The sequence below is a fragment of the Diadema antillarum genome, unplaced genomic scaffold, assembly GCF_040938485.1.
Source record: "Diadema antillarum isolate AM-2024a unplaced genomic scaffold, OU_Dant_1.0 seq00000321_RagTag, whole genome shotgun sequence".
NCBI classification, from domain to species: Eukaryota; Metazoa; Echinodermata; class Echinoidea; order Diadematoida; family Diadematidae; genus Diadema; species Diadema antillarum.
In genome coordinates, this window is record NW_027271340.1 from 1,156,202 (window position 1) to 1,228,290 (window position 72,089).

The 72,089-nt window shown below is 38.5% G+C and overlaps 1 protein-coding gene across 1 annotated transcript; it reads right to left on the minus strand.

Annotated features, from left to right (window-relative positions):
* Positions 1-16,477: 16,477 nt before the first annotated feature.
* On the minus strand, positions 16,478-46,028 carry LOC139730561 (alkyldihydroxyacetonephosphate synthase, peroxisomal-like). Its single transcript, XM_071641411.1, has 21 exons — positions 45,786-46,028; positions 42,939-43,031; positions 41,505-41,592; positions 39,273-39,393; positions 35,358-35,432; positions 34,733-34,804; positions 32,495-32,574; positions 30,152-30,232; positions 29,468-29,593; positions 28,777-28,830; positions 27,487-27,541; positions 26,532-26,659; positions 26,034-26,162; positions 23,680-23,742; positions 22,111-22,160; positions 21,138-21,207; positions 19,437-19,498; positions 18,521-18,610; positions 17,988-18,087; positions 17,318-17,375; positions 16,478-16,615 (listed from the first exon to the last, which is right to left on the minus strand). Exons 1-21 carry the CDS (start codon positions 45,965-45,967, stop codon positions 16,494-16,496), a joined length of 1,899 nt encoding a protein of 632 aa, XP_071497512.1. The 5' UTR covers positions 45,968-46,028; the 3' UTR covers positions 16,478-16,493.
* Positions 46,029-72,089: the final 26,061 nt, after the last annotated feature.

Here is a 72,089-nt window from a genome sequence, read left to right on the forward strand (position 1 = left end):
CTATAAATATGCAGCCGACATACAAGTTGAGATGTTTGTGCTAATTTTCATAGTGATTGAATAATCCATGCCTGAGACCTGAAGAGTGTGTGTGTGTGTGCACTACTGTAAAAGCTGAAATTTTCGCGGTGGTTTTATTTTCGCAAATTTCGCTAATCGGCTTTGAACCTCCAAAATAACAGGCGAAAATAACAACGCACAAAAGACAAAGTTCAGTTAGACCTGTGCAACTGCGAAATTAACAACACGCGAAAATGTCCTCCAAGTAGCAATTCGCGAAAAATATCCGTACGCAAAAATTTCAGCTTGTACAGTATATGTAATTGACTACAATCAGGTCCAGCTAGGCATATAACAGTGTACACATGGAAGATTGGTACTTACATATCCCGACGAATTCTGAGCACTGTCCTTCAGTATAGGAAATTTGCCAACAAGGGTACTACACACCAATGTGTATTGCAATGGTGTAGGATACCTGAAAGGATATACATGTACATGTAAGCACAGTTTGGCATTTACACTTCAAACATTCACAAACTAAAAAGTTTAACTGACTTCAACCTGACTTTTTTTTTTTTTTCAGATTGTGTGGAAATGGTAAGGTGGCACTTCAAGGCTCACAATAAATAAATGTAAAGTTGTATCGTAAAACAGGAACAGTATTTTTCTGTTTTCAGCAGCAGCCTTCCAATTCCTGAAGACATGAAATAAAAGCAAAACAACAAATTAACTAGACAAAGACCTGAGGAACTACCAAATACAGCATACAATGTAGTTCCAATGGTTAAAGGGAAGATAAACCCCAAGAGCAATGTGGATTGAGTGAAAGCAGCAACAATAGTAGAGCACATCAGTGAAAGTTTGAAGAAAATCGGACAATCGATGCAAAAGTTATGAATTTTTAAAGTTTTGGTGTTGGAACCGCTGGATGAGGAGACTACTAGAGGTTATGACGAATGAGTGGACAACAATACCAAGAAAATATAAAGAAAATTCTACAAAAATCCATTTTTCATGAAAATTACAAATTCCATCAACTTGATATTGACATATGTTAAGGGTAGCAATAGTTCCCTCTGCTTTCTGAAAGCGGTTGGTCCATTGCTCTTTCATAATTCCAGAAAAGTGAATTTTTGTTGAATTTCCTTTATATTTTCTTTGTATTGTTGTCCACTCATACGTCACATCCTCTAGTAGTCTCCTCATCCAGCCAATCCAACATCAAAACTTTAAAAATTCATAACTTTTGCATCGATTGTCCGATTTTCCTCAAACTTTCACTGATGTGTTCTACTAATGTTGCTGCTTTCACTCAATCCACATTACTCTTTGGGTTTACCTTCCCTTTAATGTTTCTATTTCTGAGAAAAGTATAGTACAAGAATATTGCAACTGTACTGTTAAAATGAATTTTGTGTAATTAATTTTCAGCATTTTGTTACAGTAATTAGAATTTCATTATACCGGTATATACATACATGTAAATATAAAGAGAGAGAGAGAGGAGTAAAGAGTCACAACCACTAAAGAATCACTGAAACAAATCTGGAATCAAATCAAAAGTTTGTCCCACAATAACAATGTTCATGCACCTGGCTCCAGCAAACATTTGAAAAGTAATGACATACAAGTTTCTCTGACTCAAAGACTCACAGTAAATGTACACATAAAAAGTGTACATTTGTTTATTAGTCACTAACACACACACACACACACATACACACACACACACATACAAATCAATAAACAAAAATATTGGCATGAGTGAGGGGAACAACAATAACATTAAAAAATGTTCCACATCACAAAATTATTCCACATCTAAGGTACAATAGAATTGCCAGCGCCATGGATTAGAAACACTCGTAATAATGTACTTACGTGGTGCGTTGCGAAACATCGTCATATAATCTCTGAATTATCTTGGCACGCCACTTTCTCTCCAATACCATTGGACTGTTCCCCTGCAATAGATACCTCACATCTTCAGGCATTGTCGGTATAGTATAGTTAAGATGCCAGTTTGAGTCAAATGCACATCTGGTCACAGGATTTCTAGAATAAAGGAAAAATTTGCATACCATACAGAAATTGCTAAACTCAGTGCAGGCTTGTTGAGGCAGTCGGTGAAAGGGATTTTCTCTATGCATTCTATATAGCTAAAGATATATTCTTTTCATACACCTGTTAAAGCTTAAAAGTTCGCTTTAGCATCAAACGAATGGTGATCGGGAAGACAGCAACATAATGCGAGAAGACCATTTGATGGGGTGCCCTCTTAAAATAAAGGTATAACCCTTTCTTTTGGATCAAATGAGAGCAGAAACCTGTTGGCGTGCAAACAGAATTTTAACACAACCTCTAAGGCTTACATGTACAGCAGGTCCTAAACATGCAACTGCAACTTGCAAACAACAATTCAAGTAGTCAGTATGAAGACAAATGGAATGTATACTTACTGAGGTGTTGGAGGTGTTGAAGGTGTTGGAGGTGTTGGAGGTGTTGGAGGTGTCGGAGGCATTGGAGGTGTTGGATGTGTTGGAGGTGTTGGAGGTGTTGGAGCTGTTGAAGGTGTTGAAGGTGTTGGAGCTGTTGGAGCTGTTGCATGTGTTGGAGCTGTTGGAGCTGTTGGAGCTATTGCAGGTGTTGCAGCTTGGCACTTTTCTTCAGCGTGCTGCCATTTCACAATATTCTTTCCTTGAACAAGTACTTGTAGCTTGGATTTGTTTGGTGGCAAATCCTCGTCAACGTCGATCCAATCATCCCAGTCCTTACTGTAGACCTGAATAATCGGAACAGTCGTCTCCGGAAGCTTGAATGTCTTCTTTATTGTCTCTACGAAACTCTTCATGTTGCAGTCATCCTCTACTGCGGCTATCTTTTTTGACCGGCAGCATGTCACGTGGTAATACAACATCCTGAAAACACAAACAGTGGAAACATCTGTAGACTAAAGCTGCAAATAGAGTGTCTAGGCAGATAACACACAATTGCTATACTCTGGCTATACATGTATACATGTGTACACAAGCTGATTGACCATTAGAGCTGACTGACCAAAAGCTGATTGGTCAATATTGTACAAGGAATGTTATACGATATATTCAATTTGAAACAGACTTGTATACAGTACATTCTCAGATATAATTCATTAAATAGGTCATTCCATGGTTTCAGACATCGCACTTTTTGAGGAAAAAGTTATTCAAACCTCTCTGTATAATTGATCCAACAAATGCAGACCGCCTCACCGAGTGGCGATCAATTGAGGTCCGAAACTAGAACATTTATGGGTGGGTTCAGAGTAGAAAAAGAGGACCTTTTCAGTGCAAGTACAAGTTCAGTTCGATAACACACTGGAGGCACAAAAATTATCTTTGGTGCCACTTCTAGGTTAAATCAGCTGACAAGCAACAAAAACAAAAACACAAGGCAAGTGCCAAAATGTGTCTCGCCCATTGGATTCGCGTAGAAGAAATTTTCTAACTCCCGGAAGTTCATTGACCCCACCTATAACCTTTGACCTTGTGGTAACCTTCAACTCCCCAAGAGACATTAATCAGCCAAGTTTGGTCACACTTCAACTCCACAAGGGACATCTACCATCCAAGTTTAGTCACAAACAGACCTATGGATCAAAAGTTATGACCCATAATAGGAACGCGCCATAGAAACTTAACATTGGGCTCTAAAAGTTCAATGACCCCTACTAGTGACCTTTGACCTTGTGGTGATCATCCACTCCCCATGGGACATCTATCATCTAAGTTTAGTCACAAACGGACCTATGGATCAAAAAGTTATGACCCGTAATAGAAACGCGCCACAAAAACTTAACATTGGGCTCTAAGTTTGTTAACCCATGCTTGTGATAATTGACCTTGTGGTGACCATCCACACTCAAGGGACATCTACCATCCAAATTCACAAATGGAGTTCAGCAGTTGCGATCTTGACAAATTTTCATTTGTACAGGGAGACAAACTGAAGAAACTCAAACCTGAGCATTCACCCCTCTGAATAATATCTCTCTTTCATAATCTATCTTATGCCTTGTCCACCTTGGACTACTTAACATAACAATGTCAGAATCTCGGAGCTTGGGTATTTGTTCCATGTTCATCGTGTCACTGCCGGCAACCACGGACAACCTGGTGGTAGTGTCGCTGCCCGGAAAGCAGTAGATGACAGGTTCGAGTCCCACTGGTTCCTTTTTTCAGACATGTTTGTTAATTTACAGATCAGCAGTTGCGATCTTAACAAATTTTCATTTGTAGAGGGAGACAAACTGAAGAAACTCAAACCTGAGCCTTCACCCCTCTGAATAATATCTTTCTTTCAATGAGAAACCTCTTCTGAAATATAAAAGAGCATCAGAGGAATTCAAGGTTTATTTGATAAAACTTCGTTTTGACATTGTATATAAGAATTTGAAATGGCTGATATCCAAAGGCAAAACAAAGCGATCCTAATAAAGGTGGGACCCACCTTTTTAGGATTGCTTTGTATCACTTTGAATTTGGATGGACACATATCAGCCAAAATAATACACTTTGTAATTGTATTCCTCTTTATGTATGTTTTTCTTCTCTTTTTTTTTTTTTAAACATTCCCAGGGATCTCGCCAGCATATATCAACAAGCGTGAGCTTTGAAGAGACAATTGCCCACAAGGGTAAAACTTGCCGACAAGGGTGATACAACGCGTTAACTTGCTCAGGTGAGCTCAGTTCGAACCACGATCGGACCGCCCACCCGCCTGGCACCTTTTCTTCTTATGTTATCTGGCTAGAAAAAAAAGCTAGAATTTGAAAACAGTTTACAAACGCAAAAAATTATCTAAACATATCATTACACCGCGGCTCTACATAGCGTACTACATACTCGCTCATAGTCATGATCTCATTTGGGATCAACACACACAGCAGTTTGAAGTTGCACCTACAGCTGTATTAACTATAGACAGCCACCTGCCTTTGCCCGCCGCTCTTGTGTGTGTGATATGTACAGTGTATGTGAGAGGAGGAGAGAGGATGGAAAGAAAAAGGCCGAGGGAGAGTAAGGCAGAGGAAAGCTGACACATGCTCGCTTGTTGTCAGGCTCGTGGTCGGGTTACGCAAAAACAGATGATATGAAATGCATGCCCATTACAGCCGTCAAAGAAGGTTGTACTTTTGCTGCTTTGGTTTGTTTGTTTATTTGTCTGTCAATCTGTCTCTCTTTTCACAATTACAATAAGTCAAAACAGATTAGGATGAAATTTCCAGAAACATCTGGTTGGTAATGGCGCAAGGAACTTATCAAATTTTGGTAGTGATCAGGATTACCGCCCGGGATGCACCGTCAGGATCTAGAATTTTTTTTGCTTGTTTGTTTTTTTATTTTGGTTCGCATTTTTGAAAGGATTCATGTCAATTCTACCGCGTTTAGTAGGCTGGCCATCGGCAATAATGCGAAATGAATGCGTTCAAAGCATGCTGAGTGGCTATGGAATCTTTCATTGCAGCATAGGGAAAATTACTTTCATCTTACGTAAAGTGCTCTGGAGTAAGCATTTTTTTAAAAACCCTATTTCTGTCACATACACTGTACGCCATAGCCAGACTGCTCAGACATTTTGCAGTGCGCAGACACAAGATTGTTGATGGCCATTTCTGATTATATATTGACATTTAATAATGTGTCAGTTATACTTTCATATTACATAATAATCTGAGGGCGCTCTTAGATTTTAAGTATGACGCCCTCTATAGTCTTATGTCACTTAATTATCACTGCAGACTTATTTCTACATGTTAAAATACCACCTCATTTTTTCACACAACATGCTCTTGCATCACAAAAAGGTTTCGCATAGTGATGGTTTCCTATGACTATGTAAAAATGACAAACAGCCAAATATACCCCAACATCAAGACTGTACAGCTTCAGGCAGCCGGCAGCTCCCGCAGGAGGCTAGACTCTACTTAGTGTAACCTTATTGCTCCTTACACCTGGTATTACTGGAACTATACCCCTTGACAGAATTTAAAGATGTTGAAAGCCCTATCCTCCATGTTTTTACTTCATATATTACTATTTTGACTTGGATAAAATAGATGAAAATTGACCCATGTGTACGATCTTTTCATCGCACACGGCGATCTCTATTACATTCCCACATATACAGATTCGTGTAAGTTCTCCACACAAGAAACCTCTATGGCAAAACTGTACAAAATACGTTGCAGGTCCGGATATGACAACATAAATGGCAGTGAATGGAGTGGTAGACTATTTCAGGATAATGCCGGACCTGAAACACTTTATCTAGAAATTAACGGTTCTCATTTGGATGGTGTTCTACAACCAACCAATTGATAGAACCCCTTGCTTTGAAGACTACCGTTAGTCACTTAGCTTAATGTTAACCGGCGTTAGACCTCCCCGACGAACGAAATAGGTGATTGTAGTCACTCTCACGGGGAAGAAGAATCCTTTAATAAATAGAGTCACGAGTTTGGAAAATTTAGCATCACAGTGTCTACTCACTTCAAACTTGTCACACAGCCAATTGGTTTCAGGTTAGAACGAGTTTCACAGGACAGTGTGAAATGAAGTGCACGACAGCTACGACAGCGACGATTTTCGTATACATACCGTGAAAGCGCGGTAAAATACGAAAGGCGCACTACTGACTCAGCATTCAAGCAGTGTTGTGCCACCACGTACATACATACACGTGACGATTTGTTTTCATTCCAGCTAGCCCAGAGCGTTCCATCCACCAGGCTAGCGCCGCCAGCTGTTGGCAGGGGGGGGGGGGGGGGGGGGGGGGGGCCTGGCCGGTGGAGCGGAGTTGTTAGGGGGGGGGGGGGGGTGAGGGCTCGGCCCCACTTTATTTTGCATCATTCAAAGAAATATATAAGATGTCACCACTTTGGCTGCTGGGGAAACCCGACGAAGCGGCACCAGAAGTTGCGCTGAAGGCATTTTTCCTTCTTGTTAGCTCATGAAACGAGGAATTAGCCCCCCCCCCCCCCCACATACTGCTCTGGGGCTACTAGTAAGCCTTATAGGCCTATACATGTAGTACAATATGGCTCAAAGATGGAACAAATTTGTTGTGTAAAACTTGCAATTAATTGTTTGTGCTTTGATTGTCGGAACTGCAAAACGTTTCAACTTTAGATCGACAAAAAAGTTTTTTTTTTTTTAAGTTTTTGTGTTGGAACCGCTGGATGAGGAGACTGCTTGAGTTCATGACATCATGTGTGGATAACCATTACAAATAAAATAATAAAGAAAATTAAACATGATTTCAAATTTCGAGCATAGAGCACATGACTAACCGCTTTCAGAAAGCAGCGGGAAATAATTACTACCCTCAACATAATGTCAGTATCAAGTTGATGGAATGTGTAATTATATCTGAAAATAAATTTCGGGGGAATTCCCTTTATATTTTCTTTGTATTGTTGTTCCTACACCAAAACTTTAAAAATTTATAACTTTTGCATCGATTGTCGGATTTTCCTCAAACTTTCACTGATGCGTTCTACTTATAATGTTGCTGCTTTCACTCAATCTACATTCCTTCTGGTTTCCTTTAAAGCTTTGGTGTCACAGATATGGGTATTGGTACCATTTTAATGATTTTCATAGGTCACAAGTCAAGATGAATTGGTCGCCGTCTTGAAATTCAAGATGGTCACCAAGCCTGACGAAGTAAAGATGATTATTTTCAATACAATCTGCATGTCACAAACATGGCCTGGTAATGCAACCATTCTATGTGGTTTTCTTCCCTCACAAGTCCAGATAGGGCCTATAGGACGGTCCTAAGACGTGCTGGAAAAAATGGTAACTTTTTTTGTTTGAATCAGCATCCCAAAATGGCATTTTGGCACGAAAATCCAGATGGATGTAAATATCTGACATAATAATCATTTAAAGGCCTGATTAATATTATGGCCGGTACGAGTTCGAAACTCTTGCGACCGGAGGAGAGGGTGTGGTCGAGGGGAAGTCTTCCAGCATATGCCGGAAGCTTTGACATTATTGTAATTCAGCGATCTATGGTGCACACTTTTTGTGAAATGTTCAAGTACAGAAATTGACAATTGAATAAGTGGTACAATAGATGTTGGTTATAATAGTTATTCAGTTATAGGCCTACTCCCAGCACACACAAAAAAACCCACCAAAATCCAAATTCTGTAAATGTGACTTGAATTTTTCCTGCTGATACTGATCCAATTACTCGAAAATGTACTGCAGAGACCAAGCGGTGCAAGTGGTGGGTGTGGGAAGGGGATTTCCTCTCCTGTACGAGGGAGTTATGTAATATTTGCTGTCAATAAAAATTTACTTGAGTGACCAGGTTCACACTTTCGCTGGAATATCTTGAAAATTTCCAATAAAAAATTTAAATAATACGTTAATTATTTCTTTAAGTTGCAAGAAAACAAAGCCCGAAACCAATTAATTCTGTAATTGCTGAATGAATATAATCACTCACTAATCCCAATTATTTGAAACTCTAAATATCTAAGCTGAGCGACAGATCCAGGGGGTTAATAATTATATACCCCTCCCACAGGAGGGAGTTTTTGGAATTGGAAATCTGGTGCACACTTTGGGTGTACTATTCAGAAATTTGCAATCCCGTTTATTTTGTCGTTAGCAGTTAAGGCTATCCACCTCCACAGACTGATGGTTAAGCATTAATCAGGGCCGATGCTGCTCTTTTAAATGTGTATGTGTAGGGAGGGGGGGGGGGGGGGAGGCAAGTTTATATTTCAGGTGCCACTTCCGGGTTTAATCAGCTGACATGAAAAACAAAAACAACAAAAACTTACCTAGCCGCAATGGAAAAGGGGGGGGGTTTTAGCGCAATGTTTTAGACCTACTTCATCGATCACTTACCTATTCACATTCTCCCACAAATTACAGTTTTTGATATAGGCCTACAATGGAGTGGTGACAGGGTATAATCATTACACGATAATGCCAAGTGTACTTTTAGTATTCATACAATATACTATACCGAGAAATATAATTAGCTAATGCAGAAGAAACCAAAAATTGTGATTGCTTCGTGATTTTCTTGAGTCTAGCGGGGGGAAAGTAGGGGGGGGCAATGGGGGGGGGGGGGGGGTTGAAAACAAAACCCTCAATTCTTCCCAGCTGCGTATTCACTGCCATGGTCGAGATCGGGTCAGCATGGCTCTCAAGATGATATCTCGATCAGCAATTCACTCGAAGTCCCGACTCCTGACTCTCCTGTTCAGCTACTAACGCCGACGAAGCGGGAATGGGGCAAGAGCGGATCCAGGCATTCCGTTGGGGGGGGGGGGGGGGGGCGAAAAATATTTCTGGTTTCATCGGTTCACAAGCAAGAAAAAAAAAATGCTTTTAGTTCAAGAAAAAGTAAAGGGATCCCACTCCCGGAGCGCATCCCCACCCCTCCACTACTGTGGGAGGTTCAACCTGGCAAGATTATTTGTATGGATTTTGGCTTTTTCAACAATCGAAGTACCAGTATTAAAAGTTATGGGGGTTGGGGAGAGGGGGTCCAGGGGCCACGTAACGTTTTGTTTTGTTTTGTTTTGTTTTTTCAGTGTGTGTGTGTGTGTGTGTGTGTGTGTGTGCGTGTGTGTGTGTGTGTGAGGGGGGGGGGGGGGGTTGGGCAGCTGCGGGGCCGGAAATGAGCTAGGTCAAACCGTTAAACGGTAAGAATAAGGGCGGAATCTTCGGGAATTGCAGTTTTCCAAATTGCAGCGCCCCCCCCCCCCATTCCGCGGTCCCTGGGGTCATTCCACCCAAACCATTTTATACGGGCCCACGTGCATGCATTCACCAGGCCTTTAAAGAATGGAATTCAAAATAAAGATACATGGAGCTGTGGGAATGCAGCAATATTTGTAGAAGACATCAGCAAAGTTTGAGCAAAATCACACATTTATTCATTGAAAAGTTATGATTTTTTACATTTCAGTGCCGCCATCGCTGGATGGGAACACTACATTTTGTGACGTCCCGAGTGGAAAACAACACAAGAAAGTACACATGAACAACAGAAAAAAAAAATCATCATCACGTTTTTTACTTTTCTTATAGCATTACGAAAAAGCACCTGTGTATAGACAAGTAGACCCTCTTTCGAAGAGCAGGAGGGGGATAATTATTGTCCTTTAACATGCCAGTAACAAGTACTGTAAAAGTGGAAATTTTCGCGGTGTTGAAATTTTCGCGCATTTCGCGCAACCAGAAACTAGCGCGAAAATAAAAGCACGCGGATATTTTTGCTTGCCATAAGTTCCTGTGCATGATGTCTTAATTCCGCAGAATTAAAAATGAGCGAAACTCTTCTTACCCGGCCAAGCGCGAAAAAATAGTCGCGCGAACCACGAGGAATTTGTTGGGGTTCTTTTCACTGAAACAAAAAGAAATTTTGTGGAATTTTTATACATTTTCTTTTTATCGCATTCGTTTTTACCGTGGCATAGCACATTGTAAGGGAGACTGGATTGTATATTACTGGGATCATCGAAAACTATCAAGAAGATCTGACCGACACTCTCAATAAAAACAAACAACAACAACAAACGAAAACAACAGCATATAAATATTAATTGACCAATCAGCGGTCGGCCGATATAGCAATGAAAAGACATGTCAGGACCATCAAAAATATACAGCTCCATGCATCAGTGGTGCAAATCCGTACCGAGGATTTTTTTTCTGGGATGGGGGGGGGGGGGGGTGGGGGCGATCGGCTATCGCCATCACATCCTAGCACTTACACAAGCCCTCAACATTTGACGCACATGTGCGTGATACGTGCGTTCAAAAACTATAAATGAAATGAAATAAATATAAAATGGTGATGAGATTTGGTGCAATAGATATTTCCTTTTTTGTAAGATTTTAGTGCAAAATTTTTCTTAAATAAAGTAAATCAAAATAATCACCCCAAGGGGCCTCAATCTGTTTTCATGATGGGGGGGGGGGGGGGGGGCAAAACTTCGATGATAATGCGCGAGGAAGGAAGTTTAGCGGGATACACCCCATGAAGGGTGAGACTTTGCATTTTTGGTGCACATTTTTGGTGAAAATATATTAGATTCTGTTCTATCAAAAAAGTAAGGGGGAAAATGAGATATTGAGGGAAGTGTGAATGGCTATGAATCGCAGTGTCTCAGCCCCTGTTCCTTGCGCACATCATTGAAGTCTATGGAAGTTAAGGGTGGTGGGGGAGGGGTCTGGGAGGGGATCAACTCCCTCCCAGGCAACGGAGATTGTGCATTTCTCTGGAAATTTGTCAGTCACGAAAGTGTACTAAGTCTATGGAGGGGGCCAAGCAAAGGGGAGGGTCGAATGGGGGGGGGGGGGGGGGTGGGTACCTCCTCCCATTCTAGGGGGCTCTAGCATTTTTACAATTGAAATTCAACAATCTTGGTGTACACGTTTTAGAGGAATGTCTACAAATTTGTCAATCAGAGAAATGTAAATCTGTGGACAGAGATTTAGCAAAGGGAAAGATGTGGAATATAATATTGAATATGGAATCATAACGTATTTGTGAATCATTGGCCTGCAGGCTATTCACACTTTATACCTCGCCTGTACAAATATGAGAGGGAACAAACACACAGTACACACACACACAAAAAAAAACAACAACAACAAAACAAAACAAAACAAACAGGCCATTCACACTTTATACCTTGCCTGCACAAATATGAGAGGGAACAAACAAACAGTACACACACACACACACACACACACACACACACACACAAAATACACAACCACAATTATGCAATAAGTTGACTTTGGAAACAAAAAGCAAACTCAATTTCACAAACATTTTGTGAGCATACGACCTATCCATTGTTCAGAGTTTATGGGCACTGACCAGTAACAATGTTGCCAAATTTTGACCGAAACTCAGAAGGGGAGAAACATTCTCAGACATAATGATAAACCAACCAGTGACCATCCATGTCACACTGAAATTCAGCACCATATTGCAGGTGATTCTATATAGGCCTATAAGAGGGCCAAAAAAAAGAAAAAAAAAAAAGGAAAGGTGACTGTAGTGGCTACATATCATTGGTTTAGAACCACGAGAGCACTATAGCAATTGGGGGAGTATTGAGTTATTGATATCACATTGTAGAGCTTCATCTCATTTACATTATAGTGTCAATCTTTTCCTATTTTCATTTCCACTAAAATGCAAAAAAAAAAAAAAAAACCTAATAGGGCACTATTTTATCCTATGGTTGGATCAATTCTTATAAATCTACTCACTTTTGATGAAATGAAGTTATTTCATGAAAATTGGCAGTTTTGTTTTTATTTATGCTTGTATCTGAGAACGTAATTGCGTCCTTCTGGCACTCAGCTGACTTTATGCTCTCATAAAAGAATAATATTTGTCAAAGTAGCACATGCATATATTTGATGAGGCGATGATAACATCACCTCATTAGTATCCAAGTTGTTTGTTTGTTGTTTTAAAGAAAGAAAGAAGAGAGAGAAAAATGAAAGCCCTATACAAATAATTTGCCCCATAAGAAATATAAAAAAAGTATCCAAGTTATCGCCACACAGTCTTCTTGGAATTTCCATTCTTAAAAGTTAGTGAGATGTGAGGTGGTGGGATTTCTAACTCATCTCCTTTATTTCTTGGCATGAAATTTTTGCAAATTAGAGCCGACGGCCTTTACTTAGGTGGCATGAAATTTTCGCTAATTGCCACTGGCATTCAAAGCATATAGTGTACGAAAAAACTTTCACGTGCAGTTTATTTTCGCAGATCTTGGCTCTCGTGAAATTCGTGATATTAAAATGCATGCGAACAGTTCTAGTTTTACAGTAACCAACTTCACTTTTCGATGAAGACAAGAGAAATTTTGTTATTCATGTTTGCTTGAATTTCATCTGATTTTAATGAACTCCCACCGTTCCATTTTCTTGACTTTACATAACTCATTTAACCCTTTCTATGCCAGGGACTTTGGACAGTGTGTATAATGCTATGGAGTTTTCTGTGTCAATCAGGACTCAAAGCACACAAAGGTTTAAAGTTAAAGGCACATGGTCCTAGTGGTTTAGTCGAATGCGTACACGGGCGCACGGCGCAATTTTCCTGTAGAGACCTATGCTATCGACTCCTCTTTAGCGCTTATGCTTTGACTCATTTCCCCGAGTCCGAAAAAGTCTGATCCTCTGTACTCAGTGGTCCGATCACTCGTGATGGCTGAGGGGGATGACAGCTTTAGCAAACTTCTTTTGTGATGCCATACGAAGAAGCGCATATGCATGCACCCTGGCATTACTACAGACTGCGTGATGCACAGAGAAGACAACGAAGCAACGTTACCTTGCAACACCTACGCGCTTTATTCTTGTTGACAGCTCAACTTCAGCAATCTTCATATCAATGCTAACAGTGATCGCCAGTATTATCAACAGCGCCCTGCACCCACCAGGATTATGCGCCTTTAACTTAAACACATCATAGAGTTTCCCTATACATTGTGAGACAGTTGTTAGACAAGATCACAACTGATATCCTATTTACCACAAACCTTTTAAACTTTCAATTCATAATGAGGGCATGAGATCACTACTGTAGTTTTAAGGAAATAACAAAAGAGAGAAGATGACAAGAGGACACATTCCTCATGACATAATTCTGTTTTGTTTTGTTTTTTTCATGTGAAAAACTGACTCACACTTGCACATCTGATTACATGCACCAACTAAAAACACTGTAACCATTGCCTTTTATATCTAATACACTGACTGACAATATCCAAGGTTAACGTCATGCTTGATTTCTTTTTTTCAGTCAACCTGATCAGTTGTGATTTGCATATACTGCTCACCGACAATTAAAAGCCAGTAAAAAATAATATACACGATGCACCATATACTGCATGCATCTTTCAAAATTTTCAGTGCCATTCGCATGTTCATTATCTAATCCACAGCAGTGAATTATCTGCTCCCCACGAAACACACAGGGTCAGCTTTTGGTATAGGCAAGGTTGACTGTGATATCAACATCTTTGAGATGAAAAGATTCGCAGGTAACTTTGCCTTGTCAATTAGCATAAACAAAAAAGTTTATGAATACTTTCTCTCAAAAACAATGGAATGCTACACTTCATTAAATTACACTCTTGGAAGAAGCCAATTTATATTTTACCTACAGTATCTATCAAACGTCTGGCAGAAATCTTTATTTTCTGCAGAGTTCAACATGTTTCAAAGCAGATCACGCCTTTTTCATCGATACCTTTGGCATACTGTAACCCGGAAAACAAAACTAATGATGATATTTTTGAAAGGCAAAGTTTCTCAGCAGTATTGCATGACCTGGCACTTTCAGTGATAACAATAATCTACCAACCAATATGACACCATCCAAGAAGCAAAACAAGAAATGAAAACAATTTGACATGGTTGGCCAAAGCTCCCTCATTTACAGGCCACTCACAGGTTGCCATCAAAAGGTGCCACAGGTTTTTTGTGTCAAGATCATACACTGACCGTCTATGAACAGAGATTTTACACGAAAAAAAAAAAAAAGATACACTCAAACCTGTCTATAGCAGCCATCCAATGGAAATGAAAAAAAAAGTGGCTGTTACAGAAAGGTGCCCACTATAGTGTGGCTTATCTCTGGGGGGGGGGGGGGGGGGGGGTTAGTGACCATATATGGCAGGTGGCTGCTACAGACAGGTGGCCACAAAGGCAAAGTATGACTGCATTCTATTCATTTCCTTGTTATCCTGCTGTAGGTTACGTCACAGTTGCATTGACAATAATTGCACAATGGTTACTCTTGCTCTAATAGTAGGGAATCTCCCTAAAATCTCAACAATAATGGCAGAGATAACTTCCTTCACCCTTTTGACTTTAACATCGCTCTCACGACCCATTATATGGCGTCTTCACCCACTGCTTTAAATTATGGCTTATCAACCTTATTCTAAAATTTATAATCTGTCTGGTACTTGGAACAGATGTACATGTAAACCGTACACAAACAAAATGTATTGTATCAAAGAAAAAAAAAAACTAATTGTACAGTAAATAAACTTAACACACAAATCTCAATAAATACATTCCACATTGAATTTTAAAAAAGTAGACAACTGACAATATGATCACTCAAACAGAAGAGACTGAATTACACAGTGAAATAGAAACTGTAATATACATCACATGATTACATGCTTCACTGGTGCTTATCTGAACCAGTTCTAGCTTGACTCATTACATCACACCCAATACAAGTGTATATCTTTGTACATACTCTAGAAATGGTCTGATTGCATAACTAAATCAACATAAAAGTGCATAAATGACACAAGCAACAACCAATCAGTTTTCAGATTGTCTTCTTATTACATTGGCATTTGCACGATATATATTACAAGTCAGACCTACAATTCATCCTCTACTGCTCCCTTAGTCTAGATTCAAGTGATTATTAAAGAGAAATATTCAGATGGAAATTCACAGGAAGGCCAGCCAGTTCATGCTTTGCATGCTGTGTATTGACAAACTGTATGCGTCATATATTTAGCTACGGCTTGTATTTCTGTGAATTTCAGGAATAGGGTGCTATTCATGAATGTAATCACATGTGAAAATATAAACACTCACCCGATGTAAATGCAACATGCACGCATGCGTTTCTTCGGTCATGACTCCAAGATCGCAAATCTAATCACTCGCACAACCTGTCACAAAGTCCTGATTCGCAAAAAATTAAAGTCCCTAAATGTATGGCATATACAGTACACATTGCTTTTGAGAGCTGATTCAGTCTGTTCTATATAATTATATGAACATACATTCAAAGAATATGGCCTGACTTGTATGTATTTATCATTACTGACACCTGTCCCCCTCGACAGATTGAGTTTCAAAGACAAAACAATTGACGGAGAAGAAAGTTGGAAGGGAAAAGGGGATGAGATGGGAGAAAATGGGGGAGAGACAGAAGGAGAGAAAGTGGGTGAATACGTAGGAAAGGAAGAATAGTAAAAGAGGGATGGAGAGACTAGAGGGGAAGGGATGAGAGTAAGGGGAAGGGGATGGGAAGGAAGAGGGGGAGGGGATGGTTGGTGGGGGAGAGGTAGGGGTGTGAGGGGAAGAGGAAGAGGAAGAGAGGAAAGAGGAGGAAGGAGAGGAAGAGAGATAAGAGAGGGGTATGGAGAAGAAGGGAGGAGAGGGAAGGGGGTGGGAAGAGACAGGGAGGGGCGGAAGGGGTAAGGGTAAAGGGGAAGGGGAAGAGAGGAAGGGAAAGGGAGAGATGGTGAGGAAGAGAGAAGAGGGATGAAGAGAAGAGAAGAGGCATAGATGAAAGACAATAATAGGAGGAGGAGGAGGAGGAGGAGGAGGAGAACCGCCTGGAGGTTTAGCTGGGACATTGCGCCACCGATCTTATGTTTCTGGGAAGACACCTGCTGTTGGGATGGTCTAGATGAGGTTCTGGTTGCCAAAGATGTTGTTCGGGTCGATCTTCTCCTTCACTGCCTTGAGAGCCTGGATCCCAACATCGGAGACAGTCTTCTTCATCCACGGCTTCCTCAACTTGCCAACTGAAAACAGAGAAAGGAAACTACGTTGTAATCCACTGGTAGTCACAGAAGACTGACTGAACTAGCACAGTGCTCTATAGTCATATTGGTACAGTACTCACCAGTAATGGGGATCTGATGGGAGTAGCAACGTGGTTAGTGCGAAACTTGCTTTCTAAGTACCATTCGCATATTGATACAATTCAATAAACAACAACTGATGGGGAATCTTTTGCAGCATGTAGTGGTTTTTGATAGCTTCTTTGTGTATAATGTGAAAAAATAAAGATCGCTTGAAAAAATAGTGTCCCATTTATCAGAGGTCTGCGCCTGATTATCCAGTGAAAACAGCATGTGTTAAAAATGTTTCTGGGAGGCATAAATCATTTATCTGATTTTCCTGATGATCAGGTGCCAGTTTCTGCTGTGAATATGGTAGTAGTTCTGATCCATAATTGTAAATATTTCAGTTGACTTCCTTTACCTTGACACATGAATGGGGAGCAAGCAAGAGAGACATTCGAGATCCACCTATTGTATCATAGGCTTTATATAATTACCTAAGTATATATTCCTTTTAATAGGACTGTCAAATAAAGCAAAGGTATGAAGCACTGTGTCTGTCTGATGCCCACATGAAAGTCTAAACACCAAGGATTTCATGATTTTGAAAACAAAACGAGGAATAATTCAAAGAACAAACGAGCAATCTGTGATACTCACTGCCGTGATGATGTGACAAGCTGCCACCGTTGGCGATGATCTCGTTTCTTGCTGCATTCTGGTACAATTTAAAAAAAAAGAAGAAACAAAGGAGTTATGTGAACCCGGCAAAAATCTGGAGTGCTCCATGTTTTTTACACTGAATCATTTCTCCATATCACATGGTGTAATTCACTGCAGTAACAGAAAAGTCCTAGAGATGTCCTGCCAAATATGCAGGTTGAGTTGAACCTACAGCTTCAATCATGTCAGTATGCCCTTCACTTTGTTTGCTTTTGAATAACCCTGTATGCTTTTTATCAAGCAGTATATCAGGCTTGTGCAAGGAAAGTGTTGTAAAGACAGCTAATACCACCAAAAACAAATTAACAGCAAAGGTAAACATACCAATGAACAATTAATAATGGTTCCACACATGATTAGTAGAGAATTCCTACAGATGAAACATACATTTTTGATCTGTTCATGAACTTATTTAAAAGCAGGATTTCTACTCTGCCTTTTCAGCCATTTGTCACTGACAATTAGTTTTCAAAGAATGACGCGCATATTTTGGCATGTTTTAATCACATTTGGAGCAGTATCCTCTCTGTATATTCCTTGTTTGTTTGGTTTTTAATATTGCTGTTGATACTTCACTAAGTACAGAATTGCAAAGCGCATCACTGACCTCAACATGTTCATAGATGTCAAGAGGATTCGGCAGACCCTTGTACATGTATGCGAAATAAAAGTAGATACAGGCCCCGGCATCATAGGTCTGGGTTACTCTGTAGAAAAATAAAGGTAATGAAAATGATTAAACATAATCATAGAAAAAAATAAAAACGAGGGGGAATTGATTAGGTACAGGTGACATTGACACAACATCAAATATAAGAGTATGAAAGTTACTGGGAAAATATATACCTCAACCCTAAACATCATCAATTGTAAAGTTATGATCACACTCATCATAAATAAAAGAATCAGGCTATGCATCTCTCCGAATAATCTCACACTATGGTATCTCATACTTTCAGAATATCTACTAAATGTCTCGTTTTGAAAATTTGAGATGGGAAAATAAGCTGTGCAATCTCCAAATATTCAAGCATAAGCATTTGATGGTTTTGAGATGCAAAATATTCTCGACAGTCCCCACACTTGGCTTCCACTCTGATCTGCCCAAGAAAAGCACAAGATGTCTGTCAATGAATCTACCTGCTCATGACGATCGGTTCATAAGCCACACCGACAGCTGCACACTCCTTGATGATTCGTTCCCGCACATTTCTGCAGACGTCTAGTACCCTGTGCAGCGAGATCATTGAAAACATTTGTATCAGTACCTAGCCCTTCATATAAATTGCTGCTTACAATCTTTACTAGCTGAAAACAACAACAATTCACACACAGATCACATTTTGCACGACCATAACCCAGTGCAAAATAAAAGCATTAAAACATTTTGCTTGTTTTACGAAATACTATTAATTGTTTTGATTAAGTAGAATTAAAAACATGCAAAATTCATCCATTCAATTACTCACTTGAAAATTTCCATTTTTACAGTATATCTTATAGGTTTCTGCTGGCAGATCATTTTTTCCAGGTGTTGGATGACAGACAGAAAAGTGCTTACTGCAATGGTACAATGAAAGTAAAGCCCTAGGTTTTGGTATGGATAGTTCTTGTGAGACTGACATTGATTCATGCCTTTAGTGGTAGCAGTAGTCACAGCAGAAGTAGTAGCAGTAGAAGTAGTATTCATTTTAAACAGCTGGATATACCCAGCATAAGATGTGCCAAGTTGGCACATCTGTTCTTCTCTGGAGTCCAATTCTGGCATACCGTAAGTAAATGGACTTGATAACCACTTCACACAATCATAAAACTGAGAAACTGAGAAAACCTGGGGGGGAGGAGGGGATGGCTGAAGGAAAGAGGTTGTAGAATCCTCATAAAACTGCACAAACAAGATCATCAGCACTAGATAATAGTAATCAAAATGAAATCAAAATGTATAATGATATATCACATATCAAGCAAAAAAATTGGGCACATTTATCTTCACGCTGACTTCATGTTGCATAAAATGTATTTTTAAAAATTCCACTTTTACAGTTGCTGTATTTACCTGTCCCAGGGTACTGTAGTCTCAAATGACTCTGCAATGATGTAATGATCCATGGCAAAATCCTTGTAACAGAGGCAAAAATAACAACAGAAATCATTCACATTAACCACTGTCCATTGCTTACACAATGTCTGTTGAATATTAGCTAGATCTTTATGCTACAAAATACACACTTGTTTTTTATTTTGTTTTTTGAAATTCTCCGTCAGGCAGATTGTACATATTCATTACATTTAGGATTGAATCATTGTACAATGTATTAGTCTGCTTGATGCTTTAGTCGCATTGCCAGTTTGGAAAATTGAGAACATTACACAAAGTAAAAGACCTCTTTCTTCATTATTCACATAAAAACATTACATTCATCTTGAAAGAATTGAAGACAATTTCAATGATGAAGAATTGTTATTCTCTTTAGGAGATATTGTGTTGGCTACACGGGAGACACCACCTCTGGAATGATCTTGGTTTGTATCATCACTTAACCTCAGAACTTACACTTCACTATATGGAAATATCAGTACTGACAATGTGAAGAAAAATGGTCATAACCGACATTGATGAAGATATAAATGTGATCGTGCACCTCAAAACGAACATAAAGTCGCACACACTGATTTTGCGTGAGGACTGAAAATAAGTGAAATGGGTCAACCTAGCCGAACTTGACTTTTTCATATTTTCTGAAAGAGCGGGTCTTCTTTTACATTATGCTAAAATTTGGTATCATAAAACGGGCAGGAAAGTGGTTTTTTTTTAGCAGTTTATTTTCTAACATATTTGGTAGAATAGTGTGATTAGGTGTGTCTTTAGAATCCCTTTTTCATTTCTGAAAAACCTTGTCTCGCACTCTTCACTTTCAACTCTAATAACTTTTGAAAGGATAGTGCTACTGCTTTGAAAGTTGGCATTAATTATGGACAGAATGTGTTAATGAGGCATGCTTAATTTCAGTTTAATCTGATAATCCCTTCATTGTTGTTACTCTGGTGGTTTACTTCCTGTTTTTTTGTTCCATTCATCGCACAGCCAGCACGGTTTGGCAAAGATTAAGCGCTTGAAAAGACACTGTACTTCAGAGCCTCTTTTCTCAGTTCACACTTTTCCTGAGTTTGTGCTTTCTTTCCAATATTTAGATAGGTTAGGAGAGTCCATTTGATTTGAGTTATACATCATTTTAAAGCTTAAAGTCTGTTCTTTCAGAATATGGTCTTACCTAAAAATTCATGTCTGGCGACTTTTTGTTTGTTTTGAGGTGCAGGGTCACAAATGAGAATGGTGATGCAAGTAATTCAGATCACGAAAGTTTTGATGACAAAATCAAAACACTTTTGCAACATCACTAGAAACTTAAGATTACCATCCATCCATAACAGCAGTGGAGAAAGGATTACAAAGTAACTCTACTAATTTTTGATACTTGCAAACAAACGGATTCATCACTAAGAATCTTGACCAGAATAAAAACGTTCAAATTTGCGTTTCAGTCTCAAAATTTTTGTAGCTCTTTCATTTGCCGATGTCAAAATAGCCTGATACATCTAAGTAGCTGTAGGACAAGCAGTTTAGGGCTTAAGCACAACACAAGCTTGTTGCTGGACAAAAATTGATTAATTCTTATACCCTTATGTCATCTGACCATTGACATACATAGATACAAAAGTGAGGAATGTTGGAGCATATTGAAGAAAATATACTTACTCTGATGTAGGCAATGGCGTAGGTCATCATGTAACCCCTCTGACCATTGTCCTCCCCGCTTGCCAAGCCCCTGATGGAGTGATGGGAGACAACAATCAGAGAGATGAAGTCAAATCATATTTGTGTACATGACAAAGAATTTGAGTATCCCAAGTTACCTAATGCCTCTTAAATTACTATGTCAAGATCCGTACGTAGAAAAAAAAACCAACAACAACAATTTCTATAAATGGACAGGACTGCACACTAACCCATTTTTCCTACTGGTCAGGCCTGTCTGTTGGACCAATAGGTACCTAGTTTTTCCATTTTTTATAGTCCATTCCTGAAAAAGTTACTGGTCCGATGTTGATTTTTACTGGTCCCGGACCGTCTGACCAGTGCCAGTGTGCAGTGTTAGAATAGATATTATTGGTATGAAACTAGTAAATCACAAACATTTATCAGTCTCTTAATTATATGCATTTGTCACATTAGAATCTGATGGCATCTTTTTGTTCTTTTCAAACAATTTTTGGTCAGGTAAAACCTCCTCTTCATAAAATTGGAGTCTCTACACACTTATCAAATTGTACAACAGCATGTAATATTATCACTGTTTGTTTATTTTTGCTCAAATAAATCTTGCAACAATATGATAAAACTTACACATCTCGCTCTTTTAACGCCAACTCATTAGACAGCACAGAAACATACAAAGAATACGAACTATGCATATACAATATCATAGCAACAATGATCAATATCATTGTTTTCATAACAATGATAATTATCATAATCACAATCAGCAGCAGCAGCAGCCTCAGAATTATCATGATTATCAATTTTTTTATTCATTATGATGAAGAATCATTCTATCATCATCAGCAGCACATTAAGAGTTTGAGAAAGTGTGATGGAATGGTATAAAAGACAGCTTTTTAACACCTGTCACCAAAAGTCACCTTTCACTCACCACTTTTCCAAAACTTACCCAAAGTTTGCTGCGATGGCATAGACCCTCTTCTCTTGGGCTGCAACTTCCTGTAAATAATACGAAACATTGACAATTACCTAGGCACCTAGATGTGGAACTTGTCACTTCATACTGTATACGCCATTTATTTCACGAGTGTAAATTTTTGCAAATCAGGACTTCCCGAAAATTTCGCTAGTGGTTAAATTCGCGGAGTCCTGTACTGAATGGAGAAATGTATACACGTATGTCAGATTCATATCGACATTAGAGAAAGTATTTTCGCATATTTTTTTTTTTTCTTTGCGAATAGAAGCTTACTTGTGAAATTCGCAAAAAATAGAAACCTCGCGAAATATTCGGCAAATACAGTTCCAGATGGCATGGGTTAAAAGGGGCATGATAAAACAATAAAGATGTTTAATATGCATCTATTATGAAAAATTACATTTTCCTTCCAAAAGTTTCCCTTGGGAAAGCTGGCACTTCTATAACTTCCAAAAACTGCCACCCCCCCCCCCCCCCCCCCCCCCTCCAAACCAGCTTGACATTACTGTTAAGTAATGATAACCACGTCAAATGTTAAAGGGACTGTACAGTACTGGTTGAGGTGGAGATTCATGTTTTGAACATTCCTAAGTGCGAAAATGAGAAACCTCTTATGAAATATGAAAGAGCATGTAATTTTAAGAAGGGATTCAACGTTTATTAGATGAAAATTAGTTTTCAAATGGCTGAGATATCCAAAAAAGTGATAATAATAAAAGGCAACAGGCGATGCCTTTTATTAGGATCTCTTTGTTTCACCTTGTTTTTGGATATCTCAGCCATTTCAAAACCGATTTTCATCAAATAAACTTTTGATTCTCCTTAGAATTGCATGTTCTTTGACATCTCATAGAGTGGTTTCTGAATATCTCGCAAAACGTTTAAAGCTAAATCCTCACCTCAACCAGAACTGTACACACACTTTAACAATGCAGTAGTCTCCATTGAAGGCAAGAATGATTAAACAAGGAATCAGGATATACTTTGTGTATTCATTTACAATTAATATTGGGACATTAAAGAGCGAGCTAGCAAATGTACCAATTGCTGAATTACAGTACATGTCAGTAATGTTCAAATTCATGACCTCACGCTTTTTCACTCATCTTCGAAGACAGTGGAAATTGATTTCTTCACACAGATCTTACAGAAGCCATGTGAGGAACTTATTCACCCAAAATACTAAATCAATGTTTCCAGTAATTTGTATGATGATTGACAACTTTGTAATTCTGTTCCAATTTTTGTGCATTATCGTCCGTTTTCAATAATCAGTTTTCAAAACATTTTTTTTTTTCCTTCTTTGAGGTAGGAAAGCAACATGAAAGTTCTGAACACTTGGCAACAGAGACATTATGCATAAAATTTACTCTGCAAAAGAATAATACGTTATAGCATTGTTGGCTACAAAGTCAATCTGCTGCCCCCTGAGCATTGTTCAGTACTGTTGGTTTCCTGCATCTCTCAGTTTTGACCAAAACAAATGGTACAGGGTTAGCATAACTTGCCTAAGCCTTGATGCTATGTGAGCAAGCTTACCTCCTTTGTGCCCTCAAAGAGCAGGGTAGTAACCACCATGACCTCTGGGTTGAAGCCTTTCAGCTGTAGTATGAACAGGATAACAAAAACAATGCATACTAAACAAACATCAAATACACTGACAGGTTATGATTCCCTGGGTAGCAGGAATAACAATATCTCACAGCCCCAAGAAAATAGTGCAATTCTGTTTACAAAAAATCCATAATTTTATTAGTAGCTCAAAAACAAAGCACAAAATGCCCATTTTATATTCCTCCTATGAATCTTAATAAAAGAGAAAAAATTAGTTACGATAAAATTGTTCATGTATCTTGCAGCATAGATGATCAGTGGACTGCAATGAACAAGATTTACAAAGTGGTTTACGAGGCTGATACTAATAGCATTTAGCGCATACTATTGACGGTAATATGATGCTATGTGGACCAATCACTAAACAGGGTTTTATCACTGAGGGATGTAATATCCAATATACATTAATTATGTCATTATCTAGCACTGAGGTGAAAACATTAACTGATCTGTTGAACTTCTATACATCTGCCCTGAGTCAGCTTGTATGCCACAATGATTTTAAATACCACATACATGTATCTTTGTACATACACAGGTGCACACATCAGAATCACTCTCCATGCTGAGTATGTGCACTGTCAATGAACAGAAAGCATCAAGAGTGAACTGACTACTGTGAAGAAAATAATGATATATAATTCACCCTAGCACAATGCAAGCTTTATGTATAATCAACAATGAAGTAATGATTGACAAGATTCCACACTACTCTTTTAGCAGTTCTGTGTGTATGTGAGTGTTGTGAGTGTTAAGGGGGGGGGGGGGGATAAAGAAAATCACAGTAATTTCCTGAAATTATGCACAGACACAAAACAATGACAATAGTATGATAGTACATATCGTCGCTAGGGCGACAAGACCTCGTATCTACAAAATGTCAAATGTTCAGGAGAGCAAAAAAAACATGGCAGCCAAATCACTATATCATATGGGAAAGCCTTTTTTTTTGGGGGGGGGGGGGACATGCCATGGTGGCTTCATTATTGAGGTAGGACAGCTAGGATTTGGACAGGACATCACTTAAACTGATTATCTGACCATTAATCAAAAAAAGTCATTTTCACCAAAATTTCAGATACGAGGTCTTATTGCCCCAGCAACGATATGTCAATGCACTTCCAAGGTGATTAGCCCGTTCTTTCCGCAATTCTCTGAGTGCCTTTAAACCCCCAAACGAGATTCTTTTTGCCCGTCGACAGAGAGGCAGATCACAGGTTGGTAATCCACCCGTACGAAGGCAGTCAAGCGGTACATTGTATCCCCTTTTCCACTGTCAACTCCATGTGCCAGTGAACAATGGAAATATCGATCAGGTGCGAGGTATGAATAGAGCGTGTGCTGATGAGCTCACAGACCCTTTTGTTCTACACAAAACCAGGTACCTGAATGAGGTGACTGGGGTCAGCGAACCCAGATATCTAACTGATCTCAGCCTTGATCGTATGTACATGTTCGTACGAGTTTACAGCAGAACAAGCAAAAAACTAAATCAGGAAAAAGGTACATAATACTGTAAAATACACATTTTTCAAACAGAAAGAGAACAGATGCCAATAGAATAAACTCTGATCTTTTTATCAAACCCACTTTTCTGGGCATTTTAACACAAAGAAACATGAATTTAGGCCACTAAAGCAGGCACTCTTGTCTTCATTTTGAGAACCTGGTACACCAGGTTCCCGTAGATCAGTTGCTCCCACAGGAACCTGGGCCCCGTTGCATAAAAGTTACTATTATGGTAACTTTGCCATCCAATGGTAACTTCCATGGAATTCTTGATTTTGATTGGCTGTCGAGTATGGTTGCCATGGTAGTTACCACGGGATGGCAAAGTTACCACAATAGTAACTTTTATGCAACAGGCCCTGGTATACCGGGTTCCCGTAAGGAACGGGTTAATATGCCCATCACTGTTTGATCCTTGGAACTATGCATACAAACACAAAATAAAAGAAAAGAAAAAACAACAATGAATTTCCATGTTAACCTTTTTATGCATTGCTGGCATAATGCCTCAGTCAATTAAAGAAAATACAGTCAACCTTGCTTACATTGACCGCATGAGTCTAATAATCGCCCAAGTCAAAGGCCTTTACAAGTTCTCTTCTCTTTCAATTCTATTGATTTTAATCCCTCATGAGTTAAATTTTCTCAAAGTTGAAGCTGTCTTTAAGTCCGAATAGATTCAAATTAGGTGACGTTGACCATATCATCTTTCAATTTGAAGGGAACTGACACAAGAATGGACACCACCCAAGGCATAAAGAGTTACTTACTTTGGTGACATACACCCGCTTCAGACTGTCCACTAGAGATGACCAGATGGATTCTGAGGGTGGCTTCAGGGACATGCCAAAGCGGAATTGGACGTTGTCCATAAGGCGGATGGATGCTGGAGCACATCGCTGTAAAAAAAGGACCACGTCAAGAGAGCATTTTAAACATCTAACATTGCCAGATATGCATACACCTGGATCACGGAGGAATATCGAGGGTAAAACATTTCATATGATGATCATTTTTGTAACACTATTACAAACATTACCACCATCATTACTGACATCATCAGTATCATCGCCACAATCATTACAACCATCACCAACATCGCCATCATCACTATCATCATCTTCATCACCATCATCATCATCATCATCATCATCGTGACTTTCATTATCATTGTCAATAAGCACCTGCCTGTTTTAGGAACCTACCATTCTATATGGTAGTTGATTAGACTCTGAAACAAGTCAGTTTTCCAGATTGCTGTAACTTACTTGTCTGGCCACCTCCCTCACGAAGGACACGCCCTGCTCAAAGTTTGGGAAGACGACGGAGCCATACTTCTTGCAGGGTGGAAGCGGGCGGACCCGCAGCGTCACCTCTGTCACTACACCAAGAGTTCCTGCAAGATGGAACACACAGTAGACAGTACTCCCAACATCTCCCAACAGACCATGAATAGCCCAACAATCTTAAAACATGAACAGGCATGGTAGCTTCTCAACATAATTCAATAATTCAACTTCACAAAACTCTGAGCACTTCTCCTTGTAATCGGTGCAGCTTATTAGAAGGTTTTGCTGTCACTGATGCACTACAGGAGATAAGCCCACATTGCATGGACATATAATGAGAGCAATTTGGTGGAGACTTCAGCTACACACTCACTATATCATGGATTTGAGAAATGACATTTTTTTTTTCGAAATGCAGCAAGTACAAAAGATATCCATCCACATGTGTGAACTGCATGTCTGCCTGTCTTGTCCACATATGAAATACAGTCAAACCTATCCATAGTGGCCACCCAAGGGAGACGGAAAAGTGGCCTTTATAGTCAGGTGGCTGCTATAGACAGGGTTGTTAATCTGCTTTTTCTCTCGCAGGGAATTGTTTTTAGTGGCTGCGTACGGTAGGTGGTTGCTATAGACAAATGGTCACTAAGACAAGTTTGACTATACAATACTTTTGATACAGATAGTGTTCAACTGTTACAAAACTGTGAAACAATGTGCCCATGACGAGTTTGTTTATAGTGCTTTACCTATAAAATGTGTGAATGATATAACAGATTAGAATGCTTGCTTCACCGTCTTTTGTGATTCTTTTCAGTTAACTAATTTTCTTTAAGCTTCAGCGAACGAGTGCTGTTCTTCATATTAGAATGATTTAAAATAGGTGTTGCAGGTCCCTAATGGTTTCATTAAAAGCACAATATGCCCCACCAACCTTCTGATCCAAGGATGAAATGATGAATGTCTGGCCCCGTTGACATACGAGGAACCTTCACAGAAACAAAAATAGATCGCACTTATTCATCATAATAAATCATATGACAGTGCAACAAACACAGTTATAATGAAATTCTTGTTACAACTAGGTAAAAAAAAATCAGGTGCCAAAATTACCATCTATATGTCTTTACATGCAGTACTCTTTGGTTATAACAAAGTTTTGAAATAACAAAAGAAACTGTTGGTCCTGAGGACTTTGTTAGAACAGAAGTACTCAGTATAATGAGGCAACAATTAAGCACAACCTATGTGCCATCATTCCTGAGTGACTACTGTGAGTGCAAGAGGGCTGTCTTTATGAAAAAAAAAAAGGTATTTTCAAAATCATTGTAGCTGCATTGTTGAAAGAGAGTAGATAATTCAGGACTCTCCTCTACTTTGCACTTTCATAAACAGTGACACAAAATCTTACAGAAGTTTAAGAGATAAGGTTTAAGGATTTTATATAAAAGTTATTGGATTGTCTTACTGAACTTGCGCCCTGTTAAATGAGCCCTGGAAATGTACACTAGTAAACATAAACTAATATATGTATACATATGTTTACATTTTTTTAAACCAACATGTAATTGAATGACATATCTATGAAATATCGCAAGAAAATCATAACTAATGACACACAAGCTTCAGAACTGATTCAAAACAACTGCACATCACACTGACTTTCAATAAATCTTGCTGGTTTGATGATGACTTATACCATTTTGTGTCACTCTTAATGAAAGTGCAAAGTAGAGGAGAGTCCTGAATTTTCTACTCTCTTTCAACAATGCAGCTACAATGATTTTGAAAATGAACAAGATTGTCAAATAAATTTATACGTTGAATACAGAGGGTTGTGTCGGGGTAGTTTGAAAGCAACTCTGTGCTTTAACTGTGATGAGATATATTTGTCTTTAACAAGGGTTTGACTATCAACTTCTTTCTCTTATTGTTGTTGTGGCTGTTTTGCCTGCAATGAAAATGAAATCCTCTTCTAAATATTCACTACAAAACAACATGAATTTCAGGTTGGCAATTGTGTGTCTACAAATGTGACTGTCTGGAAATAAGTGGCATCTAATCAGACAAAATACTACAAGCTTATTGAAACTGATCAGTGTATGATTGACCTGAAAATTTTCGTCATAATATTTGTTCATTTTTTCCCACAAACCAAATCACAGACTGGATCACTTCTGCTTTAAAAAAAAAAGAAAAAAAGAGAGAAAGAATGAGGAAATACCTGACAATTCTTTTCAATGATTCCACTTGGTGTGACCATCCTGATGTGTACAACCTGGAAAAGATCAATTATGTGAAAATCCGTTAACATGGTGCCCTTGCATTGACGCTTGAAAGATGCCATAGTGCACTTGGATCAGAAACATGCTCACAAAAGTCAACACTTATATTGTTATAACCATAGGTCACTGAACTTTTCAGCTAAATTACTATATAATGTGATACTAACACTAATCCTAGACACAAATCTCATTCTATCCTCTGCAGTGTCACGATCTGTGAAACTGTAACTACTAGTGATAAGAAAATTGATCGCTACCTTCAGGCTGATCATGTGTATGTGTCTATGTCTGTGTATAAAACACCCATATTCCCACATCAACACATGCGCAGATACTGTTAATCTTAAATGAGGAATATCAATGATAGAGTAAAACATAGGGGGTAGGTAGGATGGGAGAGGGTGATCCCATCTGATCAAAGGGACTTCTATTTTGCATCAAATCACATGGTAGGGGGATAAGAAGTGGCTATTATCTGATTTCAATAAAGACATTATAAATCAATATTTGTACTTCAAATCATATTAATGAATGAAACAACCTTGGCATAATGTATTCTTCTTAAAAAGAAATCATTCTTGGGGGCATATACATACACAAGCACAAGAAGAAGAGGTGTGCAAATCTCACCATGTCTTCAATGTTTCCATAGACATTCTTCTTCATGCCAGAAGCCCGAGTGGCCACCCAGCCACCCAGGGAGCTGAACTCACAGGAATCAGGTTCATGGCCCGTGCACAGACCATATTTGGACAGCTGGAAGTAGACATATAAACATATTCCATTCTCTCCACATGCATGAAATATATATCTTACATACAGTACAATCAGTGAACTGAATTTACGAGAGACAAATTCACATTACACAGAGTAGTCATATCTTTCCTCTGGGATCATTCATCATTAACTAATAATTCCCTGAAGTGTGCATAAATATTATCATTATTTACCATAAAAGTGCTCTATACCATGAAATGTACAATTTCCCTTATTGTCAATGAAATCATTTTTCAGACATAATGCCCAATCTCTTTAACAACAGTCAAATAACAATATGAATTGTGAGATAATTTTTCCATATCACTGTGGCTGCTTGCTAGACACACTCTCTCGCACTATGTCTTGCAAAGTTAATAGGACCAGTTCTGAAGAAATCAAGGACTATCATAGGCCCTGTCACTCTACATTAGTATTTGTCTTCAATTTATATTCAAAACTTCACATTCTCGGTAAATATCTGTCTGTCAACACACTGTAAATGTGCACATTCACCGAGTTGTTAATTCTACCAATCTAAAGATAAAGACTGCATACCTTGTCCTCCAGATCCAGGCCAAAGATACCGGCCTCTATGTGAGCAGTCAGATTCTTCTCATCCACCCAGAGGATGCGATTCTGAGGCAGTTATTGGGATAGATGGAGAAGGGAGAAATGCAATGGCATGCGATGACATGATCTCTTCATCATATTTGCATACTGTATACACCACATATTTCGCTCTAAAGTTCTTATTTTTCATGACTTTCTGAAGTTGTGTGCTATTTGTGAATTTAACAACGTGTGAATTTAACAACGTGCGAAAATAATGACTCTGAACCTGACAAGAATGTGATGCGCATACATACATTTTTTTTCTATCCATTCCTGTATTTCACAATCCCAAATCCATCCACTCGCAAAAATGTCATGAAGTCCTGATTTGCAAAAAAATTAGACCAGCTAAATATATACCATCATACACAGTAAATGTTTTGATTAATATGACTGTTTTCTCACAACATGCAAAAGTTTGGAAGAACACATAACTTAAAGTTTTGATGAAACTTTCACTCTTTCATATGTTTTGACTAAACTCTAAAAGTCAACTTCTTGGACATGGAGAGAAATTGCACCACAAAGACTTTTAAAGTACCATCATGATAATTTTTCTGCACAATGTCATTCACAAAAGTATTTGTAATTCTGTAAAGAATGGTAGCTACTAATCCTTGATCTTTGGAACTTTGCTCTCAGAACTTGATCTTTGACTATCTGTCTAGAGTGGATGTACTTTGATCTTTTAATAGCAAATGTGATGAGCTGGCATGGATTAGAACCTGTTTCCTCTCTTAACTCTTGTGAAACTTGCCTGTCAAAAAAAGAAAGAAAGAAAGAATGAAAGAAATGCCAGTTTAACATTTGTGGGCTGACATGCCCTTGTAACTCAAATTCTGGTGGAAATAATTTCTTTGGATTCATTGCTAAATGATCAGTTACGTGATGCCCTGTCCAAATCCTCTTTGTCTTAACCCCCAAAATGAAGACATCACAGCATGTCAAAGGAGAAAGGTCATCCTATTTGTTAGCGAGCTTTGGCTGCTATGTTTCTTCGCTCTCCTGAACACTTGACAACTTCCAGATACAAGATACAGCTATATGACAGTATTACAGGCAGACAAAATTCTGACCTGAAGGATTTGTCTTTATGTCTTTTTGATTGACATCGATATTGTTTTTATTTTTTCTATCTCTAGGCATGCACTGCAGCCAGGTTCTGAATATTTGGACTTACATCATGTCACAGTTGATGAATTGATATACATTACGGCTATCAAAGACAGGAGTCATACACCCAAACTCCAGTACAGAAGCAGGTAATAATCTGTCACTGACACATAATCCTTTGGCCATCAGATACTACTATCTTGTTGGCGCTTTGCATCACAAGGTGATAAGCATAAAAAGAGCACCGCTCTTACCCTATTGTATTGACTCAGATCAGAGTACTATCATTGTGTGGACAGCAAACTTGCAAACATTTCTATCTAAACGCCAAGGTTAGGATTCAATGTCAAACTATTGGGTCGACTCTGTGACTGTGTATTGCGCTTATTCTCCCAGCATGTACACAGTTTGTGACATTGACTTCTACAAAATTTTGTAGACACAGTACAATGAGTACAGTTGCTGCCTTTTAATTAGGACTCAGGCACACATGTGAGCACCACTGTAATGAACAAAATCATGGTAACACTTCAAACACAATTGTTTTTTTGTGGGAGGAGACTTTGGTTAAGTGGGATACACTTCCTAACGAATCATGTAATCTATCAGCAAGCTGAGATAACCATGACCCAAACTTCTCCCTTCCACTTACAAGCGCCGGCCCTCCAAACCATGAAGAGTAACTGGCAAAATGATGATGCATTTAAATGGAGTGTGCTGTGAACATTGTCTCTAAAAAATTCAGACAAAAGTCACAATATCAAGAAGCCTCTTGAGGTACAGACCAGAGGTGATATATTTTTTTTTTTTGGAAAAATTGAAGAAAATAATATGTTTTTTTAATATGTTGATTAGCATTATATGTATACATCTGAAGTTCACAGCTTAAAGATCTGCTGTCAAAACAGACGTATAGTTAGAAATGTCTTTGATGAACTGCATTGTAGTCTCATCGTGTGAAGTCTCAGTGCGCTGAAGTTAGACATTTAATTTTACAAGAGCACAGCAAAAGATTGTAACAGAGCATTTGCATTCATGATAGCGGCAGGAGTATTGAAGAAACATTTCAGTACAGAATTTCTTCAGACCATTCAGATCTCATCTGATGCATTGCGGACATTATAGTCACAGTGTCTAAAAACATGTGCAGTCTTTGGGGAGAGGTAATCCTACCATTTGTGATGTGTCCAGAGAGACGATCATCCTGATCTCTTCGATGGGACATTCCACTGCCCTCGTCACGTTTGTGCCTCCTGGGGGAGATATATGAAAGTTTGAAAATACATTGAAGCAATGCACAACAGATGTAAAAGACACAACTTTGAAGAGTTGCTGCTTAGCAGGAGGCTGTCCTTACAGTCATTACAGGGTTGCTTACAATATTGCATTGTATAATAGAAATGCAATGTGTATTTTGTAAAAAGAGGAAATTTGGTGGCTTTTCTCTTTAATAGAGATACATATATATGATACTGTTTTTCCAAATTCATGAAATTCTTCCGTCAAGATGTTTTCATTATAACTGATCGACAAAGTGCCCACTGCCCGTCGATGTAGGGCAATTTGTCAATCAGTTACAATGACACAGTTTTTTAATTGGAAAGCTGTGGTTCTCGGGTACCAAGTCTACCACTCATAAAATTGTCATATGAGTTTCATACGACAATGTCTTAAGGTGTTAGTCTAAGTTAACTGATTGCACCAGGGTGGGGAAGAGGAATAAGGTCTACAGACCATTTATTGGGTAGGCTTTTTCAGTACCATGGCAACCTAACCCAGTGCACCCAAGATTGACCTGAATATATTGTATCTTGATTTGCTTGTGAATTTTGACTGTTTGCACTGGAACTGAATAATACTTATAATGATGATGATATCAATATTACAATTAAAAATAGCAATAATAATAATAATAATAATAATAATAATGATAATGATAATAATAATAATAATAATGATAATAATGATGATGATAATAATAATAATAATAATAATAATAACGGTAATAATAATAATAATGATGATGATAATAATAATAATAATAATAATAATAATAATGATAACAATAATAATAATGATAGTAATAATAATAATAACAATAACAATGACAATACTCATCATCAGCAGCATCATAAGAAGAAGAAAAAAGACAATAATGACGATGAAAATAATAGTTATAGTAACAAGGAAAAGTAGAAATTACGCGGTGCGTAATATATGTCCCCGCCGGAAGTAGCATTTTGTAGCAAAATGTGCAATATAGGTAAAAAATCAAGGTCAAAGGTCAAAGATGTCAAAGGTCAAAATTCTGTGTAAAAGTTTTGAAGCCCTCACCTAGTGCCATCACATAAAGCAAACAGAATCGAAATCGGGTTAGAAATGGCGAAGGAGTAGCATTTTATAGCCAATGTACAATACAGGTCAAAAATCAAGGTCAAAGGTCAAAGAAGGCAAAGGTCAAAATTCTGTGTAAAGTTTTGAAGCCCTCACCTAGTGCCATCACATAAAGCAAACGGAATCGAAATCGGGTTAGAAATGGCGAAGGAGTAGCATTTTGTAGCAAAATGTACAATATAGGTCAAAAATCAAGGTCAAAGGTCAAAGAAGGCAAAGGTCAAAATTCTGTGTAGAAGTTTTGAAGCCCTCACCTAGTGCCATCACATAAAGCAAACGGAATCGAAATCGGGTTAGAAATGGCGAAGGAGTAGCATTTTGTAGCAAAATGTACAATATAGGTCAAAAATCAAGGTCAAAGGTCAAAGAAGGCAAAGGTCAAAATTCTGTGTAGAAGTTTTGAAGCCCTCACCTAGCGCCATCACATAAAGCAAACGGAATCGAAATCGGGTTAGAAATGGCGAAGGAGTAGCATTTTGTAGCAAAATGTACAATATAGGTCAAAAATCAAGGTCAAAGGTCAAAGAAATCAAAGGTCAAAATTCTGTGTAGAAGTTTTGAAGCCCTCACCTAGTGCCATCATATAAAGCAAACGGAATCGAAATCGGGTTAGAAATGGCGAAGGAGTAGCATTTTGTAGCAAAATGTACAATATAGGTCAAAGGTCAAGGTCAAAGGTCACGACTGAAATTCTGTGTGGAAGTTTCAAAGCTCCCTTGTAGTGCTATCATATAAAGCAAACAGAATTAAAATTGGCTCATAAATGACAGAGAAGTAGCAAATTGAAGATTTTGATCACACACGGACGCACACACGGACACACGGACGGACACACGGACGGACGGACGGACGGACACACACACGTACGGAGCCCGTTTCATAGTCCCCTGCTCGAACTCGTTCGGCGGGGACAATAATAAGGTTACTGCTGGTGATGATCATTGCTCTAAGAACGATAAAAAGATAAGATAAGAAACAAAATAGGGGCAGAGCACTGCTGTTTGTTAAATGACTCACCTCCAAATGGAATGATACAGACATTGTGCTTGGAACATAGTTCAACGACCTTCACCACTTCATCATGGCTGTCTGTGAAGAGAAAGAGAGGAGGAGAATCAGAGATCATCCAGCGACTGTGGTGCACTGTGCTAACTTTGCATCCTATTCTTCACTGACTCAACTCTACGCCAACAACAAGATAATACTCTTATGATCTTTTCAGTGTCCATGCATATGTTTTCGCAGACCACAGGCTTTTACACCTGCTGCAGATTTTTCATAATATCAACTAAGTCGGAAATATTTAATGCTATCTCCATATTCAGCTCATATTTGACTAGATTAGTCACTTAAATCTCATTGCCAGGCAATATGCTCCTGGATACTGTAAAACAAGGAATGTTCGCGCCGAAAAATGTGAGCGACGAGATTCGCGAAATTAAAATGCACACAAAAGTTCTTGTCTACATTTTATGCATTGATGCAAGTGGCAGTTCGCAAAAATTTCATGCAGCATAAAAGGCTGTCGGCTCCAATTTGTGAAAATTTTATGCCGCAAATATATCATGTTCTACAGCATACTCTTCCAAAGTGGCATTTTTTTCCTTCAGATTATTACCGGACAAACAGAAGCTGACTGTACCTGGCCATATGACGATATCTGGGATGCGTTCAAAGTTGCCTTCCCTCAGTGTGAACACATCATGAAGGGTATGACCTGAAAAGTAAGAGAACTCATCACATACCATCAGTGGGTATACACTTATGACATCACAATACACTTATGACTTCACAAAAACCTGTTTAAATATTGGCTTCAAAATATTACGATGTTTTCACAGGTCAGCATTGCATAATACATGTATATACCACATGCCTTTTTTTTTTTGATGTAACTACTATAATTCTGTTCATTGTTTTTACTGTGTCTATCAAAATCAACTTTAGCGAGGAGTGACACAGTACTTAACGGGGGCAGGCTGGCTCTGATAGACAACCGAGTTTGACTGCTTAAAGCACCAACTGATCCCGTTACAACACAACATGACCCGTCTGATCTCTTAGACAAATACATTCTGTGATCTAACACTCCCCTGTTTGGATTGGCTCAATGCTTTGTGATGCATCAAATTTCTTCTCATCCTGTTATAGTCAAGATTTGACTGTGACACCTTGTATAACCTTAATTTTGTGTTTGGTTGATGGCTAAAATTCAACAAAGGCAACATAAACTCTTAAACAACGCAATGACCTCTCAGAATATCAATGTCTTTATCTCTGTGATAGTAAATGACACTGACAATACACACATCACTGGTATCATAAATGTCAAATTTCACTTGCAAAGATTGAAATATGAGAAGAAAAAAAATTGTGTAAATGAGTATGTTTTGTAAAAGCTCATGGAGTCTACCAGGTTAAATGTTGTATTTAATTTTAGCCTATATGAAATGGATGATCAGATCAAGTGGGTGTTTAAAGGTTAGACCCCCAAACACAACATTGTTTGTTTGCTTGCTGTTCTTTTTTTTTTCCTCTCTTTTTTTCTTGGGGGGGGGGGGGGGGGGAAGGGGGAGGTAGCCCTTGCACAAATGGGTTCTTGCATGCATGTATATCCCACCCAATATTGTATAGGCGCTCTGTTGGTGTACACCTTCTTATTTCCTTCTTTTTTTTATCCTCTCTATCTCTCCTTCCCACCCATGCCCCTCTTTCCTCATTCTTCTATTTATCTCTACTCAACTACACCAATTCATTGTCTGGAACATGTTTTGCTGTTTTTCACCCTATTTGTTTGGGAGTGGAATTATATATACTTTGCACATTTTAGAATCCCCCGTAATTAATTCAGTGCAATATACAGTGTATTTTAATAGGCATTCATTGTGCATATCTCCCGAGAAGAATCTCATTGATCAGTATAGGCTTTGATGATCAGGTGCACGAGAGTGATCACTGGGGTGTAACGAGAATAGGAAATCAGCAGGTCTGTTAATGTACTAATATATTGTGTGAGCGTAGTAGTGGTGCGTATGCAAAAACATGAGAGAAAGAGCGAGTGAAAGTGACAAAGAGCAAAAGGGCGTGTGATAGTGTGTGAGGCAGGTGTCGAAAGAGAGTGTGTGAATACCGAACCATGATCATCTGTGTTTTTGTTATGAGATTATGTTTACGGTTTGCCCAGTCTGTAGGTCTACATGTCCTGTCGTATGACCTCGTTTCTTGATGTCAGTATTTTACGCGTTTCATTTGTATGAATACCCTTTTTTGTAATATCTATTGTCTCTTTTACGATGTAATTCTATGTGCAATTCAGTCGTATGACTGCGAGACATGAATACTTCAATAAAATACCATTTATCTATCTATCTAAATGCATTTTCTTCATTAAAACTTGTGTTAGGTTCATAAGAAAAAAAATGTTTGTCACACACAGAGCCATGTGGACAAAGCTCCTACCCCAATATTCAACAGTACATACTGAAAAAATGTGAATGGAGGGGTAGTTTCTCGCGATGTGGGAATACATGGAAAATTAAATTAAAGTAGAGAGGTGGATTGCAGGGTATTATTGGGGACATGCCTGACTATGTTGTAAAAATAAATCCTTGTACAAACACGAGCAACTGGATGGAGCAAAGGCCACAGCCAAGCTGGAACTGTACTGATTCACTATTTCCACAGCTTGTGATATCATCAATTGTTTCACAAGCTGCATTCTCACCTTAAGAAGTGTGGAGGAATTTCGTTGCCATCATTCACACACACACAAATCACACGGCTGCACCCAAGGTGCTCTGAATATCTAGACTGTACATGCCTGAACAATGAATGTAGAATGACCCTGGGCACCCATGTGTGCAGACCTGCTGAGGCCAGTTGCATCTTCGGATTAAAAAAAATATACATATCAAGCCAGACCAATTTTTGCATCCTGATGGGTATTGTGAGTTTTAATGATTCTTTTGTGTTTCATTGCTCAAACACAAAAACTAAAAGTATTCACATCATGTCGCTTAATATGATTTTCAGGACCATCAGTTTAATGAGTGTGTGCGAACAGGCCTGTAGTCCGAAGGGTCTCAATGCCTCGAAATATGTCTGGAGATAATATCTTTCTTGTAATCAACTGATAACATGGGTCTTTAAAGCTAAACTCTGATATATGCATCCAGTGATTTGGGCCAGTGCTTTTGTTTTATCAATCCCAACTTCATGTGCATTTCCATGCCATTTTTATGACACAAAATACATCATACAAATGGTAAAATGTTACTAAAATCATATGTGAGGGAAAGTTATGAGATTCATCAAAGTTTCAAATGATTTAGTGAATTAATGACATGGGGTGTAATCAAACATACACACTGAATGAGCTGGTGATGTAAATCACTCCACAAGATTCTCCAAAACCTGATAATTAGCCCATTATTTGTGAACAAACTATTGAGTGAGTTGTAATATTAATATCGTGGTTTTGTGAAAAGTTGGGCAACTCTTAAATAACCCAACTCTCACATTGTATTTTTGCTTTGAATGAAACTTTCCATTCTATTTGTTTGATTTCACTTCATTATTACAGCCATCTGTGGAACACTAACTGGAATTTTACTTTCACTAAACTGTGTGAAGGTATCACATCACTGAGCAATGTATCAGCATAATATTCTATTTCAAATATGATTTGACATTTTAGGTTGTCATTGTGTGATGATGATTAATGATAGATGATTCTTGATTCCTGACATGCAGGGTACTGTCATCATTAGGTGTGAGTTTTCTTCAATTTTGTCTCCCTCTACAAGTAAAATTTGTAAGATCACAACTGCTGATCTATAATTCTATTTAACAAATATGATGTAAAAAAGGAACCAAGGGACTCGAACCTGTCATCTTCTGCTTTCCGGGTAGCAATACTACCACCAGGCTATCCCTGGCTGCCGGCAGTGACACGATGAACTTGTAGAGGGAGACAAAATTGAAGAAAACTCACACCTCACCCTTCATCCCTCTGCTTAATAATTTATTGCTTTCATTACTGCCATCTTGTGAGCCCTCTCAATGTTATCATGTTTGTTATGGAGTTCATTTACTGTTGTATTCCATGCATTTAGCATTCAGTAAAGTTTTATTCAATTAGAGTGATCATATTTGCACCACACACACACAAAAAAGGAAAGTAATGACACAACAGCTTTGAAACCTAGAAATTGTCCTAGTGTTTTTCATATTGGTTAAAGTAAAGAATATTGGTAAAAAGTAAAAGTAAAGTCAAAGTGTCATTAAAATTGAACACATAATTAGGAAGTTATAGAATTTTGAAACTCAAAATTCATTGGCGTTCAGGGATATATCATTACATTCTTATTAGTGCTGCAACAACAATGTGGCGGTGATGTGATAGCTTTGTACAGCACTCATATATTTTGTACATACAGATTTTATATCATCATGATTTTGGGCAATATTACAGCAACTCTTTCTATGCCCCTTTAGTTTATCAAGTGATCTGTGTCAATGACAAGAACTTGCAGACGATGGAAATAGCAACACCCACCATGAGCTCTGAAGAGTCTGTCGTGAGGATCGAATGTGCAGGAGATACTGGTCTTCTTGAGGTCCTGTACGAAACCCTCGTTGATGACCGGCTTTGGGATCTTCTCCGCTGGAATGTCCGGCTTTGTGAGAATGATAACAAGCACTGAATAGACACAAAACACAACATGCTCTGCACCATAATCAGAGCATTGCCTTCCTTGAGAGCAATACGACAAAGTGCCTAACGAATATGGGGGTATTTTGGGAATATATGTGACCGTGCACCTCAAAACGAACATAAAGTCGCACACACTGATTTTGCGTGAGGACTGAAAATAAGTGAAATGGGTCAACCTAGCCGAACTTGACTTTTTCATATTTTCTGAAAGAGCGGGTCTTCTTTTACACTATGCTAAAATGTGGTATCATAAAACGGGCAGGAAAGTGTGTTTTTTAGCAGTTTATCTCGAACATTTTTGGTGGAATAGTGTGATTAGGTGTGTCTTTAGAATCCCTTTTTCATTTCTGAAAAACCTTGTCCACACTCTTCACTTTCAATTCTAGTAACTTTTGAAAGGTTAGTGCTACTGCTTTGAAAGTTGGCATTAATTATGGACAGAATGTGTTAATGAGACATGCCTAATTTCACTTTAATATAATAATCCCTTCATTGTTGTTACTCTGGTGGTTTACTTCCTGTTTTTTGTCCCATTCATCGCACAGCCAGCATGGTTTGGTAAAGATTAAGCGCTTGAATAGACACTGTACCAGTACTTCAGAGCCTCTTTTCTCAGTTCACACTGTTCGTGAGTTTGTGCTTTCTTTCCAATAATACTTATTTAGATAGGTTAGGAGAGTCCATTTGATTTGAGTTGTACATCATTTTAAAGCTTAAAGTCTGCTCTTTCAGAAGATGGTCTTAACTGAAAATTCATGTCTGGCGACTTTTTGTTTGTTTTGAGGTGCAGGGTCACATATGGTGCTGGTAACATGAGAGGATGCAATCTATAAAAGCATTTTGGGTTTTAGAGTGTCAAGACAATTTGAACTTTGATCTCCTCCTTTACGGGTAAAACATAATTATCATATGCCTGCAGAAACTGTCAGTTTTCACTCCAAAATGGACACATATGCATAAGAAATGTGTGAATCATGCTATGTAATGCAATTTCAGTTGAGTATTGATGAAAATTTCAAATATTTGCCAAAAAGGTGCACCGATACTGTAAAACATGACATATTCGCGGCATGAATTTTTCGCGAATTGGAGCCGACGGCCTTTTTTGCGGCATGAAATTTTCGCGAACTGCCACTGGCATTCAATGCATATAGCGAAGACAAGAACTTTCGCATGCATCTTAATTTCGCAAATCTTGGCGCTCGCGAAATTCGCGAAATTAAAATGCACGCGAAAATTCCTTGTTTTACAGTAGTTTTTGCTATCTCTGATCATGGTTGCTATGTAATGTTTTTTAATCGATTACAAATCGGGGCAAACCAGTATCCATCGATCTCCAACACGAGAGTGAATCGCATGCAGTTGAGAAATACTACTCCTAAGGCATGATCAATCATCAAGTATCCTACATGTACATGGCTGATTCATTCAGGGATAAAAATTGTGTACTATGATCTAAACTATTTGACACTTTTGATCTCAAAATACTCCCAAACAACTCATTATCCTGGCAAATTGTGTCAGCCAGATAAGTTTCTCGGTGGACCCTTTTGATATATATTGCAAGCATATCCAATACCGAGTCACCACTGCTGCAGTAGAGAAATATTGTGAAAATGACGCTGACATGAACACATCTGGAGATATATAGTACAAATATATACTCCCATCCATGAATTCATGAACAAGCAAAATTCCTTGAACTTGGCCTTGCACAAGAATCCATTGTGCAAAGAATTCCACTTTTAAAGTACTGTACGAGCTGAAATTTTCGCGGTGGTTTTATTTTCGCGAATTTCGCGAATCGCCTTTGAACCGCGAAAATAACAACACGGAAAAATAACGCGCAAATAGTTACGTTCAGTTAGACCTTCGCAACCGCGAAATTAACAACAGCGCGCAAGTGTCCTCCAAGTAGCAATTCGCGAAAATATCTGTACGCGAAAATTTCAGCTCGTATAGTAATAAGACAGAAACATAGATAGCAAAAGATAGATGACAGCTTGATAGAATTTCTTAAATTAACTTGGTTAAAAAGAAATTTAAAAAAAATGTCTAATTCTATCAACTTACCTGAGGCATACAACTTGACTGTAAGTTAACACCCTGGATTGTTTCCAACCAGGAGTTGAAAAATGGTAATGCTCCTTTGAGATGATACCTAATATTGAGGCAAGGCAAGGGAAACAAAATAGACTTTAGATGAATCAAAATGGTTCGTGTCTATGACTGTAAGAATGTGCAGTCATAATACAATTAACTCTGCAAATATGAAGTTTTTATTCTGAAATATCTTTGAAAAAAAAAATTATCAAGTGGAATATGAATATGTCTATTATTATTGCAACAACGTCATTTACATTACTCTTAAAAATGAGTATTTTAAAAGGGGAGAGAGGGTTTTTTTTTTTTTTAATTAGAATGTAGTCTTGATGGCAATTGATTAAAGGAAAAACACTCATTCATTTTTGTGGAACATACATTAATCACTTGCAGTGTAGCAAAATTATTAGCATGTTAAATAGTATACTCTGAAAAAAAAAGAAGACATATGAGGCAAATAACACTGTCGACATTTAGAGGATTGAACCAGGACATAGAACTCTAATTGACAGGATTGGAATAGTATGCAGGGTTCGAAATTGGCGATGGTCCGCTGGCCATTGGCCACCCAAAATCACGTCGGACTAGCTAAAAATCATAAAATTCTGAAGTTACAAGTCCGTCTGGCTAGCCAAAATATTGCTACAGTGTCAAAATTGATTCTAAGTAGTCCGCCTGGCTAGTTAAAAAAAAAGTTAAGTGCGACCCCTGGTATGTACTCCAGTGTTTACATGACAGGTTTTATCATTTCATTTGTTTTGTTAGTTTGCCCTCCCCCTCCTTTTTTTTCCCCATTTGCCTGTGAAACTGCTCTTCCTTTGTTTTGTATGTACACAAACAAAGACAAAGAATTACATGTCTTGCTACTTTTATATATATTCAAGGCAAAAAGGAGCAGTTACTAATCAGTGAAGTGCAATGACACAGGAGTAAAATAGCTACATTAACCTGTTGAGGAGAGTTTGACTTTGCTACAACACGCACTTCCCAAAGACACCTGTCCGAGTATACTCGGGACTCGTCCAAGCTCTATTGTGACAATTTATCTAATGAATGCCTGGCATTGATATGGTCATGACTTTCCAAGACATGTTCAACTTTTCCCCAAATTCCAAAATTGCCACAGATTGTCTTTATCTTTCTTATCTTATTACTGCTTTAAAGAGCTAAAATCCCAAGAATTTGTTTTTTCTTTTAAATAGTACAGTACCATTCGACAGCAGGATTACTTTCATCAATTTGTTGCGGACCACAAGTCAATAATTTCAGTAGGTCTTGGAAATACACTAAAACTGTTTTGATTTCTTCTCCAGTTGACTAAACAACGATAGTTACACATGATATATACCTGGTGGTCTCTTGTATGCATCGGATAACTCGCTACCTACTTTCTTGGTGTATTACCTGTTTCCAGAAAAAGAAATCCGCTCTGTGTCCTTGTCCAGCTCAAACTTGCTGTCCCTGAATCCCCAGCCATTCCACTTCAAGACATCTTGTCTAAAAAAAAAGGTGAATTTGAAAGTAAATTATTTACCTTTAAAAGAGAAAAAGGAACACCATTCAGACTGAAAAGAATTAATAATTTGGATTTGGTATTAATGAAGGTTAAAAAGACTACCAATTGGTATCATAACTCGAGATAGATAGTGATGCATCAGCACTCAATTTTCCCTTCAACCAACTGATCCCAAGGGCAGCCCAAACAGGCTGGTATATCATCAAAACATCAAGGTGGTAACCTGGAAAGTAAGAGTAAGACTTCAGTGTAAACATGGTTGAGGGCATTTTGTAATTCTGAAAATAGCAAATACTAGTGAAAATTGAGCAATGAAAGATAGGATTCCATCAGTGGAATCGGTGGATCCTGTTTTCTTTGCTCAATTTTCACTTATAATTTCTGGTCAGTTTCCTTTTGTTTGTATTTATCAATTACCAAATACTGATACAAAACAAAGAAACAGACAAAAAAAGTGCACTGATAATTTTACCTGTCTGATGTTGTAAACAAAAACAACATAACAAATGACGATATGGTTCTGATGACAGTGTCTGTGCTTTGCAAGTCGATCCATCTTTTATTTGCAGACCGATCTTTCGGTCAACTGTTAGTGTTGATCGAATCATGCAAAGTTGATGATACATTAATCATGTTATTGTTAATCGTAAAGCCAAAAGGTAGGGGGTTTAATATCAAATGGCTCATGCAAGCATGTAGCCCGACCAGACGCTGTTACGCTATGCGAAAACAGCGTCTGACGAGCGCGGCATGCAGCCTCAAAGTGAGGAACCTCAACACAACTACAAAACTTAGGAAAATGTATACTTTTCTCCTTTAAACAGAATACTTTACTCACGTTAAATGCATGTTTCTATTACAGAAGAATAGTTCGCCACACTGGGTACATGGAGACCACTTGCGATAAGTCCGTGGAACAAATAAAATGACACTTTCTGGCGCAATTCCTGACCGTCGGGCTTCGTCGTTGCAGGATTCAAAATGGCGCCTTGACTTATGCGCATGCGTGACCGGATGTGCTCCAGAGCGAGCGCGTGTGCGTTGAAAGTGTCGAACAAACCTTGGCGTCTGCTACACAATAACCGTGGTATGGAGCTCAATGCTCCTCGCCCGACCAGACGCCAGCCGCCGCCAAGCCCAGTACAGTTTATAGCTGCATACTAGTACTAGTAACCGTGCGTACGCTGCTTGAGTGTAGCAGCACGGTCGACAGCGCAACCTTTTGAAAGGGCATTCACATCACGTGACCACCCGATATCTAAACTTGGCCTGGCGTGAAAGATTGTGTACGGTGTGGACATGCTGGATATGATGATCAATTTCGGTAAGTTTCATTACGTACATTTGAATACTGATAGCATCAGATGTAGAGTAAATATTGAAGAGTATACTCGATGAGTTTGAGGTGACAAAAATGAACGTAAGTATCAAAAGTCGAAGCTATCGTGATACGATTACGTCGCTCTCCTAGTGGTTGGTGGTCGCGCTCGTACAGCCCTGTCGCGATGTACCATGTACAGCGACTGGGCTGTGTATAGTTAGCAAGCATGGTACATTGCCTGTAAAGTTGGATGGTCACAAAATGCTCACTATAGAAAAATACAAACTGGTTTGAGAGAGTTCCTTAATCTTAGAAGCAGATTTTTCAGAAAACGCACTATCAACGCTTGGAATAGCCTGCCAAATGGATTGGTTACTGCTTCAAATTTGAATATCTTCAAAAATGGTCTCGACAAATTTGGGGCAGATAAGCAATTCAATTGTTATGTCTGACATCCACGCACGCTGCATAAATTATACAATGTTAAAGTTCAGTTTTTTCGAGACATCGGCATCGAAGGCGTTTTCGACCGGGAGAACTACAGGACATCCTCAACTCCCGTACATCAAAGGTGAAAGGTGAATTTATGTCTAACACTTGTACACCTCATGCATGCTGCAAGACATGTATAGCCAGGTGCCCGCACCTCGTCAGGGGCCCGAATACCGTCACCCCGCTTAAAATCGTTTTGAGCGCACTGAACAAAAATGTATGCCCGGGACTGTGTTCTGTACGCTTGAAACTTGGCAGGACTACCACAACCAAGCAAATTGTGGTGAAAACCGAACAGTTTTTCGCGAAAATCTAAAATTTTAATAGGGCTATAGGAATAGAACTACGTGTTACTTAGTATATGTCACCCGCACGCATCTTTTACGTGTATGTCTATGGGAACATCACGGTCACCGCACACGTCTTTTACGTGCTAAGTCTATGGGAGAGCGGGTGACGAGTTGCGGGCCCCTTCCTTAGCGCGCAACTTTTTCGCATCGTTCGCCTTTCTTCTTCTTCTGATTAAGTCTGCCTCCTTCAATAGACTGAAGATTCTTGCAGACTGGTGCTATTTACATTATAATACAATTTATTTACAGATATTTACAAGCACATTTTGAAAATTTGACGAAAATACTAGCCACTGTGATCAACCGTTAGACGGTTTCGAAATGATCCCACAGATCGCCTTTGACGACGATAGCTGCAAATTTTCAATATCGATCAGTGAACTTGTGATTCCATTGGAATTTTCAGCATTTTTCCTGTATGTGAGTTGGATTTCAAAGAATTTCAGTGGCGAAATGTGATTCAATTATGGGCAAACATTAACTATGACGAGGTCCGGGTCACCCAAGTATACATGCAGTGCGGCTCATGCAGTGCAGTGACAAGTCAAGTGTGCTCAGCTCAGCTCACTCACCTCCGCTTTGGAATTCGAGGTTCCTTGTCCGCTCCGGATAAACGGCCTGTTGACGAATTTTCAATACACTCATTCATCCCAATATGGTGTGGTCGGTTGGAAGGACATCTCCCACGTATTTCTTGCGCGGACGGGGTGGACAAATGTCCTAAAATGTTGTCTAATCGTCGTTTGGAAGCCATGTCGGGCGCGGACTTACATCCACTGCAATGTATGGGACTGAACTAACGACAGAGCCGCCGCCTTGTGACTTGTCCAGGGTTACAGTTACCAAATACTCGCACGATGATCACTCAACCGTGGCTCACTGGGCTCGCTCGACCTTTGCACATTCGTGATCATACATCGAACGATGAAGTTTGTTGAACCTGTAAAGTTTGATGAACCGTGAACAAGGCTTTGCTCATGCCGAGACAACTGAGACTGAGAAGTTATAGCGCGCCATCTCTAGTCAAAAACGACGAGAACGAGAATCGCAGAATTTACGTATCATCGCGAGCTCAAAACCGGAGCTCTTTCTACACAATATACCGTTATATTTGAAGACAAAGCATACCTAGTATATAATGTTCATCCATCTATATCTTTTTACCTTTTTTCATTTGTTTTGATGAGAATATTTGGATATGAATATCAGTTGATAAACGGATACATGCGTTCAGCCAAGTTGAGTCATTGGACTCATAGACCTATATCTAGTGGTAGTTACTATATCTTCAATACTTTCCTTGTTTTCTTCACTTCCATCTTCAAACATTTGACCATGGAATGGTATCGAAGTTGTCTGCTTAGCTGGAGTAGCATCTCTTGATACTGCAGATACTGCAAGAATGAAAACGACTTAAATAATAAACAAGAGATAATCTGAATGCCCTTCTCGCGGAGACATGCAATCTGGCGAAAATGTTTTTTTTTTTTTTGGGGGGGGGGGGGAGGGGCGAGGATCCATACTTGTCTCCGTCTGAACGAAACTAAAAGTTACGTTCAGACGGCAGGCCCTAACCTCGAGGTTTAGCTCTTGCCCCTGTTAAACTACGACGTGTCGTGTGTCCACACGACGAATCTTAACCTCGAGGTTACCGAAACCTCGATGTTAAAGGGATAGTACAGTTTTGGTGGAGGTGAGAATTGGGCTTTTAAATTTTTGCGAGATACCAAGAAAACACTTATAAAATAGTACAGAGCATACCATTTTAAGAGGAATTCAAAGTTTACTTGATGGAAATCGGGTTTGGAATGACGGAAACATCCAAAAACAAGGTAAAACAAAGCGATCGTGTGAAAGTGTGGGTCCCACACTTTATTAGAATCGCTCTTTTTGGATATCTCAGCTTTTTCAAAACCAATTTTCATCAAATAAACGTTGAATTCCTCATAAAATTACATGCTCTTTCATATTTCATGAGGTTTTTCATTATCTCACCAAAAAATGTTAGAAATCTGAAGTTAGGTCTCAACCGAAACTGTACAATCCCTTTAAGCGTCTGCCCCCCGTAACTACGAGTGGGTCCCACTCGATGTTAAAACCACAAAACCGGAAGTTTCAGCCCACACTGCTACGTGTGCAAGGCGTCCATTTTATTTTCTTCTTTAATAGTCCAACCTAGCTGTCGGACTCGCTTACCGGTACTCTTTTTCCCACCGGCGGCACCAGCTTCTTCTGTCATGGTATGCAGAGATAGCACTACACTGATGACTTTATGCCTTTATGAAGATATTCGTCGAAAACAATAAATTTAGCTTTGGAGAAGAATATGGAATACAGTAGCGAGTTCGACGTGTTCAGTTTCAGAGATCAAGCGCATGGGAAGAAAAGATGATGTTGTTGTGATGTGCGTCATTGGTTTTTCACCTCGGGCGCACGTGTAGTGTATTTGTGGTGTACGTTTGGGAGGTTGACCCGGAAGCAGAGGGAAATTGTGGTGGCTGGAGTTCACGGCGAGGTCACTTTAACTTCGAGTTCGTTGTTTTTTGTGTCCACACGGTGATTAACTACGAGTGGGGACCGCCCGCGGCTCGTGGTTAGAGCGCTAACCATAAGATTTCTCGTGGCTCGAAACATCGAGCAAACCTCGAGGTTTGCTAACTACGAGTGCGTCTTCACGGTCCCTAACTACAAGCTCTAACCTCGAAGTTTCCTAACCTCGAGGTTAAGGGCTCCCGTCTGAACGTAACTTATCAGTTACGTTCAGACGGAAGCCCTTAACCTCGAGATAGTTACGTTCAGACGGGAGCCCTTGCAGCTCTCTCCCCGAAAGGTCATGCAAAGGTCAAATAGGGAAGTGGGAGATGTACATTCTTTGGGGGTTTTTTTCTTTACTGAATTATAATATCTGTCAAGGAACGCCACGTACATGTGAATATTAAAACTAGTTGATATGGCTCAAGTTAAGATGTACTGGCCATAATCTGTAGAGTGGTGAAGAGATCATGTTAAGCTAATAAAAAGTCGCCCTCTTTCAGTAATTGTGCTTATGGGTATTTTTTGTCATTATCTGTATAACCAAGTACACATCAACGCAAATTACATTATTCACGACCTGATCGTATTATCTGCTGTTGTGATAATATACTATAATCTTTATAATTTTATGATCTTTACAATCTAAATAATAATTAAGATGTCATTGTTTTCATGATAAAAGATTCATCCTTGGATTTCTCATTTTTGTCATATTATCATATCCGTTATAATACAAGCATCATCGTCATCATCACGGAAACTAAATAAAGGACTACAGCGGCAAGGCACGGTTCCCTACATTTCTTTCTTTCTTTATTCCAAACATAATTTATACCAGGTTTCCCATCGGAGGAAAGAAGTATAAAAAAGAGATGTACAAAGAGGCTCTCAGCTTCCTGAAAAGAACCATGGTCGAGGCATTGCAGAGGGGTGAAAGTACTGCAGTAATTGGAAGAGCTTCGTTGGCTCTTGAGGTAGAATACTCACACTCGTATATATACATGTATATCCACAATGCATTTATTGACAATACATCACAGAATGTATCTTTTCAGTAATACCAAAAAACACCCTCAAGTTATGTACACCCTTTCACATTAAAACAGGGACAATGGAACTTCCGCTAGTATGTGTGTGTATGTATGTGTTGGGGGGGGGGAGGATTCTGAGGGGTGGGACTAATTAACCAGCTATTCAAGTTCAAGTTCAAGTTGATTTATTTCATTTCCAACAAACAAATAATTAGAAATACAATAAATGTTCGTATATACACTCAGATGTCAGGAAATCAGTACAACAAAGCGATGAACATAAGAACATGCAGTGTGAAGACATAGGTAAATTATCAACAAAGATACAAATAAATGTTATATCATTATGGTAAAGGCAGAAACAAAGTTGCTGGAAATGGAGGGGACTGCTAATAAGCAGAGCTTGTAGTATGCAGTCTCCTCATGAGAAAAAAAAAGTTTAAAAAAGTCAAATTGCAGAAAAGAAGGCAATTTGCCTAAGAGATACAAAAAAGACAGAGTAATACACACATACATGCACACACGGGAACCGAAGGCACAGAAGGGCGGGGGTTCTTGGGTGAAATCCTTAGGAAATAAAGATTCTCAGTTAGTTTTAGTTTTAGTTGGGTGACGTTTTCGGATTGCAAAGAATGTACACTTGGGGTTTTTTTAATGTTAAACGAAGCCGTTGGTTTGTTTGTTTATTTTCTTTGAAAACAGAGCGTAGGCGACGCGTCCTGCTGTCTTATAGTTTAGATAGACATCTGTATAATCCCGACCAAGAACATCTGTATCTATTTCTCATTCAATGTCATTGCATTAACCGAAGTGCCCCGTTTGGCGACTTAATCCCTCTGTATGAAAGCTATAATACTGCGCGAGCTACGTTTAAGTGTGTGTCTCGTCACAAAGATAAAACTCTACAATTTGTCTCAGAAACTTTCATACAATGGATAATTGCCAATCATTACAAGTGGCAATGGACTCTGGTAACGTACGTTCTGACAAATCTTCTTTTTTCCCCTTGCTCCATACCCCTTTCAGCGAAACCCATTCTCTCTGTTTTTATCAAAGAACAACGCCCCAAGATGAACAACGTTTACGTATTTAAATATAGTTGTGAGAATGCATACGATGGGCGATTTGAATAGCTACACGCTTCACACTGCAAATTCATCAGCATACCAGTAGAACGTTTTCCGAGGCCATTGAGTATACCCATGACAGAACTTCAACATCATTACCACAGTATTATACAAGCATATTTCGGAATGATACCTGCCTAGCTATAACCTCAATGTATCACCTGAATTCAGCAAACCTATATTCAGCACATAGAATAATGGAAAACATTAATGCTTAGTAATAATGATAATAAGGTCTTGATTACCCAGTGTAGCCTCTTCAGTGTTGCCACTACTCGACCAGAGGACCCTGCCATTATCATTACCCGAGCGTTGCCAGGTCACACATCACATGACTAAAACGTTTGAGTTTGTAAAAAATGACAGGAAATAGAAATATATAACACAATGTCACATGGTAAAAGAGTTGCAAACAAGACATACGGTTTACGTGTATAGTCCTAGATGGAATTTTATACACAACATGATATTGGATACAGTGTGAAAGGTAGAATAACCATTGGATATCATAAGACTAAGAGGGGAAAATGATGTGTCAATGTGCACTATTCAGTTCGACGGAACTTCATTTTGTTTTTGAAAGAACCTACTGAAATCAAAGCTAAACCTTACATTGTGTCCATCAGGATAGAAATGTATGGCAGACAGTTTAAGGACAAGGTAAAGAAGTGGCGCATTGAGTACACAGTTACGTAATGTACGCAAAGTGACTTGAAAGAAAAGCCAACACATAACCCGCACTCCCCCTTGTGTTCACACGCGTTCATTAAGAGCCTCTTTCTGAGCTAAACACTTCTCATTTTATAAATACTGTACATAAGCACTTGCGCCGGCGGGATGTTAAGGGGGTGGGGCAGAGAACACCCCCAAAAATGTGTTTACAATAGTTGCTCTGCTGTTTTATACTCAAGCTGCCCAAATATCAGATTGCCGATGGAACAATTCTACGGTCACCAATTAAAAACAAAACGCAGAAAGTTTTTGAAAGTATGAGAAACATCACTCATTTATATACTCATTAAATGTGGAAACCTCATATCCATCCACACCTTTTACTCAGTCACAGTGCCATCGATCGTCTTGATATATTCTATCATTCATAAACTTTGGTAAAATGTCTTTCATAGTGTCAATGATGAGCACGATGTTACTGTCCACTAGTTGTATATATACAACGATTCACAATCAGCAAAATATCATATATGGACTTTCTATTTCACGCTTAAGATTTAATCCCTTGAACAGAACACTCATTTCAATTGACAAATTTTATTCTATTATCTCCAAAAATACAATCATTATGTAATCAATCAGAGCAGTAAGAGTATCCGCTTCCACAAAGAATACGATTTCGCAATCAAAAGCCTTCGGATCCTTGTACACACTCTTCCAGAAATGGTCTTTGCGCATGCCATTGTGAAATACAGACATACACCTCCTCTATAAATAGACCAAAATAAATTTATTTACAGCGTTTACTTTCTGCCTCTTCATGTGTATATTCAACAAGAAAAAAAAAGACTTCTCAATGTCTGTCTGTTTTGCAGGTAGACAATAAGAAATCTCTCATTTACATATGTCTGCAATGCACCACAATATGATATGTGTATTTTTTTTTTCATTGAATTGTGAATGTTATGTAGGCACTCCAACTTGTATTGCCAATTGACCTTCTCAGTATATACCTGATAATCTTTGCATAAATCTAAATGCCAATTAGATCTCTATAGAGAACAAAAAATTTCGAAACGGAAAATGCTAAAAATAACAAATTGATAAGATGTGCATAATGTAAAATGAAATCTAGAATTCTCATTTCTATACATTTCTGTAATTTTGCATGACCAAACATGATATATATATCCATTATAAAGCCTACAAGTCATGACGTTATCTATAAATATCATGATACAACTTCCACGGAACATGCTACACAAATTAAGGGATCGTATAGTTTTGGTTGAGACCTAATTTCAGGTTTCTAATATTTTTTGGTGAGATAATGAGAAATCTCTTATGAAATATGAAAGGGCATGAGGAATTCAATGTTTATTTTATGAAAATTGGTTTCGAAATGGCTGAGATATCCAAAACAGAGCGATTCTAATAAAGTATGGGACGCACACTTTTTTACGATCTCTTTCTTTTACTATGTTTTTGGATGTTCCAAACATTCCAAACCCGATTTTCATCATATAAACTTTGAATTTCTCTTAGAATGTTATGCTCTGTACTATTTCATAAGTGTTTTTTTTTTTTTGGGTATCTCGCAAAAAGTTAAAAACCCAATTCTCATCTCCACCAATACTGTACCATCCCTTAAATGTATGTTGTGTTAGTGATCAAAAAAGATCCACTCGATTATGAAAAAAAAACAACTATACATAAAAGTACAGCATTCAACTTCATTATTGTACATTTTGAATGATTCAGAAATTCATACTTGACAAGGATTTGCAGCAATAACGCCATACAGAATGTGCAGGAAACATTACAGTAGCACTGTATTCGCATCGGCATGTAAACTACTGGAATATCAGGGACAACACAGATATACGTAGATTTGTCCGGATTGACAGTCACATGTTATAAGAGGGCTCTTTCTTAATCCCAAACGCCCACCAACCATACAGGTGTTCACCAGCCACAGATGCAGATCGGGGAAAAAAATGAGATAGAATATAATTATATTCATCATACCCGCAAGGTTATTTACAAAACATAAATGAATGCTAACAAATAAATTCACCTATAACATTAAGAAAATGTAAAAGAAATTTTCTGTAGCTTAACTACCAAACCATACTGAAACTCATCATATTACTGCATTCACAATTTGTGCGGAGACCATAAAGAGGGGAGCATTATCTCACTGCAGAATGTTGCCAGGTTTATGAGTGATTACACTTTTCTAGATTTGAATAGATTATTCATTCATAGTCAGTCACTGCTGGGGGGGGGGGAGTACAGTTGGGGCACCAAGGGAAAAAAAACAACTTGACGCACGAGGGTCTCATCTACATGCTTCGACGGTAAATGAAGGCACTGAATACCTTACCTTACGCCCCATTTAACCATTTTGCTTTACTTGTAGCAAGCTACACTACCACATCGACGTTGAGCAAGCACTGTCTGGAAATGTCCTGCCAGCTCCTGCGCCGATGGACGCTCATCTGGGACCTTCGAGAAGCAGCGTTGAAGTAGGTGCCGCAGACTCTTGTCCTGCACGTTTTGCAGGATTGGTGGTGTGACGTCATCCTCTTTCAGCCTGTCCAAGAGCTGAAAATCTAACTTGATGCCGTCCCACATCTTCTTTCGCGTGAATAGCTCGAGCAGCACGCTGGATAACGACCAGACGTCGGACTTAGGCGATGCCTCCTTACCCTGGATAGCTTCGGGAGAGGTCCATCGCTGTGCTCCAGCCCGTATGCCAGATGACTCAAAACTTAGGCCCGATGTAATGAAGGCGTGCCCGAGTCCGAGGTCACACACGAACGGCTCGCCGTCTTTTTGTCTCACCTTGTGTCGATAATGATTAATGGGGAAAATATCAATGAAGAGCGAGGAAAAGCGCGGCATCATTGCTTTATCATAAACAAATTCACTTTTACACTATCATGTAATTTCATTAATAGTAAAATATGTTTTAAATGACATTATGAGAGAAGTTCACTCTCTTTGCGAGTGACTGAATAACAATGTTCTTTACGGGAAAGCTCGGCCGGTCACCAAGCCCTTTCTTCTTTACCAAAAAAAAAAAGAGAAAAAAAGAAAGAAATCTAAACTATCTTGTTCTTCTCATGCGATACTTAAGGCGGGTTGACTGGGTAGGATATCTTAAAGTAAAATTCAGAATCTCATATCGTAAACTTGGTATGGTTATCATGAGGAGTTTGCTTTGTTATATATTGTTTGTGTTGTGCATTGTTCCCTATTTGTATTTAAGTTTTCATTCTCACTTCTTTGTAGCTCTTTGAGCACATCTGTGGCTATGGCGCTATATAAATTACCATTATTTTTATCACGAAACCATGTTCGTCATGTTCGTCTTGTAGATCATTACTTTTCAACATGCATGATGCTTACTTGTCTTGACTCGATGCAGTTTACGTTTTCTGATGATAGTTTGCAATCACTTCTTTTCTGTCATTTCATCATTTCTACTCTATAGACATGTAAATGGTTGTTGTGTTTCAGGTATTGAAGGTCACGGTGCTTCAAGAATTATATAACTTTACATTGCATCAACTCTAACTGTTCTTGAATTTGTTGGTCTTTGTCTTACACCTTATTTTCTTCGTTTATGGTTTCGGATGCCTGGTTTGAATGAAATTATCTCGACACAGATATGTAAAGCCGTAGGTACCTTGCTGATTCTAAAACTTTATACACTAGATCTCATGATTCTGAAACCAAAACAAGGGGCGGGGAAGCTGGCTGTCCAAAATAGAGATAGATTTTAGCCAGTTTACTACATAACCGGGGCCCCATTTCATAAAAGGTTGATACGATAACAGCTCTTGCTGGAATGGCAATTGTCATGGTAACGACAAGAATCCAGCTTCCTGATTGGCTGTTGCTATTGGAAGTTGCCATTCCAGCAAGAGTTGTCATCCTAACATCTTTTATGAAACAGGGCCCAGATGTGTGAAAACAACTTCCATATGTTAGTTTGGAGTACTCAGTTTTAGAGTTTGATGATTTTAGTGCGTGCACGAGGTAAATGGCTAATGACTTGTTTTGTGGCTTTATTTCCTTGATAGTAAGACCAGTAAGAATACAACAACCAGATCTATCCTGAGCATACACTACCTCCCTGCTATGAATGTACAAAGATCTAATGATGGAATAATAGTGGAATAGTGTCCGCCTACTTTGACGCGTTATATTAATGCAACAACATACCAGCACGTTAGACGGCTTGATGTCGGAGTGGGTGAACCCTTCAGCATGGATGTGTGCGATGGCGTCACAAATCTTCCTAGCAACGGTCAGTTTCCCCTCATCAGTTTCCTGCACAGAAGAAGAAAGAAAATGAGAACATGCCATTATCCATGGCCGATTAGTTGGTGCTGTTTTGCTTCTTTATTATCCCCTTGTCAATTCTGTCGTCAAAATTACGATCATTATTGTCGTACTAATGGGGTCATCCCACGAGACCGACACCAACGAATCATACAGCCCACGAGTTCGACAATGAAAACAGGTCCATGAAACACAAAGCTCACGAGTCATACAGCCCATGAGTTCGATGCGTACTAAACAAATAAAGCCCACGAGTTCGACACTAGGTAAAAACAGCCCACGAGTTCGACAGATACAACACGGGGCTTAATGTGTCGGTCTCGTGGGGCTTGTTAGCTTAATGTCAAACTAATGGGCTGTATGACTCGAGGGCTGTATGACTTGCAAGTTGTATGACTCCTTGACTCGTGGGCTGTATGACTCGTGGGTGTCGGTCTCGTGACGTGCACCCGTAATTTATGGACCTTCCTCGTTGCATCCCTGTTTCATCTAAACGTGAAATCCATGAATCATATGTTTCGGCGTGTATTTCCACGCACTTAATAAGATAAATCAACACTTTGAGACACGAAACGCAGTGAAATACACTTTTGGCTCTTTCACATGACCTTGCAAAGATTATCAAATCCTTTTATCAGTTCCATACCCATGCAGATTTGCAAAAATCGACGACGGCGTGCAGATTGTGCTGTATTATGGATAGTTTTATGTGTGTTAAGAATACTTCCTGCGAACATAACTGATCGAGTAAGCCTAAGTATAGCTACTTCCGACTTGTCTGTATTATTAATCTGTCAGGTTTCACTTTAATAAGGAAACACGGTTATGTGTTTATATTATACAAGTATATTGTATCACATCCCTGTGGAGAGACTATTCCGTTTTCATGTTATGACATCTGCACGGGCTCGTGCGCTCATGCACAGCACAGGCGTCTTCTTGGATACCAGGACATCAAATCACCCTCTGTCCATGTTTATTCTGAAACAATGTGCGACAAAATAAGGGGGGAAATAAATCACAGTCAACCTGCCTATTGTTTGCTTTATCTTGTAAAGTACTTGTATTTCGCATATGAAATTGCTTTAGCAACGATTTCGCAATATACACTGCAACTGCCCATGTATTTTATATGATTTAAGAGAGCTATTATCTTCTGTGCATGTAGTTTTTAGATTTGTCACAGCTCCGTCTTGTTTTTATCCAGGCTGGCTGTCGGTGGACAACACTGGATAAAAGCAGGAAAGCATGTTCAAAATGTTTTCGTGACGCTTTTGATAGAAACAAGTGCACAAATTGATTAACGAGCGATGAATGTCCATGTGTAGTAGGTTCATGATTTTACTGTGTCATCTGGTTTGGGGTTTGCAGGTAACAATATTTTAAGAGAATGGAAGCTATAGTGAGATAGACTCGCAAAATAACTGGGAAATGTTACGTCTTTAAAAGGAATGTACAGATCGGATCGTCAATATGGCAGATGGTATTTATGTTAAACGACAATCACCCACTACATGATTATTTTTGTATTCCTATGATCAGGCAGAAGACCCCAGTCTCTCAAATGTATGTCGTACAAATGGAGATGCAGATGCAGATTCTTTTGTTCCATACTCAATCGGGATGCACAATAACAGCTGCTGATTTTTGCATAAAGTGAAGAGAGAGCTGCAACTGCATGGTTTTGAGTATGAAGGGGCGGGGCAGGGGTGGGGGTGGATGTTTGTGCATTCCTAGAAACACATGGAAGAATCAATGAATTGTGGAATTATTTTTCGTGCAGAACAATTTTCAAATGAAATAAGTTAAAATAATATTGTTTCTTTGGAAATATCATTTTGTTTTGTTTTTCAGTTTAACAGGACATCAGTGGGGGCGGGGGGAGGAGCAGTAAAGGGCAGTGTGTTTTCTAACTTTAATGGATAATGATATTGTGTAGTTTATATGAAGCTTCTCTTTAATGAATTGCGGGAGCTGATTCTTTATATAGTTTTCTGTATATATATATATATATATATATATATATATATATATATATATATATATAATGTGAGAGATCGTTCCCAGTGACCGCGCGGAATTATTTGAAAAAAAGAACGGCCCCCTTAGAAAGAACCCCCTTTCGTCTTAACATACAGTCCCGCCACCGCCAAACTGCACAAAATTCTCAAAAAGGAACAAAAAACCCTAAATGAATCAGCTTCACTCTCAGAGATACATTCGGATCCCCCGTTGGTTGCATACCGACGCCCCCGCACCCTCCGCGACCTACTAACATACTCTGGCGCCCCCAAAAATGACCAGCTGAATGAGGACAACACAAACGGCTTTGCCAAATGCGAAGCCAAACGGTGCATGCTTCACAACTTTGTTAAAGAAGGCAAAAAGTTCAAAAGCAATGTCACGGGAGAAGAATTCCCAATCACATTCAAAATACAATGCAAGTCAGACTGCCTCATTTATTTGATATCGTGTACGAAATGTAACAAACAATACGTGGGAAAGACAGAAAACATCCTTGTACACCAGATTCAGCAACACTAAATCGGAAAAACTGAACTACAATACACCCCACAAGCGAAAGACCCTCCCCTAACACAACACACTTTAACCAGCCCGACCACTCAATTGAAAATGTAAAGATCACAGGCATCGAAACAATCAGAACAAAATCCCGCCAAGTAATCCTCCACAGAGAATCCTTCTGGATAAAGAAATTGAAAACACTGACCCCCGATGGCATTAACGTTGACCAATGAACCCTACACAGCTCTTATCCCGAACCCCCTCACTCTAACTTCAGACTCACAGTAAAACACCCGTAGCAGAAAACTCGGCCATGACCAGACAAGACCAAATACAGCCCAACATACAGGTAAAACACCTTAATAAATTTCAGGTTATATATATTGTGATTATTGAGATTTCATTTGTATGTACTGATATATTGTATGATCACAAGATGTAGGAATAAAGTTGAGTGTAATAAGTTTATGTGATTTGACATGAATGAAATGTATAATGGTGTATAATGATGAAATGTATGAATTTGTGATTTCTGATGATTATTTCTGACTGTATATAACGTAGTAGATATTATGATTGGATATTATTATTATGAAATTCTGTTGATGTTTATTGTATGATCTGGTACCAGAGCTGCGTTCTCTCCACCCTCCTCTATGGTGCAGAATGCTGGAGAATAACAGCCAATGATATTCATCAGCTGTCGGTATTTCACACCAAAAGCTTGAGGAAGATTTGCCGGATTTTTTGGCCAAACAAAATATCAAATGAAGAGCTGTTGATAAGATGTCAGCTAGACAGTATGGAAGAAATAATAACAAAGCGGCGCTGGAACTGGATTGGACATGTCCTGAGAAAAGAACAAGAAAGCATCCCAAGAGTTGCCCTTCACTGGACACCTGAAGGAAGAAGGAGAAGAGGGCGACCCAAGACCACCTGGCGTCGCACAGTTGAGGAAGAGATGAAATCCCTAAACCTGACATGGGGAGGTGTCCAGAAGCTAGCCCAGAACAGAGTGACCAGAGTGGAGGACCTTCGTTGCTGCCCTACATGCCAGGAGGCATAATGGGCAAGTTTGTTTGTTTGTTTGTTGTTATTGTATGATCGGCGATTCATGATTACTGTTGAGCGCCACGAGTTGATCTGACTGGATATGAATGATATGGAAAATAGTGTATGACGGATTTGTGAATATGATCTTGTTTTAATATGATTATGTTTGACTATATCTGCAAAATAAGAGGTATTATGAATGATTGAATGGTAATTATTGTATTTTTGAACAGAAGATGAGCACACGGTGCTGGGATGCACGATATGAGTCCCACACAGGTAATTTACAGAAATTGTTGTTGTTTATACATCTGATCTAAGAGTTGATATATTTTTGGCAGGGTTAATGTTATTATATTTCGGTAATACAAGAAATACATAGGATATGTTGATTTAGATAGTATTATATCAACCGGAGTTATGTGTGTGTGCGTAGGTGTGTGTGTGTGTGTGTGTGTGTTTGCTTGTGTGAATGTATGTGAATATGTATGTGCGTATGTATTTGGGTGTGTGTGCGTATGCGGATGTATACATATACGCAATACAAATAGACATATGAATATGATATATAATCATAATTCTGTTTTTGATCATTATGCTAGGAATTATAAGGTAATATGATTATTATATGACAGCGTTATGATACAATAACTTATTTATATTATGTGGATGTATACATATACGCAATATAAATAGACATATGAATATGATATATATGTATAATGATTCTGTTTGTGATCATTATGCTAGGAATTATAAGGTATTATGATTATTATATGACAGCGTTATGATACAATAATTTATTTATATGTGGCTGTATACATATACGCAATATAAATACACATATGAATATGATGTATATGTATAATGATTCTGTTTGTGATTATTACGCAAAGAATTATAGGACAAGAATTATAAGATTATATGGCAGTATTATGATATAAGAATTTATTTATATATATTTTTTGGACACGATGTTATTCTGATGATGATTTGAGGTTAGATTGGATATTTGTATTGAATTGAATGATTGATTTGTATATATAAAGGAAATGATTGGCAATATGTGAAATTACATTATATATTATATGACACATCAGGTTATTCATATAATAATCGTTCTGTTGGTAGGTCCTGACGAAGGTCCAATGACGGGCCGAAAGCTTGACAAATAAAAGGGAGACTAAGATCGAGAGCAACGTCCCGCCTCAGTCCAATTTCTTTCAATCATATAATATATATATATATATATGTACTTTATGTTCACCAAACGATGACAGTTTGTGTTTTGATTGAATGTTTAGTTCCTTGCATATTTATTTGTATCAATTCGATGTTTTATGTAATATAATTTTTTGTTTATCTGTTGTCAAGACGTGTCCATGATGAATGTGTGAGAAAACCAAATTTCCATACCATGTTTTTATACATAATTTGGACAAATAAAGAAATGAAATAGAAATAAAATGAAATATATCTTACTAGGAAAGGAACGCTCCTGGCGAAGATGGCTTCCTCTAGAGAAACCCCTTCAATAAGTTGCATGACGAGTTCAAACCTATAATTTCTTGATCTGCCGGGTCTGTAGGACGTGTAAGCGTACACTTTTACGATGTTTTCGTGATTTAGATGGCTGTGAACAGAAATGGAATAAATACATATTTACGTGAATACAGTGTATATAGCTGTATATAGGCCTTCTATATACAGTACCCTAAAATTCCTTACAATACCAAGTGTTGTACAACCGCAAACATTGGGTCTCAGTATGGCGGCTCTCAAAATTTATAGTTTTTCTAACCATGTTGGATGGACCATTTCAGCAGGGAATCCCCCCCCCCCCAAAAAAAAAAGGGGGGGGGGAGAAAAAACATTAAATACTCACATAGTGTTTTTGCGAGTGGCAACGAGTCAGATCTTTTAGCGCCACTGAGTTCTTTTTAATTGTTATCCCAAGATACAACATTTTAAGGGAGTGGCGAAGAGGGCTGAGGGACGTATGCTGTACCGTGGTGAAAAGAAATTGAACCTTGGAGTTGTTGTTGTTGTTGTTTTTAGAGACGAATTTGTTATAAGTAAAAACGCTTTATCACCACAGAGACACTGACATGCATAAAAACATAGCAACAATGAAAACAAAAGATCCTGCTTGCGTTATATAACGAGCTTGTGAGTCGTGATTATCTTTTGTACCACTTACACACTCTTGTTACACATTGTAACTCTAATAGAGATAAAATTACCCTGTTGACACTATGTACAATTAATGCTACCAACAATGTGTGTACATGTACAGTGAAAATGCAGAACCAATGAATCAAATCAACTCAAACCAAACTCAAACCAAATCAAATCAAATCAAATCAAATCAAATCAAATCAAATCAAATCAAATGTAAATATTGTTTTGGGCGTATTATTTTCGTCAACCACAACGAATCTCACCGATAAATCTTGATTTCTTTAATTATGCTGTTTCGTATCGATCCTTCTACGTTCTTTACTCGCTTCACAGCAACCGTCATATCTCGCCACTTGGCCGCGTATACTTCTCCGAACCGACCCTCTGCGATGAAATCTTCATATTCAATTTCTTTGTTCTCGATCCATATCATACCTGGGGAATTGAGAAAAAGACGGAAATGACAAGAGTTGCTTTTCCTTAGAATCAATTTAACGTCAGAAATCATCATCGTACTCTGCAGCCCATACACCATTACCTAAAGCCCGTTGTCCTTTCTTCAACATTGGCCACTAACGCGGGGCACAAAGCAATTACTAATAATAATTATAGTAGCTATACGATGATGAATAGCAAGGGTGGCAAAATTTAATGATAAACCATCAATTTGGAGAAGCTAAAAACCTTCGCTTATCTCTGCTTGACAATTACTCTTGTGTTTATCTTTGATGCCGCTGATGCTGTCGTGAATACCACACTGCGAGAATGACCTCTATCACGATTAAAGGGAGACGAAAGAATTCGACATACGTATATACATGTGCGCATGTACATGATAATTATATATAAACTGTATAACTATTATGTTATAAGCATTTCTCTCATTGCCATGTCGGCTAATACTTATTAAGGCAGTCACGAATGAGCGGTAGGAAACCACATATCTCTATAAAGATGACACTAAAGTGAATATTTCATGAATATTTACAGGTCGGCTTTCACATTTGAAATATCTTCTGTGCTGTCCACGTCCATATTATGTTCAAAGGAAAACTGATTAAAAAATCTGAAATATTGTGAACAAAATATTCCCTTTTAACTTTCAACAGAGAACGAAGATAAGCCTATACAATAATGCCGGATAACCATCGGAAAAAGAGAAAATGCCATTTAAGGATTACAATAGGTGTCGCCATTTTAAAACGAAACAAAAACTGAACCTATTGGTATTAGAACCACCCGATTATACATTTGGCTTTTTTTATGGAAGAGCAATGGCAGTCCGTTAATTCTTTCTTAGTCATTTTTAGCTTTTACGCACATATTTGAACGTAATGATAAGGGGAAATATTCTGATGGAAAAAGTCAAATAGTTAGATTAAAGAAGGTAGAGCAAACATCAGATTTGGTGGTGGTGGTGGGGGGGGGGGGACAGTCCCCCCCCCCCCCCCCCATCACAGGAACTGCGAACAAACTCTTTGCTTGATCCTCGTGGTGTATTCTTAACTTTTCAGCAAGTTAAAGCAAGACTGGTGATTCCAAAAAAGAGTTATGATAATGTTAATTACATGTATTAACATGCCCAGATGCAAGCTTAGCTGTGACAAGAGCAAAATATGAAAGAATGTTCTACTGTAAATGAAGCGTACACTTAAAGCAAATACTCAATAGAAAGGAGAAAACATAGAAAAATAAAGACACACACACACACACACATACACTGTAAAAACATAGGTGTTAGATTTAACACCATTGGTGTTAAATCTAACACCGATCAAACTTCAATAAAGGACCACACCCACAGGTGTTAAAAATGCACTGTGATGGTGTTGAAAAGTGTTCACCTGACACTTCGTGGTGTTAATTTGACACTGTACCTGGTGTTATTTTGACACTGTACTGGTGTTAATTCAAAAATGACACCACATGGTGTTGATTTGATATTTGTTGGTGTTAATATCAATGGTTTAACACCCGTCCAGCTTCAATAAGAGACCACACCAGCTGGTGTTACTTTGGTGTAAATTCATTTTCACATTTTTTCAAAAATCTAGTATTTTAATGTAAAATTCTTGATCGTCTTGTTTAAATTAAAAATCAACAAGAAGTGCAGTTACTAAGAAACTCTTCAAAAAACAGTTTAAAATTTGGAAATGACACCCGGAGGTGTTAATTTAACACCATAAATGGGCACCGAAAATTTAACACCAGCTCGGTGTTCACTATTTAACACCGGACTTTTTGCAGTGTATATATATATATATATATATATATATATATAATATATATATATATTGTAAGTAAACTCAATTTTCTACATTCAACGTTTGTAATCTAAGTATACAAATGATATAGATATCGATTTCTTTCAAGTAAATAATAAGCAAATGAAATATGGCAGTTCTATATAATGATTAATGTGTCAGAAAAAAAAAATACCTTTTTGAAGAATGGTATACAAAGAGATTATTGCGACACTTAGTTACTGTTTGGAAAACTGTATTTCTTGAGGGGACCCTCGACCATGTTGGCACTGTTCTTGAATAGAGCCACGCTTTGAAATTGAAAAATTATGAAACTGATAATAACAAACTGAAGCCCATGACTCTCTATACCACATAGACAAACTTTGCAAAATGAAAAAGTTTGAATGTTGCCTATATGATAATATTCTGTCTGAAAAAGGCTTTTTCCCCTTCCTGGCTTGTCTGAAAATGTCTTTATGTTAGAAAAGTACCAATACGTAATTCATTCAAGCAACAATGAAATCCTTTTGTTAGAGGATAAATTATGTATCTTGTGTATAGATACAATTCTAATGTACGCCAAACACGCAAAATATGAAGAGTATATTGTGAATCTATTCCAACAATATGTACACAAGAATTCAAAAGGATATGGAATTCTTTCATAAATGAATTACATAGAGAAATTCTCAGAGATTCTTTGATGTAATACTTTTGAATTCAAAGGAGATATTGGTTCGATGTCTTTCCGATATGAATAAAGTATTTCTGCCATGTCTGCAAAGGATTGCAAAGTCTCCAGACAAAAAGAGCGAGATGAATTTGACAGAATGGCAAAACTGAAAGCAGTAGTCCTATAGAAAAATCACAACGAACTTATCTCTTTGATTTGTGTCACAGGTAAGTGGATGAGGAAGGACTTACCGCTGATATTTGGCATGCTGTCCTGGAGACCTGTGAACAAAATGAATTATACAGGGGTGTAACCGAGAACCCGATAAGCCTTATAGAAAGGTCGAGAACGTACTATACTCCCTAAACGAATGGTAAATTTGGCCTTCAACACACTTTAAAATTTGTCGGCCTAAAAGTGGCTGTGCGATTTAATTAAGGTTACCTCTTTTTATAAAACCCCTCAGCTCGAACAGAATTTAATTAATGTTTGCGTAAGTACACGTTATGCAGGAAAATACACAGACCTCAGCCCTTGCGCTTTGGGTAACTGGCGAGGAAGAAAAGATCCATATTTCAACGTTTTCGGGACTTTTTCACAAATTGACCCCCCCCCCCCCAAAAAAAAAAAAAAAAAATAAAAAAAAATAAAAAAAAATACCCCTTTCCCGAAAAATCGGGACGGGGAGGGGAAATTGTTTAATGATGGGTTCCATCTGTTCTTCTACATACACGCTATTTCTAATGATCACATTTTATTCGAGTTTTTGTTCTTGCACTCTGCATATAAAATAGTAACATATTTTTCACGTAAGTGTGATGACTTTTTCTTCGTGTGCAGGTATAGTGCTTCTCCTACAATAAAGGCATCACACTGTCCCGAAGTTGAGCAAAGATGGACACACGATATAAGGAAGCTTGCCATTTCTGCTTTGATCGTCGAAAAATTGGGTTGTTCCTGATGGCATCTTAAAGCCATCGTTTAACCACCGATGGAGTTCTTAAAGGAGACTCAAGATAATTTTTAGATGTTTGAATTTGAACATCTCTATCTCATAAATTGGTTTTATGTACATACATTTTCAGAATTTATAGTGATTTATGGGGGTAAGTAATAAGAATGTTTTCGAAATAGGGATGATGACTATTATGAATGCATGCATAAATTCTACACAGGTCAGCTTGTCAAGCAAATGGAATTTGTGACGAAATTATTGCTGCATGACCAGATTACTGGAATACGTTAGTCCCCTATGTTATCATCCTTGTTCAGTGGTTTATGTGGTGTGTTTTTTTTTTAGAGTGTCGGCTTATCTAAACAATGAAAACAATGAATTCCACAAATCCATTCATGTACTATCAATTTAAGTTATACTATATGATGTGAAAATGCATAAATTGTCTGGAATGTCCATGTAAGTATACGTTTTTCCTGCACTGCACTTAATCAGATAATTGTTTCAGGTTACTCACAGACTGTTACGTCATATAGTTATCATACCTGTAGATGTTCCACTGGTAGGCTTATTACAAGTTGAAGTCCCATGACCTACCAACACAAAGAAAAATAGAGAAGGAAAAATCACTTAAACTTAGACATGTGTATATCACTTATCTATATTTTCTAATGCCTCATGGCGGTCGGATCCTCCATCACCCCATTCTTATTGGAAGACGTCAGATCTCAGTCCACTGAGTTATGTTGGGGATACGGCACAGTGAGGAGAGCTCTTCCCCTTTTCAATCAACCCTCTAAATGCAATTATCAAGCTTTATCCTATCACATAATAAATGTTTGTATCATGAAAGTTTGTACACAGAAAAGTACACTGTGGGCCATTTCACACGTACCGAGTTGCTTAATTACAAACTTGATTACAAACTTGTTTGCAATTTAGTTTCATATCACCGTCCGTTCACACACAAGAGGAAGCTTCGCGGATTTTGCGGTTTTGAATATCAGAGCGAGGAGGGGAGGTGTGGCTTCTTTCCAAGTTAACCGCGTCTATCACTCTTGTAGCCTGTGTCAGTAGCGCAAGTTTTTCCGGAAGTGGTTGAAAGGTCACGCAAGCTCCCCCCCCCCCCCCCCCCAAAAAAAAAAGCTTAATTGGAAGTCAATCACTGTCAATCGATATAGTTTCGTTGCTTAACCAGCTCTGGCGAAACGTGATTGAAAAAAAAAATGGAAAAAAGATATTTGCTTTATTACAAATTTGTTTTGAGTTTGCTTGGTTACAATATTGTTTCAAATTAAGCAAACTCGGTAAGTGTGAATGCCCGGCATGACACTTAGAATCAAATTGTGTCACATCGGCAAGTCTCATGTCACGACGTCCCTCAAAGCTCAAACAGTCAATAACCTATTACTGTATTGAAATTACTCATGCTAATTGCTATAATAGCTTTTTCATAAAAAAAGTAAATGTGAGGGACTGAACCATACAGATTTCTTGATGATATCTTGTGTTCCACTTTGAGCAGTAGGACAAGATAGAGAGAAACTTACCTAGAAACAGCACTTCACTAACGTCAGAAGCCAGCGCGTCAGGAGTCAATGCGTCAGAAGAAGCTTGGGTACCACTGTCAGAAGCTTTGGTGCCACTGTCAGAACGTTTTGTGCCACTGTCAGAAGCTATGGTGCCACTGCAAGAACCTTTGGTGCCGCTGTCAGAACCTTTGGTGCCATTGTCAGAAGCTATGGTGCCACTGCAAGAACCTTTGGTGCCGCTGTCAGAACCTTTGGTGCCATTGTCAGAAGCTATGGTGCCACATTCAGAAGTTTTGGTGCCACTGTCAGAACCTTTGGTGCCACTTTCAGAAGCTGTAGTGCCACTGTCAGAAGCTATGGCGCCACTGCCAGAACCTTTGGTGCCACTGTCAGAAGCTGTGGTGCCACTGTCAGAAGAAGCTATGGCGCCACTGCTTGAGGGAAGTTTAGTGCCACTACCTGAGGATAAATAAGTAAAGATAAAAATAATATCATAAATATTTGGAGAACAATCAAGATGCTACGGACTACGGATATTTCTGAATTACGATGAGAAATGTCTCAAGTATTGTACCAACAGGGTGTATCATTTTATCGATTTCTTTTCATTGGGAAAACATATTTTGCAAACATCCCTTCATCTACTAAACAATTTAATGAAGTCTTAGATACACCTGACATCACATAATTTATAAGGAAGAAGCAATTAAGATTGTTGCCAATCTGAAAGAACGAAAAAGACCAGGGTACGATGGAGTTGATAATTACCAGTTAAAATATAATTCCCCACATACTAGATCCGTTGATAAATTACGTCTCTCTCACAACTGGCCTCGTGCCGAATAGTATGAACGAAAGGAGAGTTATTCTAATTTAGGAGAAAGGAGAAAGGAGGTCGTAGGTCATCAATAATTACAGACCTATATCTTAGAATTTTGAAGGTACATTGTAATAATGTAGGCCTATATCCGAACAGTATATTTTTTAAGCAAGTGATGAATTGTTTAAATTTCCAATTTGGATTAAGGGGGAAATCACAGCACTATACGCACGCACAATCGGCTTTTTGTTTTTTTACTACTCAAGAGCCTTCGATCAACCACAAAATACTTCTCTCAAAATTATCTCATTACGGCAGACACGAGAAAGTCTTGCAGTTGCGGTGGGTTCACGAGTTTCTTAAGTAACAGATCTCAATCAAGTATGTACAGTTTAATAACTTTGACTCCCAAACGAATACAATCGAATTGAGTGTCCCACAAGGAAGCTTGCTATAGGCACAGTAATATGCTTTGCTGTTCTTGGTTATTCTGCAAGTATTTTATCATTTATTATACCCTTTTTTACGATCCACACTGCATAATGTATTCCTTGTAAATTGATAAAGTAACGATTTGTGTAATGAATGCTTTGTATTTTATCACATTTTTCTTGCATGGAAATAGATTATAACTGAATTGATTTTAACCTAATCGAGAGAAGTTCGGTTGCGTGAACTCCTGCAGAAATAGTCACATGTGCAAAGATGTAATTAAGGGAGTATATCCCGATATGTCACATGCGCACAAAAATGAAGTATAAGTTAAATTGAAGAGGTTGCAAGTAACTACCAATAACAGCGCTAATGTACTCTCGTATGGCATTTAGATATCTTGGATTCGATCCACTTAACAATTTACACCAAAATCACAGGAAACATAAAAACTTATTTCCAACAACTCACGTAAATTGCTTCATGTTACTTTCATCCTGTGAATGATGGTCTTGAATGGCCTTCCGCACTCAAATAACGCTTTCATTATAATGTTGCCATGTGTTTTTTTTTTTCTCAGTTAGCTGATCAGTAGGCCTATGCCACTACTTTTGTTTCGAATACATATCAAGGAACAAAGTGTTGTAAAGAAGTATGGACAGGTTAATGAGAGACTTATCTGACATAGCATATTTCATGAACGCACATGTAAATAGTATACTCTTATACAGGAGGTAAAAGATACCTACAAATTGTACATGTAATGTTAGTCTTGCCTCTGCAATAAAACTAGCTTTCGCTACGACTTCCCCAGCGAAACTGAGGCAATATTCACTGTCGCAATCAGGTAAGTAATAATTAGTATGCCTATTTGCAACGGCGTCGAACTTGAGAGATCGAAAAATGTTGTTCAACATCATACATGTGTAAAGTTTATTACCTTCCTCAAATATCCAAGCTGTTCTTTCTTCTTCGTATTTTTCAAAAGTATTTGAAGCATGCATTAGCACTTATATACTCAGCAACCTACACCAAAGCACGGGTATTCAGGAATTACGTACGCATACCTGCAACATCTTCATATGGTGCCTGAAACTTTGGAGCCAGCTTTCGAGACACTGAAATTCAATGACACGGCAACTTTCGCATTATTACATGAACAATGTTGCTAACATCTCATTTCAGCATATCAATGAAAATTACAATACATCGTGCTGATAAAGACGACAAAAGCCCTCTGAAGTGTGTTTTGCAATTGCTTTATGAAATTTATAAAGTGACTGTATCACAGTGGCTTTATTGCATTTCACAGAGTGACTTTACGAAGCATCGCACTATGATATGTCACAATTCCTTTTTTTCTTTTGGATGTCGCAAACGCTTTGAGATATTTCACAGAGTGACGGAACAGAGCCCGATGTCACGATTACTTGGTGACGTCATCCCACATTTATTGTGTTACTTCTTGGAAAATTTAATGTCATAGAAAATAACGTCATTTTCCAAATAGATATATCAAGGAGTGTCACACATGCCAAATTCTGTACTAATCGAAAATGCATAAATCACGTGAAGCTCTTTAAACCAGTTACTAGAAGATACTTTTTTTAAATCAAATATATAAAATTTTAACTACGTGCACTCTAGGGCCCATACATAGCACGTGATGACCATTACACAATATAGGGTGATATTCGTAATTCCGACGATTCGTTCATCTTAAAATGGAATAAGGTTTGTTGACTATTCCGAAACACAAAAATTCCGGATACCTAGATGCTCATTAATCCCAAAATGAATATGATTCGTAGATCCGAATATCAATCAAAGGCGTTATTCCGAAGGTTTGTTGAATTATCAGGTTTGTTTATCGAAAAATGAAACGAAGTTCGTTATTCCTAAGGTTCGCAAATACGGAAATGATATGAGGTTTGTTTATCTGAAAGATGGTGTGTACTGAGGAACTTTCTTAATTGCAAACCTTATATTGTTTTCAAATTACCGAAACTGTTTTTTTTTTTCTTAAATTTCCAAATCAATGAACGCTTGGAGTAACTAACCTGATATTATTTTCGGATGAACAAACCTTCTGAATAAAGAAATTACACATAAGAGGAGTACTTACGGGAAACTTTGCGTTTCATCTTCGGTGTCACAGTTATTTCCCTCATCTGAAAATTTGATGGTGGTGCGTCTTGTCGGGTTGATGAGGCTAAACCTTCCCTTACGTCACTGCCAACACGAAAGGAGAACGGTATATCCCTCACAGCCACGTCAACATTCGGTCCAAAGTCTGCATCCCCAGACTGATCGATGATTGTTATATTAAAGTTGGGTGGAGGAGATGATTGGCTTGGCAAATTACGAAAGAAGTATCGCAAGGATCGTACAGTCAGTTCCGTTGGTGAGATCAGTCGTGCAGCACATAACGCAGGTAAAAGAATGCTGTTGAAGGTTGCACCTGCATTTGCTTCGTAATTCAGTTCCAGAAGTAGTTCTTCCATTCCACGAGGATGTTCAGCTTGCTTCGTAGAGACTCTGCTTCTTCTGTCAGACGTACTGATCCTGCTTTCTGACTCTTTCACGTGGATGACATGCTCTATTATCTCTTTGCTTGCATCACGTGAGAGTCCACATGCATGCTTCAGCACATCTCTCTTCATCTGACAGTCATCGGCACTTTGGATTTTCTTCAGGCTGGTCGTGAAGGTGGTCTGCTCCTCATTTGTTCCTTCGAGCAAACATTTGAGGTGAACTGCTGCAAGATGGTCCTGGATGCACGCAATTTTGAACTGAATCACCTTCCCCTCAGCGGCAGCAGCACTAGTGGGGTATATTTTGTCCTCGCCTTCATACTTCAAGAGTCCCAGCCTGCATCCGCTTGATATCATGGCGTCCTTCATATTGTGGCACACGTTGAAGTCGGCCTCACTCATCAGATATCTACTGTTGCTCTCATCAAAGCAGCCAAATGCGACTACCGCCAACCTTTTTCGAACTTCGTCCTCATCCAGAATTTCGGGGTTTCGGTTTTCGACACGGCTTGCGGTGGAAAGTAGTCCCGTAATGCTAGCATTCTCTCCTGGTACTTGTGTAGATATCGAGGAGGTTGCGCCTCCAATAATTTCTGTACGTAGACTACATGGCGTCATTGGGTCGCACACTCTCCCTTTCGACATTATGCGACCATCGGGTTTGTGAGAGTCATTGTGCTTCATGAACACTTCTATAAACTTGCCAACAAGATCTGTAAACCGATCCACAGTTTCGAAATCATTCAGACAGTTTCCCGGCCATTTCATGATCTGACAGAGGCCACTCAACAGCACTGGCGAGGACGCCAGGTCAGGAACAAGTTGCCTGGTCTTAAAGAAATTCATAACTTTCTTACCAAACTCATGTCTTTTCTTGAATACCTGCTCGATGTAACATTGCACTGACTCTTCAGAGATGCCGTCAGTCGCCTGTATGTTGTCAAAGCTACCATAAACGTCCTCGCAGTCTATGATCATTGAAGGTCTAGTGACGACAAGGAGGTTTAGACCCTGAAAATATTCCCCATGTATCAACTGGTACAAGGTTTTGTCCTTGTCTAACCCGTTCCGACTTTCACCTTGCCCAAAATTGTCCAGAATGACCAGAATGTCGTTGGGACAATCTCTGCATACCTCTTCGACATTGGCAGGTGTTACTCCAGCTTGATTTGGGAAACACTGGTCAGTAACCGCTTCCCCCAGGCTGCTTGTGGGTGAGACCTTGGCACAGTCAACGTAGAAGACGATCAAAAACTTGCCAAGAGGATTAGCAGAGAGCTCTACTTCCGTGCACCATTTATAGAGCCACATTTTAATTTCGGTTGTTTTTCCATTTCCTGAAGGCCCAATGAGAAATTTCTTTTGCTTTCCTTCATCTCCATTTGTAAACACTTCTTGAGGTGATACTTTCCATGGCATATCTAGGTCGGGAGATATTTTCTTCCTTTTTAGGATGATTGGTACATGGAGATCCTGAACACGATATATTTTGCTCTTTGTCGTAGGCACAAGTGCTATCCTGAGAGTGTCTTTGCTCTTCATGTAATAATCTCGGACAGTCTTCGCATAACCCTGCAACAATCTGTAACAGAAAACAGGCATATGAGGTGTGGTATTCTTCTGTGGGATTTACCATTTTCAAAATCAGTTAATTCTCATACTCTTTTAATACATTTCTTCATTGAGAAAGCATGAAAGACGATGCTTATCTCATGCATGAAGTAATTTGAAACCATTCATTCAACTGAACAAAATGTTTTTATGTCGGTTATTTCATGATACACAAAGGTGATGACGATAATTATAATGCAAGAGATTCACTTACACATGCGTGAAACCCCTCTAAATCCCCCGCCAAAAACTCCATTCTTCAAGATGGCCTGCCATTATTATTTCTACAGCATTGCTTGATTATTTTACCTTTTGCTCGGGAAAGAAGTGAAATGATAGACCAAGATCTAATCTGAATGAATCTTCATGTTCTTCCAGCATACCATAGCAATTCTACCAAAATATTAATTTATTTACTTTCATTTCATTTAATCTGTCAGACAAGCAATCGTTTCAAAAAGATTAACCAATGACCTTCAGAAACTTTCACCATTCATTTTTTTTTTGTAATGGAGGTATTTTAGTTATGAAAGTAGAACACAAACATGACAAATGAAGTATCAATGATGTGAATGAAATATCAAAAAAAGGCTTA

What these genes read in the sequence shown, in the direction of transcription:
- LOC139730561 (XM_071641411.1), bottom strand. Translation starts at nt 45,967, where the DNA reads ATGGCTTCCAAACGACGATTAGACAACATTTTAGGACATTTGTCCACC. An exon ending in CCTCGAATTCCAAAGCGGAG is followed by an intron (nt 43,032 to 45,785) that starts GTGAGTGAGCTG and finishes CTTTTTTTTTAG; the next exon opens with ACAAGATGTCTTGAAGTGGA. An exon ending in TCTTTGAGGGCACAAAGGAG is followed by an intron (nt 22,161 to 23,679) that starts GTAAGCTTGCTC and finishes TATTATTTACAG; the next exon opens with GAAGTTGCAGCCCAAGAGAA.